The sequence below is a fragment of the Carassius gibelio genome, chromosome B11 (genome assembly GCF_023724105.1).
Source record: "Carassius gibelio isolate Cgi1373 ecotype wild population from Czech Republic chromosome B11, carGib1.2-hapl.c, whole genome shotgun sequence".
Lineage (NCBI taxonomy): Eukaryota > Metazoa > Chordata > Actinopteri > Cypriniformes > Cyprinidae > Carassius > Carassius gibelio.
The window spans coordinates 22,400,152-22,465,293 of NC_068406.1; the positions used below are offsets into that span (position 1 = coordinate 22,400,152).

A 65,142-nucleotide genomic window follows, 5' to 3' on the forward strand; every position below is an offset into this window, starting at 1 on the left:
AGCGGACAGTGAACACAGCTGCAAATGTCATCGGTGCCCCTCTCCCCTCCATCCTGGACATTTTTCTCACACGATGCTCCAGCAAAGGCAACAATATCATGAAGGACCCCACCCACCCACAGTCTCTTCCAGCTCCTGCTATCAGGAAAACAGTACCGGGGCATCAGAGCCCGCTCTGCCAGACTGCTCAACAACTTTTCCCCCAGGCTGTGAGAACCCTGAACTCAAATCACCTCGACCTCCTCTGAAACCCTACGCAACACCCCTAACTCCTGAAACATGGGCAATCTCACCTCCTCCACCCCCACCTTACCACATCAAAGAAAAAAACTTTCTGAAACTTTTTTTTTTCTGTGCAATTCGAAGTGTGCTACGAAATTTTGCAAACCACCAGTAGTAACACACTCTCCTCTTTGCACTCTAGACACTTTTCACACACTGCTGTGTGTACATGATCCCAAAAAAGACTCAGTTATATGTGCGTTTTCATGCTCATGCAATATAAATCATCTTGCACTGCTCCCCAGCCAGCTGCTTGACTTACAATGTTTCTCTTTGCAAATGTACAGTATTATGCGAAGCATTCGTATAGTCTGTATTTTTTTAGTTTATGTATAGGCAAACATACTATTTAAAGTATGTTTAAGGTCTAAATCTGTCAGTAGGTTAGTTGTGTATAGGTTTATACTGTTTTACTTCATTGTTGTATTTCTGTATTTATATAGCACCGTGGTCCTGTGAGGCACGATGTTTCATTCCACTGTATATCCACACATGTACCAGAATGACAATACAGCTCAACTTGAACTTGAACTTTTATAATGATCTTTTAAAACAAAAGGTACAAAATCATTTGTTTTTTTATAATTGTGTTTTGATTACAGATTCATTGAACAGTTCCCTGCTTAAAAGTCACAATCAATTCAAGAAGAGTTAGAGTATTTAATTATTAAAAAAAATAAAAATAAATCCTAGATCAGGTGAAACACTGAAAATACATTTGGTCACATTAAACTGATCAAGTGTTCTTGAAAACTAGAGAAGAAAACAAAAACAAACAAACCAATAAAACAAAAACTTGAAAGATACAATTTGACCTTCTTCAGAAACATAACTGCAAATGAATAATAAAAAGAACAAAATGTAAACTGTGACACAATAACACTAGGCAGAGCCTTTAAACACAATCACACATACAGCAAAACACAAACCAACAGACTTACAGTAATATAAAAATTTAAGAATTGAAAGAGCCTATTGTATATTACAATATAACTGCTTATCAAAATGTGTAATACCTATATGTGAAATCTATGTCAATGTTTAAAACAAAAGCCTTGATTGTCTTGCCATATAGTTCTCGCTACCACAAAAACATTCATAACCACAAAAACATTAGCAAATATTCAAGGGGTTTTATATCCATGGCTGATTAGGAAATACAGAGGGGATACAGACTTTGTGTGTGTTCCTATTCCCAAAATTGTAGAGAAAAAAATTGATGATTAGAAACAATGTTCTTCTTTCACATTTTTGTGATAAAATAAATTCATAAATGAAGCAGTAATAGATTCCGCTACACAATGCAAGAAGTCAGAGAAGCAAATCAGTAAAACACAGAGAAGCAAACACAGTCAAAATGAAAATGTAGGGTTTAAAATATGTTTTTTTTAAAACCACAGAATAAGAACTGACACTGCCCCGGTGCTCCAGAAGCTGTGCAAAAGTAAGATGCTTATAAAGCAAACATGTTATCCTAACAAACGTGCTTCAGATCAAAATAGTTTCAGGTATCAAAGGATAGAAAACAATACTGAAATAAGGTTGTAATACTGATGACACCATCAGCGGTGCAAGGTAAACATTTATTTATGGCCAAGCTGTTCTGCTTTTCTTTGTTTTGCAGTGGCTTGTTTTGGATTTGTGGACTCTTTCTGATAGTAGTTTATTGTTCTAATCAGAACAAACTACTTTTGAGAACAAGCATCCTGCTGTAGATGAACTATTAATAAACTTCAAAAGAGCAGTTCACCCTGTATAGGAGGATCATAGAGACCCAAAAGTTGCATTGTTGAATAGTTGCAAAAGTTAGAGTAACACTTACAAGTCAACATTAAATGACACCCACAACCCCTTTTACTTTCCTAATGTGATGCAAGTTTAAAAATGTACCCATTGTTAAAACAGCTCACAGTCGATTATGAATGACTCCTCCCCCTCTTGGCACACAACAACTGGTTAAAATGTAAGTGGCCTTGATGATTTTCATCTAAAAGGAAATTTGTTTCAGAGGTGAAGCAAGTTTTATTGAATTTTTAATCTATAATTTGTATTCGTGTTTTTGCTATACAAACTTTTCAACATACTATTTATTTTTATGCATTAAATTTTTTTTAATGAGGATAAAAATACTGAGCACACCTTTAAGAAAGTAAATAGGGTCCATTTTGATTTCATGTTGACTTTAAAGGCCTGTTCACAAAAAGACAAATGTTTGATGCAATAATCAAGGTGCTCTAAACTCTTTTCCATTGCACTGCGAAGAAAACTAGACAAACAATAATAGTCACGCTTTTGGTCATGTGTCCAAATACAATGCTTTTACATAAACCTTCGACTTGGTGGCATATTTTCACAACAATCTGGAACTAGCTTCTTCTCCATGACAAGCGGGTCTCAGAAACGCAAAGCTGTGTAGCGTCTATAAGTTGAAGTATTGCAAGAGCAATATACTGTAGTGTCAGAAAGCGAAACTTTAGGTGTTATTCAAACCGTCAGATTATTTTTATATTATGCATTGGTCTAAACAGACAAACTGCATGTGAAACTCTAATGCTAAACGTCTGTGATAGTGTGAACAGGCCCTGACACCTTAACAATATTAAAGCGCACTTAACCACCAAGCCATTTGGCCCATTTTAGCTATTGCATTCTAGAGGAATAGTGTTGTTTTCCTGAACGAGACAATGTAAAAAAAAAAAAAGAAGCCCCATTTCATACTTCACAAAGGATATCCCTTTCATAATGCTTTTAAATGGATTGCTGTGGAGCTTTACAAGACCTGCATGTGCACAATATCCTCCTGTAGCTCCAGTATGGACAGGCAGCTCGACTATCTTCTTAATTCCCAATGCAGTTTCCCTGACTGAACAAACACACACTCTCATGCAAAACACAAACATGCACCTAGACTCACACAAACACACGCTAGTCCCCTGCTTGTGTCTCTAGGTCAGGAAGTAAAACATTTTCATCTTGGTCACTGGCTTGGGAACTAGTCTGTCTGTAATAGGCGCTGCCGAACATCAGAAGCCTCCGGACACACAGAGAGTTTCTCTTGTAAAGGAACCACGTTGATCCGATTACCACAGCAAACAGCACAATGGCCACCAACACAGCTGCCGAGATCACGCCTTGGTGCAGACCTAAAAAAAAAAAAAAAAAAAAAAAAAATCACACAAATGATTTTCAGTACATGATGAAAGCTTTCAAGTATAGCCCTTAAAACATCTCAGAAGTTTTCAAATGGCACGTGACTGCTGTCCATGTTTGAATCTGTCAAATAGTCACTTGCAGACAAATTTTAAAGTACTTTACACTCAACTTTGGGAATAATTAGTATTGTGAAACAGAACCGACAGAGTAAAAGGCAGATATATATAAAATAGTTTTCAATCCCTCAACAGTATGGTGACTGTCTTTCTAACCTTTCAGTGGCTCCACTTCTACCTCTCTGATGCCACCTGTAATGCAGAGCAAAACATCCGAATTAAAGGGGTCATGAACTGAGAAATCTAAATTCCCTTGATCTTTTGACATATAAGAGGTCATTGTGCTATAAAAAACATCCTGTATGTTTAAGAATTCAAAGCTTTCGGCCAAAACAACGGCTTGTGCCTCCGCAGAAGATCAACGCCTGCTTCTACATCACTGCATCTTTAGCCCCGCCCACCGTTTCGCACATGTAGTTTAAATTTTTAATGAAGTTCCAGACCACGTCAGTAAGAACTTTGTCCTTTGTTCACTTAATTTGACCACAGATTAATTTAAGGCACAATTTGATGCAGAATTTTCTGAAATATTGACACTAAAAGGCTGCATGTGTCAACTATATTGGATCAGACAATAATGTTTTATTTTTTTAAACAAATCACAAGCTCTAAAGGATTTTCTGAATTTTTACAACTCTTTTGTGAGTTAAAAAAATATCAGCATATGGCATATCTGCAAAAATCCAATATCGTGCATCCCTAATGATACAGCACAATTATTCATTGCAACAAAGAAATTTTGCCAAAAGACTTTTCCGGTACTGTTCCTGCAGTAAATATCAGAGGATTAGGATTGTACTGAACTTGCACTGGTGATTTGTGGTTATGAGGTTGAATATCATGACTTTTACCTGTTGAGGTTTTGCAGATGAAGCCCAGTCTCTCAGTGCAGTCGGCTAACTGCCACACTGCATCTGAAACCCGCAGAGTCACGCATGAATCCACCCTTATGTCACTGGCATCAGGAGCTCTGGAGCGCCAGTTCGTGTAATGGAGCGGTGAGCCATCCAGTCGAGTCAAAGCATCAGCTACAATAAGCATTTTCATTACTTGTCAAGGACCATTTCGTGTTTCACATAAAACTTTCAATAAACATTACATGATATTAAATAACAAATACTGCACTACGTCCTCTAGAGGTTGCTTTGGGTAACACCTTCAGCGTGACTAGTGTCTGAAGCATACATCTCAACATGAAAATAACATTGCCAGATGACAGCCTGTGACATCATCACCTGGCGCGACTACAGTATAAAAGGGCGCAGGAGAACACGCCATCCGCTTCTTCATCTGAAGCTTACATTCGAAGCATGGCAAGGGAACTAGAGGACGCAGTATCTCGTTCACTTCTCAGGGAACCATGGTTACATATGTAACTTGAGACGTCCACTTCCAGGGGAACTTCAAACTGCATCCTCTAGAGGACATTTGGGGAGGGGTATACCTACGCTGCCATGCAGAGGGGAGTGCATGCCAGAAACCACGGCAAGCACTAAGTACCAACTATACCACAACTATAGGAGTTGCCCCAAGGACATCTTGATGGCTGTCAGTGACATTATCCCCTTCGGCCATAGGCCTGAGCTGCATACCCTAAAAGAACTTACCTTTTAAGGGATGGGCTAGGAAGCAAGAACTGGAGCCAAAACCAACTCAAAGAAAGGGAATGAGGCTAACAGTGTGTAACTCTTACCATACAAGATTTTATAAAGTGCACAGTATGCTAAGTGTGAACACCTACCACGATCTCACAGATCTGTGCTCACAGATGCCCGGAAGGAGGCAGGATATGGGAACAACAGGGTACCAAAATAAAGGCAATTGATCGAGGAGGCAACAGAGATGGGCCTAACACTCAGTTCATTGCAAACTGGGTTTTTGCGGAGCAGCGCTTGGGTCTCCATCTGAAGCGGGCCCTTACAGCACATACTGGAAGCGACTCAGCTAACCCTCAAAGGGGAGCACTTCTCAGCTCGACCAGAAGGAGGTGCTAGATTAGAAGGGGTAACCCAACAGGGCCAAATGAGGGACAGTCCACTGGTGCAACTAGACACGGTCTCAAGATTCAAGAACTTGTCATATGTAATATAGTACAATTAAATTGTTTGTTTACTCCTCTCGAGAATGACAGGGGTAGAATTGGAACAAATATAACGTACATGGGCAACACAAAATGCATAAAAAATAAGTAAATATAAATAATAAAACAGCTTAAAACAGAAAGTGATGAAAGAGAATGAAAAGAAAAAGTGAGCCCGTATGCTAATTAGAAAAACAACTGTCAATAAAAATTTCTTCACCGTATAAATGTACAGTGCAAGTAGCAATAAAGTGACAAATTGTAAAGTGTCAAGTGGTGATAACACACTCTCCACAGTGCTTCTGTAGAAGTTATAGAGAATTTGTGATGACATGCTAAATTTCATTAGCCTCTTCAGGAAGTTCATTGATTGGCTTTACTTACTGGTTTCTTTGTGTTTATTGAGGTCCTCAAAGATTTGTGCACCAAGGAACGTATAGCTGCCCAATCTCTCTACTCTTAGGTGTGAGATTGTTACCCTCACACCATGTGACCAGTTCAGACACTTTTTTCCTGTATGCGGTCTCATAATTGTTTATGATAAGGTCAATGACTGCGGTGTCATCTGCAGATTTTATGAGGATGTTTTTTTTCATGTTTAGCAACACAGTCATAAGTGAAAAGAGTGCACAGCATTGGTCTGAGTACACAGCCCTGAGGAGTGCCTGTGTTCATTATGATGGTGCTGGAGGAGTGTTTTCTGAGGCGGACATGTGGAGATGTCTACTGGTGAGGAAGCTCAGTATCCGGTTACACAGTCCAGAAGGCAGGCCCAGGTTACATAGCTTGTTTATGAGTTTGGAAGGTGTGATAGTGTTGAATGCCGAACTGTAATCAATGAGAACCAGTCTGGCATATCTTAGGATTTGGTGAAGGGCAAAAGAAATGGCAGAGTGTCTGATACAATGCCTTGAATCTGTTTCTTGATGAGACTCGAATCGGTGTGAGAGCCACAGGTCTGTAGACATCCAGACTCGAAACTGGGGTATTTTTTGGGACAGGGATAATAGTGTGGACTTTAGTCATTGAGAAGGAAAGACTGAAGATGTCAGTGGTAACACTGGTCAGCTCTGAAGTGCAACGCCTAAACACACGTCCTGAGATGTTATCTGGACCTGCTGCCTTGCATGAGCTCACTTTAGTCAGTGACTTCTAAACCTGTGTGGGGGTTAGCTTCAGTGCTGTCTGTGATGTGTGCTAGGCCTTGCCACATTTTCCTTGAGTCATGTGTAGTGTAGTAAGTTTCCAGTCTTGTGGATATTGTGAATAACACTGTGTACCCGCTTGTGGCTGAATGTTAAAAGCTGTGATAAAAGTAGCCCTAAATTCTCTCGGTAGGTAAAAATGTCAGCATTTCAGCATCAGTAGTTCTATATCGGGTGAGCAGTATTTGTACATACAGTAGTACTGACATCCGAGCACCACGAGTTGTTTACATAGATGCAGACTCCACCAGCTTTGTTCTTACCAGAGGCAACTGTCCAATCACTCTGGTATACAGAGTGGATTAGTAATAGTGTCCAGAATATCCTTATTTAAAGAGGAGCTCTAGCTTAGAGAAAGTGCATGATGGTTAAGGTAAGACTCAAATCTCAGGAGACCCATCAGGGTAAGAAATGAGTAGTGTACCCTGGCCAGAGGATATGGAGCATGACATGAAGCCTGTACGCAGGTCCTGAGGTTGCAGCATTATACTGGGGACCTGATGCTGGAAGGCTTCCGCAGAAGAGTGTACAAGCCGAAGAAGAAGTGCCGAAAATCTCAGAAGGTGAAACTGGCACATAAACAAGAAAGCCCTTTTCTTACGACCCGACATCCGCCAGATTCACCCACAGATATCTCTCTGTAACCACCACGGCTGCCATGGATCTGACAATGACGGTGGCAGCCGTCTTAGTGGCAGGGAGTGCAAGATCGATGACGTGATGATGTCATAGGCTGTCACCGGCCAATGTTATTTTCGTGTTTAGATGTATGCATTAGACACCGGTCACACTGAAGGTGTTCCCCAGAGTGACCTCTAGAGGACGCAGTTTGAAGTTCCCTCGGAAGGGAAACTATATACCATACAGACAGACAGACAGATAGATATAATATAAAATAATAAATATACTGCAAATAATATAATGTATATAATCAAGATTCATATATGTTTTTGTTAACAGTATATATACATTTACAAAAAATGTAACTATAACATAATCTAAATACAAATGCAAAAATAATAATGTATATATAAATAATGTATAAATATATGTATAAATGCATAAACAGATTTCCACTTTTCAAATAAAATTTTAAATGAATGTAATATAAATAAAATAATAAATATAATATACATAATAAAATTATCAAAATTATCAAAAGTATTAAATATTACAATAAGAATATCAAAAATTATAAATTACATATACCATAAACACAAATTCAAAATAACGAATGTGTATATATAAATAATTAAATCTAAAATTAAATTAAACAAAAAAATAATTTATACATATATAATTGTTATATATCTATTTAATTAAAATATATAAAGTTTAAAATTAATATAATTACAATTATTAATATTGTTTATAAATATGTTTATTTATATATTATTTATCATTCGAATACATTTATAATATAATTAAATGCTGAAAATCAAACATTACAGCTCTTACTGTCAGTGTCGTATAAAATTCCTAGCCACAAATTCTGAGGCCCCCGGTAATGCCGCGACATCTCTTTAAGGAAGAATCGACTCTCCTCATCATCTTGAACTGTCAGAACATCTGAAAAATTTCCTAAAAAAAAGGAAATAATCTTAAGTTTTTGGCCAAGTTATACCAAACACCCAGAGACAATAAAAGCCACCGCTAGGTGGAGCTCTTGATCCAAAGTGCCGTACCCTTCTTTTTACAGAGATGTCTTGCTTCTTCCAGTGTCATCTTCAACAGAACTGTTTCAAAATAATAGCAGCTCCCACGAAACTTCACCCAGGTCTCAGGACACACCACTTCATAGGAGAAAGCAATGCTTTCTGAGGGACGACAAACAACAATATCAGTCCATTTCAACGAGTTACAATTGATTAAATAAATGCAAAGACAGAGAGAAATGGACTCACTCGGAGGAGGTTTGTAACATATCGCTCCTGATAAAAGCATGTCACATTCAACGTCTTTCCAGCGTCCGTTAACATCCATGGACACGCAGCCTCCATCTCCCATGGGTCCCTCTGGGTAATAATTCGACTCTTCCCAGTAAGTGAAGGAAAGCTCACTTCCATCAGACCACTGGTGTGAGAGACCATCCTAGGAAGGTAAAGGGTGCTCTGGTTTAATACACAAATATAACCCATCAAACTACACGACAGAGTGGTTTCAAAGCCTCCTTACATCCGTGCTGTACAGTCCGATCCAGTGTGGGGCTTCAAGCCTGTTGATCAGCACAGTGAGATAGGCCTGATGAAACGGGTCTGTGATGCTCACAAGAGACGCCCCCTTCTCCAAACATGCCTTCTGGGCCTGATACCAGCTCAAATTGCCATGGATGATACGGTAACTGTGGTTCTTATACTCAGACGAGTCCAGAGAGAAAGCGGTGTAATAGGATTGTGTAGGACGCTTGGACTTGTCTAAGATAAAGTAAAAACTGATTTTAAAAAACAATAGCTGATAATTAGTTCCATGTAATGGTCACTAACCAATAGAATGTCATATTATATTATGTTAATAAATTACAAATTAAAATCAATAGCTTTCAAATGCTGCAAGTGAATCTCATGGAAATTTCAAATATTGACTAGTGCCTGAAAAAAAAAAGGTTTACCTGAAGATGAAGATTTGCTAAACTCACTCTCAGGTCTCAGGTCATCCAAGATGTAGATGAGTTTGTTTTATTGCGGAACAGATCTGGGTAAATCTAGCATTCCATCACTTTCTCACCATTTAATGTGGAGTGAATGGGTGCCGTCAGAATGAGAGTCCAAACAGCTGATAAAAATAATCTACAAGCAATCCACAAAACTCCAGTCCATCAATTAAACATCTTGTGAAGTGAAAAGCAGCATGTCTGTAAGAAACAAATCCATAATTATGATGTTTTTATCTATCCTCTATCCATAATATGAATTTCTCCAGAGGAAAAGTTGCCTCGTCTTAAATCAGGAGAAAAATATGCACAGATTAAGCACTGTTAACAAGCAAAATGTGTGGATTTTGATGTGGAAAAACAACATTAGATGGACTTTTTCACTGGTGGAAGCATTATTATGTATTATGGACTATTTAGTATTTTGGCCAGCAGTGAAGGTTTAAAGTGAATACGCCTTAACAATGGATTAGATTTTTACAAACAAGCAGCTTTTCACTACACAAGATGTTAACTGATGGACTGGAGTGCTGTGGATTACTTGTAGATTATTTTTTTTAGCTGTTTGGACTCTCAATCTGACGGCACCCATTCACTGCAGAGCATCCATTGGTGAGCAAGTGATGTAAAGCTACTTTTCTCCAAATCTGTTCTGATAAAGAAACAAACTCAGCTACATCTTGGATGACTTGATGACTTTTTTTTGGTTGAACTAAAATGATAAATAATGACAAAGGCATTATAAATGTACAAATATAAGGAAACACGTATCCACAATTAAATATTGGTCAATGCCGATGATTCGAACATTAAAAACCTTGCTTCTTCTCGCAGACAAAGCCATAGACGCTCTCAGTACAGACGTCGTCTTGCCAAAGCCCTGTCACACGGAAGTTGTGACTGTTGGACAGATAAGTACAACGAGGTTCCCCAGGAGCTCTATAGTTAGACACCTGCAGACACACACAAAGAAAAACATTTAAAAACAGAAATAAAAAAATCAATAAAAAATCAATGCACAATTCAAATATATTAAATCTTTATACCTCCCAGTTATTATAGCTGACTGGTTTATCGTTGCTCCACTTGGAGGAAAAACGACCCTGTACACCAATCCAAACCCCTGCTGAGCAGCCATGAAGCAGCATGACGATGTAGGCTATAACCAACAGATAAAAACCACTTAAATTTCAATACAAAGAAAATTAGAAACTATAATATAATGAAGAAGTGATGTTCTTTACCTTGTTCAATTTCGTCCTCTATGGACACCAGAGATCCGTGATAGGTTGATGTGCAGATGGACTGAGCATCATGCCAGGTTTTCCCATCTCCCGGACGGATTGGGAGATGCAGATACAGACACTGGCAACCAATCACAAACAAGCAATTCTTAACAATACAAACAAAAACAAGAATGGTAAACAAATAAGCTGATTTCTCAAGATCATATTGGACAGAAACACACTCTGGTGCGCAAAATAAAAATTGCTCGAACTGCTAATTTGTGTACTAACATTGCTGACACAGCTATTAATGTTCAATCACCATTTTTGATGGACTAACTGAAATACTCTTTAAGGTTTCCATTCATCATAAACCTTCAAATTCACCAACAATAAACATTTTAAAATATAGAAATGTTTTAATAATAATTGCATTTTTATTTTAAAACCACTTAATATTAATTCATAATTTAATGCATACTAATTTATCAGAGAGAAAAAGCATGAGCCTACAATATTAACAGTTAACTAAAGTATGTTTTACTGAAAAACTACTGTCCTAAAATGTTCATCTGAATTATGTTCTGTATAATTTGGATGCAAGAATATTATCTGTACAAAAACACAAAACATAATAAAGTGATACTACTTTGTAAGAGCAACATGAAAGGAGCATGCACTTTGAGAACCGCTGATCTAGTTTAGGTTCCCACAAGGCTGCTAAAGCAGATTCGAGTGTATGTGAACCTTTTGTCCGTAGTAGAACCAGTTCTCTGGACAGCTGCCGACATAGTGAGGCTCGCGTGGTTCCTCCACCAAAGACACCGTTCTGCGCTTGCACACGTAACTGTGTCGATCCTTACAGCTTCCTGCTGACCACTGACCTGCACAACAATATTAATAGCGTATTTTTCGGACTATAAGTCGCACATGAGTATAAGTCACATCAGTCCAAAAATACGTCATGATGAGGAAAAAACATATAATTCGCACTGGACTAGTTGCATTTATTTAGAACCAAGAGCCAATAGAAAACATTACCGTCTACAGCCGCGAGAGGGCGCTATATGCTGCTCATTGCTCCTGTAGTCTACACTGAGCAGCATAGAGCGCCCTCTTGTGGCTGTAGACGGTAATGTTTTTTCTTAGTTCATTTCTCTTGGTTCATTTCAAATTAATTTTGATAAATAAGTCGCACCTGACTATTAGTCGCAGGAACAGCCAAACTAAGAAAAAAAGTGCGACTTATAGTCCGGAAAATATGGTAAGCAGTTTTTGAGTACACCAGATAATGTTACTTGCATGTGCTTAAGTGAGCGTGCGTGCATATATATTGTTTACCGGATTGAGACGACATCTTGATGCAGTTTTGGCCAGGCTTTCGGTAGAATCGACCATTTTCCCAGTTCTCATAATCCAAAGGGGATCCATCAGTCCAGCTGCAGAGATCAAACACGTATAAAACCCAACATGAGGCCTGCTTCACACTGTGTGCTCCTCTACTGCTCCGTCACCTTTCTTAAAGGTAAAGTGTGACTTCTGTAATATTTGTTGACCAAATGTAAAAAAATACTGTTTATTTTGAACTGAAAATTATAAGAATTATTTTTCTGCCTTTGTCTTTCACTTATAATACATGACAATGAATAAATAAAAAATCATACTTTTCATTTATTGAATTCTTCTGTAAAAGAGACTCATTATGGTTGTAAAAAAAAAAAGGCACCTGAGACCATTGTGACCGCTGTTAGCAGACAAACCAATCCACCAAAATTCAGAATCCTAAAAACAAAAAAACAAACAAATGTGCTCTTTTATATAAACATATTAATAATATTTTATATTCTGCATATATCCATTTATACAAATTCATACACAAATCTGTTTCATATTTTGTGGTCAGTAAGATTGTCACTTATGAGGCTGCATTTACTGAATCAAAAATACACTACAAAAGTAACATTGTAAATAGAATAACAATTAAAAACAAAAGTTTTCTAATGTAAGATATTTTAAAATGTGTTGTTGTGATGTTAAAACCGAATGATTAATGATCCTTAAAATGAAATTATTCTAATATGCCAATTTGCTGCACAAGAAACGTATTTCTTTATTTTTATCAATGCAGAAAGCGGTTGCTTAATGTTTTCTTTGATAAACAGATGGTTCAAATTTAATTAACTTTTGTAATATGTCTTTATTGTCTCTTTGGAACAATTTAATGCATCCTGGCTGAATAAAAGTAATCATTTGTTTAAAAAAAAAAACTCTTACTGAACACAGACATTTGATCGGTGGTGTACATAAAGAAATGCATCTAAAACCTTTTTAATGTGTTCTCTGATGAAGTTCAGTTCCTCACTCGAGTGAACGGAGAGCAGATCAGCACCCATCATCTTGCAGGCGAAGGAGACGGACTCCCAGGGAAACAGTTTACTGGCAAAGTAATATTCAGCTCCTTTGGAAAACATCCACGGCTCAAGTTCTGCATCATAAACACAGACGAGTGTCATCATCATAAACATCAGCAGTGAGGATCAGCCTGTACAGTGTTTATCTGTAATGTACTTACGGTCGCTGTACCAGTACGGCTTGACCAGCTCCACACCTGAGCAAACCCAAAATCAAACATACATTTCAACAGCTGTTGTCGTTTTGCACTTTATCCAATAAAAACCAAAATAGTGAAATGCAAATATTCATTGAAACCAGTGTAAGCTGGTCTTTGATGGTAATGAGTTTTTCATTACATGTTATATCCATACACCCAAAGCACAAACCTCTAGGGACCTTGCAAATCCATTCATATTTGGCGTCACAGGAGTGAGGCGTGAGAGTGTTTGTGAGGTCACTGTACACAGCACACATGTGAGAGTCCACTTCATTCATATCCTCAATCAACGATGTCACCACCTGCAGAATGCCATCATGACAGTTATTTAACGAGCTGATGAAAAGCTCCTTCCATTACTTTCTGTCTCTCTTTTTTACAAACGTATCCAAAGCACACAACTCATCGCTGTATCTGTTCCTGGCTTTTTTGTCTATTTCTCTGAATTTTTACCGGTGTGCCATCCGACCACTCCCAGGCTCCATCAGACCAAGGGTTTCTCTTAGTAAAGCCCACCCAAAACCAGCGACCCTCTGTACTGAAAACAGACCAAAAAGAAAAGAAAGGAGAAAAATCATTTCATTAATCAGTTTAGACTTACAAAATAATTACATCAATTGATAAAAAAATCTAATTATTATTATTATTATTAATAATAATAATATCCCAATTTATATATATATATATATATATATATTTTTTTTTTTTACAAATGTGAGGAATATATATAGATATAATATGAGATCCAAAAGTCACAAACCTATTTTGTTATTTAGTTTATTTAACCCATAAATATGTATTTACTTTCCTTATTATCTTTTTTTTATTATTTCTGAAAATTCTTTCTGGTTTACGTTTTGAATTCCAGATTTTCAGTCTAACATTTCAAAATAAAAGTTACATTTATACACTTCCGTTTAAAAGTCTGGGGTCAGTGAGATTTAGTTTTTATAGAATTTGATACTTTTATTCAGTTGCAAGGTAAACTAATTAAAAAAATACATTGATTATGCTACAAAGGTTGAATGATGTGGGTGGGGGTGGTGGGGGGTAATAGTAAGCCAAATTTAAAATTGAAAATGTATTAAAATTGAAATAATACTACTGTTCACAATATATTTTCAGTCACATGCATAGGAAATGGTTTAACTTGTGAACAGTAGTGTATAAACCCCCACTTGTGTAACCAACCTTTGGAACATCATGGAGAGGAGCTTTCTGACAAAAGCCTGATCTTCATAGTGATGGAAACTGGCCAGATCAGCACCCAAAGCCCGGCAGAAGAACTGAGCCTCGGTCCAGGTGCGACGCATCAGGATCTTCTCACTGTGATACACCTGAACAATAACAAACAAACTGAACATGAACGGCAGGAACATACAGAATAACAGTGAATCAAGTCACTTCAATAAGAGATTCAAAACAAGACAGTGGCTCTCTATACTGGGTATATGTTTATTCACTCTTCGTACTACCTTGTAACAGTGAGACAGATCTTTGCGGCTCTCCCATCCGGTGGGACATGGTGCATTCAGGTCTATGTGTGGCACAGGCATCAGGGTGTCACGATTACCACTCACTTCCTGTTTGCACACAGCCAGGGCCTTAAAAGTGCCACAGTTTTTCACCTCCCAGTGACCCAGAGCCTGGCCTCCGGACATCAGCACACAGCCTCCTCCACTCACTGCAGACCGAGGGACAAAGATGATCGATCAAAGAAAGAGCTGTCTGCGTTTGCCAGCCACGGTGGGGAGATTTTTAAAGGGATAGTTCATCCAAAAATGCAAATTCTCATCATTTAGTTGTTCCAAACCTGTATGAATTCCCTATTTTGAAGAAAGCTGTTTTTTGTTCTAAACTACATTCTTTTTTAAAGAAAGCAAATCATATAGGTTCGGGACAACTTAAGGGTGAGTAAATGGTGTCAGAATGTTTATTTTTGGGTGAAGTGTCCCTTTAAGGACTCACCTGGCTGGTGTCGGTTCCAGTTGGTGTAGGTGAGGGGTATCGACGAGCCGTTCTGCGTCAGCCAGCGGTACTCGCCGGTCCTGTTCTGGTCCTGCAGAGCTGTCCAATAGGATCGGGTCTCAGAGTCTCCCTTTTCACTGATCAGGCTGTTTAGAAAGGCCTGCTCAAACCTGCCGCAGAGAAACCACGCAGTCCGACTGTGATCTATTCGCCTGCCTCTGTCATGCTGTAAACGCTTTTTGTATAGTACGCATTTCCATACTACTCATTTGTGATTGAGATGTATTCAAAAATTTGCTTTCCATTGATGAATGTTTTTTTTTTTAGTAAAGGACAACATTTGAAAATCTGGAATCTGAGGGCGCAAAAAAAACAGGATATCAAAATATTAAGAAAACCTCATTTAAAGTTGTCCAAATCAAATCCTTAGCGATGCATATTACAAATAAAAAATTAAGTCTTTATGTATTGTATACCTCCTACTGTCTTTATGTATTTACAGTAGGAGATATACAAAATATCTTCATCATCTTTACTTAATATCCTAATGATTTTGGCATAAAAGAAAAAACAATAATTTAGACCCATACAATGTTTTGTTGGCTATTGCTACAAATATACCCCAGCAACTTCTGACTAGTTTTGTGCTCCAGGGTTGCACTGTGAAACACATTTCTTGGTTATTCCAGGATGGTTAATGCTTCTTTCAAGGTCCATCATTTGCATACATTACCAGAAGAAGAGGAATGAAAGGAAGTGGTCCTTTTTTGCACTCAATTGATCAAAAGTGAAAGTAAAGATAGATATTACATACTGGTAATATATTTCTATCTAAAATGTTTTAGTTTTTTACATTTCTATTCTCTTTCTTAAAAAAAAACATACCTGCTTTCTATAGTTACAAGAGGAGATCTGCAGTAATATCCTTTCACTGCATCCTCAAACGTCTGTTCCTGATCTGTGATTCTATAACACCAGGAGTCCTTCCTTTTCCAGCCCTGCACACACACACGATAACACACACACAAATCTGTTATGGTCTGTAGTGTGTAGTACCGGATTTCATGTGTAGTGGTCACTAGAAAGCAAGCAGTGTGCAGGAAGCATTAACTTGTGTAGTGTACTACCATATTTTTCTGGAATATAAAAAAAAATGATTTCATAAATGCTGTAACTTATATTCCAAATCTACTCGGTGCATTTAACTTCAAGCATTCAAAACATGCTCAGATCACACTCATTTGCTTTCATGCCGAATGAGAGCAGTATATGAGTCCAAGTTCAGTGATCGCAATTAATCGCATTTAAAATAAATGTTTGTGTTTACATAATATGTGTATGCACATAGTTTATATTCATATGTATACTTAAATACACTCATATGCATATATTTTATAAATATATATAAATATCATATGTATCATATGTAAATATTCCTTAAATATATATATGAGTGTATTTATATACATGTATATGTAATATATACATATTTATATCCTGAATGCACTGTAAGTCGCTTTGGATAAAAGCGTCTGCTACATGCATTAATTTAATTTAATTTAATTTAATTTAATTTAATTTAATTTAATTTAATTTAATTTAATTTAATTTAATTTAATTTATATATAAATATAAACATTGCACACACATATTATGTAAACTCAAAGTTTTTTTTCCGGATGTGATTATTCAAGATTAATCGTTTTGAAAGCATTAGTAAATTTAGATTTATTTATTACCACTATTTTTCATTTCTGTTCTCAATAAAGTTCAATTTAAAGAATTTGTTGTGGAGTGAGGGCAACTAACAGTGTTTATAATATTTGTAAATATTTCATATTATTTTTTATTTACATTATTCCTTAATGAAATAATAAAAGCAACCTTTCAGGATTTTATTCTTCTTCTCAAAACTGTAATTTTGACTCTAATAGTTGGGTAGGATCTCCGGAAATACTGTTCATTTATACTACTTTGAGTATAAATAGCACATGGTTTGTTGTAGATGCAGGACATCTAGGATGCAGCATCAGCTAGATTTAACATCTGGCTGTGTTTTCACATCTGTCCTCTACTAACCCTGAGTTCAGTGGCCTCAATTCAACATCCTTCAGAAAACCTGGCCCAGACTGAAACAAGCGTTTTAACAGCTACAAATAGACACAACTGGGAAGCTGAATCTCAACTTTAATCAAGATTTAGGATAAAACTGATAATAAAGGGAAAGTCTGTATATTTAAAGTTTAACATATTACACACATTTGCCTTTAATAGAATATGAAACCATTTCAGCAGACAATAAACGGTTGTCCACAAGCTGAGTAAGCGTGGTTGTGACACACACAAGTCCGTGCACTGGCACGTGTGCATCTCTGAAAAGTGCCCTTTCTCTGTTTGGCCGTCGTTCTTTTTCATAGCCAGTAAAAGCAGAAACAGAGGGACAGAACAGATTTGAATCAGTCTGTTGTTCTCTGGCCGTGACCCGCTCTCACCCTCGCTTGCGGTCAGAAGCAATCAGAAATGCAGGAAAACAGATGAAACGAGAGAGCCGGTAATGAGACGGGAAAAAGCAGTTTGGTACTAGATTTCATTTCTTCTTAGACATCGTTTCAGCTTAATCATAAATCATCTTTCTCATGCAACGTATTATGAACAACATCTTCTGGGGATTTTTTTATTTTTATTTTTTTTACTTGAATCATATTAGCATGGTGGTGTTTTTTTATATATAAAATAAAATATTATTTTAAATAATGATAGGTGCAGATAATATTGGGCAAACCACTCCAAAATGTAGCTAAGTAAGTTTCTTTTAACTAAGCTTATAAATTCTATGTAAGTATTCCACTTTATTCACTGCCTTTTCTCTTTTATAAAGTGAACTGAATGAACTGTTTGAATGATTCAGAATGAGTCGCACTATCCAGTTCAGCTAGCATTATGTGGTCAATGAATCACTGACAAAAACCAAATTAAGTTTATTTTAGTATTATTTAAATATCATTACAGTGTTTCTATATTATGAGTTTTTTTTATTTTTTTATTTTTAGTCATTTTGATATGTGCTTATGAGATTTTCATTAGTGGTTTAACATATTTAAATATTAATTATGAAACATAATTAAATATATCTTTAATTTATTTTAATTTCAGTTTTCAACTTAAACATGTTTTTTTCAGTTAGTTACCAATGCTACATTTCTAATTTTTTTTCAATTAATTTATTTGTATTTTATTTGAATTCAGGTTTATTTCAATTGATTTTTAAGTTATAGTTTTAGTTCAAAATAACATTCAAATAGACACAGCTCTGATTCTAAAGTAATATTTGCCAGCAAAACATATGCAAAAATGACTTTTTAATCTTTGATTTGTTTTGTTGCTTTCCTGTTTTCCTTGGGCTTGTAAGTTAATTTCAGCTGTGTTAAAGTACACTCTCACCTCTGGACACCCATCATCCCATTCTCCGCTAGGATGCTGTGGAACAAGACCCGAGGTCTTACAGATTGCAGCATGCTGCTCTTCACAGTCCTCAAACTGCCATCTGCTGTCCTAAAACACACACACAAAGAGTCCTTCATCAAGTTCGGAAGAAAGTTCAAAGGGTCAGATCTGTCATGTGACCCGGTGGTTTACTGCTATGACTAACTGGTGACTGTGAATCTGATTACCCGGGATAAAGCAGTCTCTGAAATCAGATCTTGCCAATCAGCTCGCACACAGCTGCTGTCTGATTCTGGACACGTGAGTCCTTTCTGACCACATACTGTATGCTCGGTTTATGACTGACGTCCTATGACAGTAATCTGACCTTTGACCTCTGATCTCACCTTCCAGTCTGCGGTGACGCAGATTCGTTTGTCACCATGGCTATGGGAAGGCTCCTGAGAGTACCAGGATGTGAATGTGACTGGCGAGCTGTCTGACCACTGGACTGATGAAAGTTTGTCCTCCTTATGCAAGCCGATCCACACCTTAGAGTCGGATCCTGACACAACCAACATACAACTTCAAAAATGACATTATAGAGTGAAAAAAATAACAGTTTCACTCCAGTACCAACCATTGGACAGCAGTTTCAGAAGTAGTTCTTGCTGGCTGAGGGAGTGGATGCTGACCAGCACTGCTTGAAGAGCTTTGCATGCGCTGGAAGAGACGTCCCAGCTCGACTTCTCATCCAGGTACCGGTAACAAAACCCATTATGGTCCAACCAACCACCAGGACAAATCGTCTCCTTATACTGCCAGTTATCTTGTAAACAAACAGACAGAGAGAAGATTTAACAACAGATTTAAAAATTATACTATAGTTAGAATTGCTAGCACTGATATGCTATCAATAACTCCTAATGACACCTACTGGAAAGACGAAAGGTACATACTGAAGTAGCCAGTGTTTGATTGCTTGTTGATAATGTTTTTTTCTCTTTTTAGCAATATTTTACTTTACTTTTATATGTATTATTTATACTTCCTCTTATATACATGGTGGGGGTGTTTTTTATATTATATTATATTATATTATATTATATTATATTATATTATATTATATTATATTATATTATATTATATTATATTATATTATATTATATTATATTATTTATTTTTTTAGTGGAAGTGTTGGATTTAAACTGTCAATTAGTAATTTTTTATTAAAGTGATACTCCACCCCAAAATGAAAATTTTGTCAATAATCACTTACCCCCATGTCATTCCAAACCCGTAAAAGCTTTGTTCGTATTTGGAACACAATTTAAGATATTTTGTATTAAAACCGGTAGGCTTGAGACTGTGCCATAAACTGCCAAATAAATAACACTGTCAAGGTCCAGGAAAGTATTAAAAGCATGGTCAGCAATTACTTTTTCACGTAGGGCCAGGTAGGTTTGGACAGCTTTTTCCCTTAATAAATGAAATAATTATTTCAAAACTGCATTTTGTATTTACTCAAGTTATCTTTGTTTAAAATTAAAATTTTTCTGATGATCTGAATCATTCAAGTGTGACATATATGCAGAAAATTACAATAAACAGGAAGCGGGCAAAACCTTTTTCACACGACCTTATAATCTCAGGCCAATCTTAGTCATCTTATATTGTTGCTGATGACCCCTAGCTTTTCTATATTTGCAAACACACTGTGAGATTCTGTGTGTTTGTGTGTTTTTGACAGCCAGGGCCAGGAGTTCAAACTCTAGATGGGACACAGCTGTTGTGCTTTTGACACGCCCTCATTTTTCTCTTCACAGTCAACACTAACCAGCATGGAAACAATAGTCACTAGTCTATCAGACAGTGGACTCTTTCCTTCAGTAATGAGCACTGGAAAATGAAACACATTATACGTAACACTGGCTGCTACATGCTAGGGCTAAAGCTTAAACTAGACCAAACTTGAGAAGACCAGGTGGACGGAGAGTCTGGGAAAATTCAGACATGTTAGAGGGAAAGACAGAGCTGTTAGAAACGGATGAATGGACGGGCAAAAAGGCTGGATTAATGAATGGGAAAGATGCATGAGCAGTCAGATCACTCATGTATTTACCAAGCGGCTCGGCATTCCGGCTGTATTTGGTGTCTTTTTTGCAGATGTAGGGCAAGGCTGACTCACAGGACAGACTCTGCCAGGAACCCTGCGTGGAGTTAAACACCCCACACGGCTGGTTCTCCTGCACCGGTGTGGAGGTCAGATCTGCACAGCAAGATCAACACTGAATAGAGTATTTAAAGGGAGAGTTCACCTAAAAATGACAATTCTGTCATCATTTACTCTTCCCCATGTTGTTCCAAACCTGTATGCATTTCCTTCTTCTGTTGAACACAAAAGAAGATATTTTGAAGAATGTTGATAACCACACAGTTGCTGGAAGCCAGTATTTTTCCACACTATGGAAGTCATAGTGGCTTCCAGCAACTGTTTGGTTACTCACATGAATATTTTTGTATGTCTGACAGAAGAAAGTAAGTTATTGATTTATGCTTTTAGAATAGATGTTTATTACCTTAAGGAAAATGGTTTAACGTGTTTCCAGGACCACACACACTGTCGGCTTACCTCCATGTAAATTCACTCAATGATTACAGAATTGTTATTTTGTGGTGAATTATTTCTTAAATAGGTAATGCTAGCCTTGAAGAACAACTCTTCAACCTCATATCATAAGCTAACTGTACCTGCGGTGTAACTGACGAGAGCCAGAGCAGATCCATCAGACCACTGCCATCCCCCATGTGGACTGAGATGGTTTAATCCAATCCAGACCATCACACCCATATCTGAGAGTCTTTCTGGAGGAACACAATAACAACAATGTTCCAAGAAGATAAACAAAAGCACCATAAAAGGGGTCAACATGACTATTAAATGCATCTTATAGAAGACATATATATATATATATATATATATATATATATATATATATATATATATATATATATATATATATAGTAGGAGTATACTGTATAGTGTAGGCAAAAAAAAATTCTGTAGTTAGTCAGCTTAACTAATGCCCCGCTTACTTTTAATATGTCTTTTCTACACTGTTCTCACTGAGAGAAAAATAAATCGCAGAGCAAAGAGAAAACTGACCACGCACCAACAGACAAGACAGAGCACATTACTTTTGCTATGCAACAAAGTCTCAGCTTTCTAATTTTGCCATTTATTTTAGCAAATGTATTTAAAAAATACAGTTTTGTGGCTTTTTAATGTGTGACAGTTAGCGCCTTAATTCAATTTGCACTCAGTTCATTGCACGTCTCTTCCTCTTTACTAGTTATAACATGAAATGAACATGAATGAACATCAGAAGGTATCTTATTTCAACCATGGAAAGATGTTAATACACAGTTTTTCAAGTCCAACAATGTTAATCTGCTCTCCTCACTGATACACAGAGGTGTCAAGTAACGAAGTACAAATACTTCGTTACTGTACTTAAGTAGAAATTTTGGGTATCTTTACTTTACTTGAGTGATTATTTTTCAGCAGACTTTTTACTTCTACTCCTTACATTTTCAGGCAAGTATCTGTACTTTCTACTCCTTACATTTTAAAAATAGCTTCGTTACTGCTATTTCATTTCGGCTTGTTTTCATTCCGGCTTGTCATCATTAAAAAAAAAAAAAAAAAAACCTATCCAGATAAATCGCGCCATCCGGATGGAGTGAATTTGATTGTGGTTGGATGAGAAGTATAAACATATACCATTCCGACACCCTATTGGTCTTTACGCGATCCATCGCACCTGCACGTGACACAAATCACATCACAGTCCAGCCAGGACATAGACAGTTTTGGGTTCGTTTATCAAAATATATATTTCTTAAAAGTAGGGTTGGGTATGGAACCGGTATCCGATCGCCTCAGAGTCAGTCCGCTTAAATTTCACATGAAACCAGCGTCAGACCGGTCTCCTCCCGTCTTTCAGCGCGCTCTTCAATCCGCAGAGGCGCAGACCGCGAACGGAGCAGCGCATGCGCACTTAAACAAACAGAGGACACAAGGTATGTGTTTATCGATAGATTGTTAGAATATCCATATCTGTGCAGTTCTTTGTCATAAATACAGTTTACAAAAAGTCACGAGGTAGCAGTCGGTTTCTCATCTGTAAAGTTTTCGCTCATCAAACCACAGCCGTTTCCTCCAGCGAAAATCTAGCCCTTAACACATATGAACAAACACATACTTTAATTAAACTTACTAAAATATACTTAATTTAATCATACGTACTTTATACATACACTACTGTGCAAAAGTCTTAGACACGTTAGTATTTTCACTTAAAAGAATGGTGTTCGGACAGTTATTTATATATTTTGCTGTAGTATGTCAGTATAAAATATCAGTTTACATTTCCAAACATTAATTTTCCCGTTGTCAGACTGCTTGTGCATTCAGAATCGCACTAGATTATTACTAAAATTAATGACCAACTGATATTTCCTACTGACACACTACAGCAAAAGATATAAATAACTGGCTTAAAACCCTTTTTGGGGAGAAAATACTATTTTTTCCATAAGACTTTTGCACAGTACTGTATTTTAAAAACGACATTGTTGCTACTTTATAAAGAATGACCATACAGTAATTCACAGAACTGATTTAAAACGGTGACAGACAGCACTCATGTTAACTTTTATATCAGAGTGAGTGACAGAGATACAGTAGAAACATTATGTGTGCTTTTGTATTAAATAATGACCCAGATTGTGAAATACATTTATTAGCCTTAGATTAAGGGAAGCACAACTTGCACAACAAGCTATGGATTTTTTTTAAATATTTGTAATGTTCTTTAAAGTTATCCATAGTTTTTTTGTGTTTCTTTTTTTTAAGTATCGGTTCAGGCACCGTTTAGGAGCCGGTACCATTTTAAAAGTATTGAAAAGGCACTGGACCCTATTTAAAAGTTATTATTTCTCACTGGCTCATTTACCAAATGAGTGCTTTTTCTTCGTCCTCCACAAATTAAGCTACTGTAGGTAGTTCAGTAGCGAGATGTTTTATTAAATTAGCGTTTTCGATTGACGATGTGATTGACAATGTTGTGACAAGTAGGCTATACCAACAATGGAACTCGTTACCCCCCAACACTGGACATAGCAGACGTATGTACCAAATACAAGAAGCTATCAATCAAGAAAGTATCAGGATTATGATTTCTTTTTCAGTTTTAGTTTTTGATCAATCACTTGGATTAATCATTCATTTTGACAGCACTATAATGTTTACTGTAAATAGACAACCATACAAGTGTAATTGTTATTAAGCCTGCACCAATGTTCTTGTCCATTGCCCTCGCAGATTCCTGCAGCTAAGCTTGGATGTACATTTACATTCCATTAAAGGTTATTGATGACATGCCTCTGAAGTTTGACTTTTTGCACCATAACAATACTTATTGGCAACTAGTCATCATATCTCTAGTCCTTTAATGTATTTGCATTGTACTAAAGTGCGTTCATTTTAAATGGGCATATATGCGGCTGAGGAAGACCTGAAGGTCGAAACGTTGCTTAATTAAATTCCTCTGGAGCAGTAGTTTTTAGTGTTCAGACTTCACTTCTTTATTTGTCTATATCATTTAGTTGTCTTGCACCTGTGTCCTAATTGGATGTTTGGGATGTGCACACCATTTTTGTATTTTTATAAATGCGGCTGAAACAAGAAGCCTAGTGCATCCCAAATTTTTCAACATGAACATTATAGTCATTATGGCCTATGGCCTTTAGAAAAATGTTTTTTGAGGCGGTGGGGTAGTACACAATAGGCCCCTGTGGTGCGGCCTAAGCTTTTGTTCTTAATGGCATTTTTTTCCCCTTACATTACTTTTACTTTTATACTTTAAGTAGTTTTTTAAACCAGTACTTTTACACTTTTACTTGAGTAAAAAGCTTGAGTTGATACTTCAACTTCTACAAAAGTCTTTTTAAACCCTAGTATCTATACTTCTACTTGAGTAATGAATGCCAGTACTTTTGACACCACTGCTGACACATACATACATATATGTATATATACATACATACATATACATATACATATACATATACATATACATATACATATACATATATATATATATATATATATATATATATATATACACACACACACACACACACACACAACGGCTATTATGATTATCTAGTTACATAGACCAGCACTAAACCAGTGTTAGCATCATGTAGGCAAAGACTCACAAAGATATTTTTGCGCAAACATTTGATCGTGTGTATACCTTTAATATAGCTTTGTTCACTGGACTGTGTGATGGACAGAAGACTCCCACCCTGTGCTTGACAGGAAGTAAGAGCTTGACTCCAGGTGAGGATGGAGTACAAGTTAAACTGATAACAGGCATTCAGCTCCGGATGGCTCTCCCAGAATTCATTGCAGCCTGGCACTGGAAATAACACACATAGAACGGCTTTGTTTGCTTACTTTAGTTAGTGTGGATACACTCAATATTCACTACCATTTAAAAGTTTATATATTTAAAAAAAAAACATTGTATGAGTCAAAATGCCGGTAAACGTCAGTAAGTCCTAAAATACATTATAATTTTATTTTTAATAATTAAAAATAATAATTTAATAATTATGTATACTATAAACTTTTTTCCAGATAATCTGTCTGTTTTGATAACTGAATACAGACTTATATAACACTATTTCTCATCTTTAATAAATATCAGTTTGGGGCAAGTAGTCCTTTTATTGGGGCTAGATGTTAACCCATTTGTTAAATATTTATTGTCCAGAAAATGTAAATTTTTATGTATGTCAAGTATTAACTTTATGAATTGTTTGGTTTACTCTTCAAATTTACTATTAAATGTAAGGTCAGCATTAATAATGCTGGAAAGGTTAACATGCCTTTTGTAGGGGAAAAAGTGTGACAACTACCTGTAATATTTCTCCTGTAATTTGAGTTTAAAAATTCCGACAGCCAATCAGAAGCTGCCTGACATTTAAAGCGGCAGGCACGCTTACAAATAAACTGAACATTATCATCTGTTCTCAGTGTGAGCAGGCTTTTAAACTAGACTTTTACTTTTGATTCATTGTATTTGTCACTGATACTAGATTTTTCTTTTTTAAATGGGTCCGAACACATCTTGCATTGTATGAGTCAAAATGATTGATTTTGACTTGATTTTTTTATGGCAAAAATCATTAGGAAAATGATATCATTAGGATATTATGAAAATATCATGTTCCATGAAGATATATTGTAAATTTCCTACCGTAAATATATCAAAACTTAATTTTTGATTAGTAATATGCATTGCTGATAATTCATCTGGACAACTTCAAAGGCAATTTTCTCAGTATTTTGATTTAATTTGCAGATTTTCAAGTAGTTGTATCTCAGCTAAATATTGTCCTAGCATAACAAACCATACTTCATACATTATTAATTCAGCTTTCAAATGATTTATAAATCTCAATTTCGAAAAAATGACACTTAAGTTTTTTTGTCCAGGGTCACATCCATCAAAACGTAATTCATTTCTGTGATGCAAAGCTGAATTTTCAGCATCACTGCAGTCTTCAGTGTCACATGATTGTTCAGAAATTATTCTGATATGATTTTATTTTTTTTTTACTTTTTTTTTCTCATTTTTCAGAGTGTGGGGAAATCGTAAAACATTTTTTCACAATATTTTGATGAACAGAAAGTTTTAAAACTATTTATTTTAAATAGAAAACATGTTTACTGTCACTTTTGATCTTCAGACCTTGCCAAGCAGAACTTCATAAAATCCCCCATTTTTGAATGGTAGTGATTTTACCTGGATTGGGACAGAAGCCCCATTTCTCATCTTGATCATAGTGGTTAGTAGTGGCACACCAGAGGTGACGGTCCTCTCTGCCCTCAGAGGTACAGTCCCAGAACCATTTATTGTTGTATTTGAAGGGGATGGAGCAGGTCATGCCATGGGAGTTCCCTTGTAGCGTGTGGATGTCTGTCAACATCGAGAAAACAAACAGAAGCGGTATGACTGCAGCCACATCAAACAACCCTCATCAAACAATCCACTGCATGCACCAGGTTATAGTAGTCAACCAAAATGTGACTTCAGTCGTCAATATCGATATTTAGACAGCAGACTGACTGTGGTTTTTTATAGGTAACTTTTACAATTGAAGTAATGTGGTGTGACCAACAAGCCGAAGAATTCAGAAAAAAAAAAAAAAAACAGGAAATGATATATTATAGAGATGATGCCGGTAAATGTCAGTAAGTCCTAAAATACATTATAATTGTATTTTTAATAATTAAAAATAATAATTTAATAATTATGTATACTATATACTTTTTTCCAGATAATCTGTCTGTTTTGATAACTGAATACAGACTTATATAACACTATTTCTCATCTTTAATAAATATCAGTTTGGGGCTAGTAGTCCTTTTATTGGGACTAGATGTTAACCCATTTGTTAAATATTTATTGTCCAGAAAATGTAAATTTTTATGTATGTCAAGTATTAACTTTATGAATTGTTTTGTTTACTCTTCAAATTTACTATTAAATGTAAGGTCAGCATTAATAATGCTGGAAAGGTTAACATGCCTTTTGTAGGGGAGAAAGTGTGACAACTACCTGTAATATTTTTCCTGTAATTTCCTGTAAAACTGACAGCGGAGTTTAAAAATTCCGACAGCCAATCAGAAGCTGCCTGACATTTAAAGCGGCAGGCACGCTTACAAATAAACTGAACATTATCATCTGTTCTCAGTGTGAGCAGGCTTTTAAACTAGACTTTTACTTTTGATTCATTGTATTTGTCACTGATACTAGATTTTTCTTTTTTAAATGAGTCCGAACACATCTTGCCTTCATATGGGTAGGCGCATGGCCCTTCACCGGCCGCCCCGTAAATCCTCCACTGATGCAGAGCGGCCTTCTTCACCAACACTTTAGAGTCCACCACCGCTAACTTATGATTCATCACTCCATACAACATGCTGCCCCCACAGCGCCACCACATGGTTTGGAGGGAAACGTCACACTCAAAGATGCCCACGTCAGGCTTGGTCACATTGATCCCTAGACATCGACTGGTGCCCAGATTGTAGAGACGGTGCCGGGACACCCATTTCCAAAGCAGGGCGGCAGACGGGGGCTCACAGCTGGTCAGAGACAAACCGGACGAGTCCGCTGAAAGGCAAAGCTTCCGCGACACGCTCTCCAAACGGAAAACACCTTTACCTGAGTAACACAAGTAACACAGATACACAACATCATACATTGCGGTTTTTGAATTGGTCAAGCTAAAGCATATTTTCTTGGCGTATCAAATACACTTGGGAGATGTGAGGCCCTGGGGGTTTTGACCAGTGGGAAAAGTCTTCCTTAAGGAGTATTATATAGCCATTTACATGCAGAGCCATGTTAGATGATAAAGGCCAGTGATATTGGAGATTCGAAGGCATTCAGAGGCACTGAGGTATCAGACAGGTCTGATTATGCAGCGGACAGATAGAAAGATAGAGCGGCTATCTCCAGTTTCTCCTCCACAGAATGGGGCTTAATATTTCAGAGTTCTCAGAGCCGTCAGGGCTGAGGGTCTTTTGTGGGCGTTGACACGAAAGAGTAATTGAAGATACAGAGTGAAGACAAAGATTTTCTCAAACAGTCCAACACAGGGTATCGTCAAACTTCAAAGGGAAGCTTCACATTATCCTCGCCATGTGTCTGTGAGCAGAAATAAGCTTGAAAGATTAGGAAGTATAGGATTTTCTTGTCCATTAGTGATATTTCTATTTTGCTTATGCTGGGTATGGGAATAATAAGTTAAGATATTTAATAGGGTGAATACTAGTAAAGCATGGCACTTTCTGATAATTTATCTGCAATGTTTTCAGATTCAGATATGTTAATAAAGCGGCGTACTCCCTCACACAATCTCAAAATAGAACTTATTATTAAGTCATTATAAATATGGTTCTTCTGTGGAATACAAAAGTGTTTTGAAAATTGACATTTGTTTTGGTCCATACAATGAAAATCAATAGGGTCCAGTGTTGCTTTGAATGCCATTGTCTTGCCAAAAGTGGTGGAAACACTCTTTAAAATGTCTTCTTTTGAGTTTGAGACATACAGAATGTGAACTGAATGTGTCCTACTATACCTGCATTCCTCTTCCTTGTTGAAATAAAACTGAATGTGTTCCACGACATGGAATATTTCAGTGACAGATTAATTATTTGCTATGTAAGATCATATAACCCTGTGGAGCCGCAAGACTCAAACGGGGCATGTAGATCGTGTTGTTATTGGTATGAGTGAGGGTGTAAGTGTGTGTTTATCTATGTGCTTCTGACCTCAGCTGACCCTGTTTAGTAACCCACGGGGTGACTCATAGTGCTGGTTTCCATGTAACGGACATTATGATAACTGCATACCTGGAATGCAATGCTAGTCACTTTGGATTAAAGCATCTACCAAATGCATGAATGTAAATGCAAATGCTTTGGGACTGTAACGAATCAGGCTGTTGGACAAACTTCAGAAACCCACTGTGTCCATCAGCGGGGGTCATACTTGTGACATTCCTTTTATTAGAGGAGAAGTCATGCAGTATACTGTATTGTCTGCAAGATTTGCACAGTTTTTGGCTTTAAGAGAAATGCAGACAACATGGCAATTTACAAAAACATGGTTAACAATGTTTGAATGTTTATTAAATGTAATTGAATCTAACCTTTCAATCTTTCAGTCTATTTAAAGTGTATAGACAAATAGACAGAAAAACAAAAAGACAGAAAAGCAGATAGTAGATAGATAGATAGATAGATAGATAGATAGATAGATATAGATAGATAGATAGATAGATAGATAGATAGATAGATAGATAGATAGATAGATAGATAGATAGATAGATAGATAGATAGATTTTTCTAGCCAAGGCTCCCTGCAGTAAAGAAAATCATTGAACAAGAAAGCTGAACTGTGTTATTTACAAAAGATAATATAATTAAAAAAAAATTTATTTGTATTACTGTGCTATTTTCAAAAAGGTTTCTGTATGTGTTCATTTATACCGGGGCAGGTTTCATCAATATAATTGGTGGTCAGATCAATAATGTGATATCTTTGATTGATGTTTTTTGTCACAGTTTTGCATTTTCTTGAGTTGGTTCATGTCATAATCGTTTAATCAGTTACATTGACCCCAAAAAGCCTACTGAAGACAGATTTCATTGGGACTGTCTGGTTTATGTTGTCCCAAAGGTTAACATGTGTTCAAAAACTTTTTCGTGTCCTGGTCTTTGAGGTATAGGACTGTAAAAAAAAAACTGCAATGAAAATATTCTTAAGTTTGGCTTTAAGTGTACTTTCTAAAGTTTTGTCCAAACTGTTTCTGTGTTGTATCATGTGATGAGCAGCCGCCTATCGGTTTTGTTTGTGTGCAGTAAACTTTCACTAAGAGAAGGGAAGCAGTTACATAAGTGTTTAAAACACATTACCAGACACTTTTAGCTTACTCTCCCGTTTGAAACTAAAATATTAGTATTTGCAGGGTGATCCCATCCCAGATGAAGAAATGACACGCTACGACCAGTATTTCACAGAGAACAGCTGGACATACATAGCCTACTAATGCAATCTTGCAGTCAGAACACAGCACACTTGATCTACACGACAAACTCTTGATCCTGAGCAAACCCAGGCGCTCATGCCATCGAGGAAAGTTTCGTTTTAAAGACAGACACGTCGCGCGGGCCGATTGCACTTACTGTACAGTTCGAGAAGTTGAGTTTTGTTCCAAACTTCAGTTTTGTCCGACACTTCCGCAGCAGCACAAGCTAAATGACTGAAATAAAACAGCATATAAAGGACATAAAGCGCTTCACAGAAGCGAACACGAAGAGTTTTAATGTGTCCTCGCATTTCCACTGGAGATGAGCGCGCCGCATAGACTGCAGCCTGTTTTTCACCACACTTTCCGCGAGTTTGGGGATTCTCTACGTCACTGGTCTCTCAGTGAAAGGCAAAACATATTCCTTTCCTCTTACATCCCGTCTGCTCTCAACGCGACGCGACCTAATGATGCGTTCTAGATTCGCGTTGAGTCGCGTCGCGAGCGTGCAGTGACTGCAAATCGATTATTGCGTAATGCGTAACCATGCATTTAGACAGAAAGTGACCAAAATATGGCTATAATTATATAAATATTCTATTACAATAAAGATAATGTTTTAACTCATTGTGTTTGTACTGCAGGAGCTGCATCTTAAGTGATTTATATTAGACGAAAAGACGGATTTACACTGTTCAGGACTGTTCATTTACACAGTTTGCACAAATAATGTTATGAAATTGATGTTTTAAATATTAAATCATTAAAATAACACGGGGCATGCAGCTGTAACTTGACTGTGTGTAGACGCATATAGAAAGGAGTAATATGTGAAACTCAACATTTTTTATGGAAAACCATCAAATATATTACAAAACACAAGTAGACAGACTTTTTTAATTTGTTAATTTTACATTTGATCCAGCAAAACCATAATCAATGATATCTAATTACAAAAGGCTCAGCCTCAGCTAACCAGTCACAAATATTTGTCACAAATAACTACATTTTGCTGCAACAACCACAAGAAACGCTAAATGTGAAACAAGAAGATCCAGTGTTGCCCAGATTTAAAAGCACCTTTAGCAGTTTTAGCAGCACAACACATTGTTTACAGGGGCAAAATATTTATTTGATCCCCTGCTGATTTTCTAAGTTTGCTCACTTACAAAGAAATGAAGGGTCTGTGATTATTATGGTAGGTTTATTTTAACAGATAGAGACAAAATATCAACCTATTTCTGCATTGTTTGGTTGATATTCTGTCTCTATCTGTTAATAAACCTACCATAAAAATTACAAACCCTTCTTTTCTTTGTAAGTTGGCAAAATTACAAAATCAGCAGGGGATCGAATACATATTTTGCCCACTGTAAATTATTTACAGTTTTTAAAATAAATTCCCTGCCAGTATCTGATAGTCCTGACCCCAGTTTACAAACACACAGTTACTCACACACACATACTCATCTGTACAGTACAAGAATATAAATCATAAAAATTAGAAAAGTAATAAAGTAATTGCTCCTGGTAAACAGAAGCCTGCATTTTGTTTTTTTACACAAAAAGTTGGTCAGTAGCCCTAAGAAATATCACTCTTCTGCTGCCCTGTGCTTTTGTAGGTCACATTTTTAAATGTTGATGTTGAGCTCTTGAAAAGAGGATTTGTGTCCTGGGAATAAAAGAGGGACAAAACACAATTATTTAAATTATATTAGGCTTTTAACACATTCAAATGAACAGAAAATTCAGTGTAATGCTCTCTTGACAATGGTATCATACCGACTGCCATTTTGCTTTCGCTTTCTCTGCCTCAAACTTGGCAACCTCTTTCCGGTCATGGACAGAAATAAGAAACTTGGAGATCACAATGAGAGTAATGCCAATAATGAGGACAGACATGCACACGGCCAGAGCGATCAACAGTGCGTTTGGCGGCTCAGGGCAGTCTGAAGGAGAGGTATGCACAAACAAATAAAAAATATATATTGAACTTTATTCTAATGTATAATGCCACAATGTATAAGCTAAACTGTATATGTTTACGTATTTAAAAAAATGAGTCTCACCGTAAAGCTTGGGGTTGTAAATAATGCTGCCGTGATCACTGTCCACCAAGCTGAATGACAGAATACAGTAGTCCTTGTTCTGTAAGGTGCACGATGCCGCCCGACTCTCCTCGAAATCTGATAATAAAAATATATTACATTTACATTATGCATTTAACAGATGCTTTTAACACACACACATATATGTGCTCTTGTTTTTGTGACATATCAGGACACAACTCTGTATAATGACATGGGTATGTCACAGGTATTACAAGGGGAGGGTGACTTATGAGGACATAACCCATGTCACCATTTTTCAAAATGCTTATAAATCATACAGAATGAGTTTTTTGAGAAAGTAAAAATGCACAAAGTTTCCTGTGAGGGTTAGGGTTAGGTGTAGGGTTGGTGTAGGGCCATAGAATAAACAGTTTGTACAGTATAAAAACCATTACGCCTATGGACTGTCCCCACGTTTCACTTTTTTGTGAGATTGTTTATGTGGTTAATGAGGACACAAATTTGTATAATGAGATGGGTATGACACAGGTATTACAATGAGGAGGTGGTTTATGAGGACATTTTTAGTGTCCCCGTAATTCAAAACGCTTATAAATCATACAGAATTAGTTATTTAGAAAATCCAAAAATGCACAAAGTTTCCTGTGAGGGTTAGGTTTAGGTGTAGGGTTGGGGTAGGGCAATAGAAAATACAGTTTGTACAGAATAAAACCCATTACGCCTATGGAGAGTCCCCAAAAACCACATATACCAACATGTGTGTGTGTGTGTATGTGTGTATTTATTTAATATGAAAAAATACATTTGACTTTTTATTTTCTTATTACATGGTGTTGAATGTTAAAAAACAAAAAGTTAAATTATTGAATCTTTAAATCAAAATGTGTTATGTCCACCTCTAAAACAAATTTGCTGAAGACATCACCAAGACCTCTAATTTTTAAACTCTGTCTCTCCAAACACCCATTCTATAAGAACCATTTTTCACACTACAGTTGACTACTGACGGAGATCAGAAATTCACCTATATATATATATATACCTATACACCTATATATATATATCAAAGACAGACAGTGTTTTTGGTCTTTTTATTGTCTTCTAGTCAGAGAGCGTAAAGAGCCAGCCTCCACTGCAACAGCTGCCTTGTGATCTGAGGGTTCATATAATAGGCTGATCTTGTATAGACACTCAAGGGCTTTGAAACCTAATGGGCCCCAAACAATAGGCTCTCCACACAACAAGCTATGAAGCATGTTTCCCTTTGTGAAGTGTTAAGAGGCCATTCTAAAGGATGTCAGCTTTCTATGAGCTGATAAAATACATTAAGACACATTTGAGGTTTTGGAGGAATCAGCATGAAAGTATAATGACACACATTTTTAACATTTAATCCTTAAAACTTAATAGTATTAATTTTCATCATAGCAGTACTTATTTTGTTTGAATAGTAATTGTTACTATTGAAATAAGTACTAGTATCTAATTAACGAGTACAAATATATTAAATAAGTAGTAGTTTCTTATAAGTTAGTACAAGTGTCAATTTAATAAGTTATGAATAAGTAAGAATAAGTTACACAAAAATAAATACATAACTATTCTTTCCCCCAGGACCACTGGGTAACTTCATGGAAGAATAAGATGTGTTGCTCCCAAACTTTCCTGCACACACTTTATGCTTGGAGACTTCAACATCCATCGAAATAAACCTCAGGCTGCAGACTTTCACATTTAGCTTGAAGCGAGTGTTAACTACAGCTACTCACAAATCAGGCAACCAACTGGACCTTATTTACACATGACACTGCTCCACTTGTCATGTATTGGTTACTCCACACCACACCTCTGATCATTTCCTCCTTTCTCTTAACCTCAACATGCTTCCTGACACAAAACATACATCTACACATGTCACTTTTCAATTTAACCTACGTTCACTCTCACCCTCCCGACTATAGTTTCATTTTTTCTTCCTTCCCCTGAACAATTATTATCTCTTGATGCTAACAGTGCTACTGATACTTTCTGCTCCACTCTTACGGCTTGTTTAGACGCTGTGTGCCCCTTGTCTTTCAGGTCAGCCTGTTCCAACCCACTTTACTTGTCCACTTGATCCTATTCCATCTCATTTCCTTCAAGCCATTTCTCCTTTCATTGTACCGGCACTCAATCAGATCGTTTATACACCCCTTAACACTGTTGTTTTTCCCTCAACATTTAGACAGGCTCGTATAACCCCACTTCTTAAGAAACCCACTCTTAACCCAACTCTTTTCCCTTCTACCTTTCATTGCAAAAACACTTGAATGAGTTGTGTCGCAACATCTAGCTACTGGGGTCCCTCAGGGCTCAGTTCTAGGACCACTTCTCTCTCTGTCTACATGGCATTACTAGGTTCTGTCATTCAGAAACATGGCTTTTCATATCACTGTTATACTGATGAAACTCAACTCTACCTCTCATTCCATTCTGATGATCTGATGATAGCTGCTCGCATCTCAACATGTCTAACAGGCATTTCTTTTTGGATGACAAACCATCACCTTCAACTCAACCTGGCTAAGACAGAACTGCTTGTGGTTTCAACTAACCCATCACTTTATCAAAATGTCACCATCCAGTTAGGCTCATCAACCGTAGCTCCTTCAACAACAGCTAGAAACCTTGGAGTTGTGTTTGCTGATATGCTGAATTTCCCAGACCACTCTGACAAAACTGCCCGGTCCTGCAGATTTGCTTTATACAAGATTAGGAAGATCAGGCTCTTTCTTTCAGAACATGCAACACAACTCCTTGTTCAAGCTCTTGTTCTGTCCAGGCTGGACTATTGCAATTCTCTCCCCTTACGAAAAATAAGTTTATTCAAGTGTGCTATTAGTATACTTCTTTTTAAACTAAAAAATATGAAAGTATACTTTAATTTACATTTCATGTACTTCCCAGAAATAGGCTTTATGTACTCCTCAGAAATAAACTTAATTTTTTTTTAAAGTGTATCTGACTTATACTTACAAAAAGTCTTAATATATTTGAGCTATACTTGTGCTCCTAGAATCTGTGTTTTCATTGTTATATGGTAGAGGGCGATAGTGCACATCTTCTGTTCAGAATTTCCCAAAAACACAAGTGAAGAAGAAAAAGAAACACCAGATACTAACACGTGCAATCATCTGACAAGAAACAGAATCAAAACCATAACGTTATGGAATAAAATGTTGACTAACGAAGAGGTAATAATTACAGTCAAGCTTTGGGTTGTTGATCGACTCCATCTATGTTTTTATTATCAACCTGAACCCAATTCATAGTCTTTTTTCATCTTTTCGTTCAAAATGTTATTTCTTTATTTTTTATGAAACTATTGCCATAAATACTTGACATAGAATATCATAAAATTATATTAAGATAAAATGTACTATTAAGACTTGGAATATTCAGGTTTAGAATTACATGATTTTTTTAATTTTGAATTTTTTAGCTATACTGTTTCTTTAAAAAAAGGCATAGATTAATTGAACTATTTTTGCCTTACAAACAACTACCCTACTGACCATGTGACTGCTGATGAACAGACACTGCAGAGAACAAAACAAGGGATTCTGACCTGTGGAATTGCTGACAGTGGCATGTATGGAGTTGCACTTCACAGCACACTCGTCCAGCGGGTCTTTAGCTTTGAGGTGACACTCCACACAAGATCTGCGGGACACAAAGACAATCTAAGAAAAAAATCCTGTCGACCTCACGGAGAGTTCGTCTCCAGAGGAAGCTTTGTTTGGTGTTCTTTGTGAATGTTTTGCACTCTCTCATTTTCAGTCTCATTCTCTCTGTATCGCTCTATCACAGAGTCAAATGACCCGCAGGGTGACAGGACCTTTAGTGGGAAGGAAATGCAATACTGCAGAGCTGCCACATGCCTTTTTGTGCTCAAATATGCCCTTTAGAGATGAGTGGACAAGACAACTCAACCCACACACACTCACAAACACAACAGTCATAAGGAAAATTCCTCTAAAAGCCGAAAGCTAGAGGTCCATTTAAAGCCAAACGATAAGAAACAAATGTTCAAATATACTTACATGCATTAATATAGTAATATAATAACATAAATATAATTTTGATTTCTATTTCCTAACATCTCACAATTTATTTAATTGCTTATTACAAAAAAATCAGACAGCCTACAATAATTCAAACTAGATTGTAGCCAAAACAATTGGTTTTCGATGCTGCGTTTTCATTATGAAACTCGGTTTTAGTCACAGACAGACGTGCATGTCTTTACCTGGGCAAGCTACAGATATCTCCACAGGTTGGGCACCTTTGGCACCTCTCTCCTGATGCTCCAGGAACGGTGCACTCGCACTTCCCACACACACACTTGCCCCGTCCACTGCAGATGGAACCATCCAGAGACATGCATGAACTGTTGCTGGTGCTGCAGTTACAGGACTCTCCCATCCAACCGCTGTGACACACACACTCGCCACAGTCACATTCCCCGTGGCCTACACAAACAAGCATAAAGGGAACAGATACAACAATATATATAAAGAAGAATACTTTAGATCAGTATAGAAGCATTATATTGTTCAAAAAACAATAAAGACATATATATCACAAAGGACTTCAATTTGGATTAAATGCATTTTTTAAACTTTTTTATCACGGCTTCTTACAGAAATATCTAAATAATTATTAATAATAATAATAATAGGAAATATTTCTTGAGCATCAAATCAGCATACTAGAATGATTTCTGAAGGATCATCTGACACTAAAGACCAGATTACTAATGCGTAAAATTCAGCTTTGCATCACAGGAATAAACTATTATGTTATTATAACTAATTTAGTATTTACTGTATATGTGATCAAATATTGCAGCAGTGCATAATTCAAAATTTATATTAAATATAAAAAAATAACATTCCATTAATAATAATAATAATAAAATAATAAAGTCTGTTAATAATTACATAATATGCTGATTCGTTCATCAAAAGAACAATGACCAATATATGCTGAAAACAGCATTTACCGTAATTTTATCAGCATAATTTATTACACTTTTAGGCTAGACAAAGGCTTCAAAAATAAATTTTATTAATCTAATTCATTATTTTAACATAAAAAAAATAATCAGACATAATAATTGTGATTATCACCTTACGTTGACAGCCCTAAAGTAAATATAAAAAGCTCATTAAAAAGCTCACACTTGTTATTCTTTCATTAACATTCCACAGATCAAATATCCCTCCCACTGTGTCAGCGCTTTCTTTCCCTACGCTCAGAGGGTTACACTGGGTACTGACCTCCGCAAAGCTCCCCTCTGAACCTGAGACAGGAAAAGTTGTCGCACTCGCAGTACGGCCCATACACACGTCCAAAACTGGACGGGTGGCACACACATTGCCCACAGAAACACTCGCCCAGGCCGCCGCACATCTCCGCACCTTCATGCGCCCTGCCATACACATAATCTTACATTAAAGTATGTCTGCGTGCCTTGCAGGAAACTCTCCGTGACCTGCAGATCTCACCTGCAGTCGCTGATTTGTTCTTGGTCCTCTGTGCACTCACACTTCGGCCCCACGAAGCCTGAATTGCACACACAGGCGCCACACTCCAGCGCCCCCCGCCCTCCGCTGCAGAACGTGCTGTTCGCCTCCGGGGTTTGATGACAGTCACACACACACTGAGACTCCAGCTCAATCTCCAGGGCATCTTGGAAACCCACCGGCCGCAAGGAAAACTTCCGTGGACCGGCAAGACAGCCTTTTAACTCGATCGTGACATTAAAAGATACCTGAGTGCAAAAAGATCACTTTTGTTTCGAATGCTTTGAGAAATTGTGTACGATTGAAATCATTTTCACAGGACATATTTCGCAACATATTGCGCAAATATATTGAAAACTTGTTCGGCGAGGTTTGTAAATTGCAACTGTCAAGAATTTCGATTGATTTAATGCTTGTTTAAATACCGTCATGTCAGAATAATGATGCCACAAACTTTATCAATATTACAATCAGTGCATTATAAATCATACATGATGTGACATGTTTGTTATTTCATCAAACAGATGCATGACATGTGACATGTGAATTTCAATCTATCTAGGGAAGCATTACTGTAAGAAAAGATTGAAAGAAGAACTGACCACATCCCCAGCTTTGACATTGGAGCAGGTTTTATGTCCGGTGATGATGGCCCCGTCCTGACAGAGCGCTGTGAAGGAAAGCTGCAGATCCTCAGTGTTACCCAGCACCTCCAGATCGATCTCTGACCTCAGTTCCTGTCAATCAAACAACAGACACAAACAGCCAGTCATTACCACAAAATAAACCTTGACCGGGTGATCAGGACCCCACTGAAGAGGCTGATCATTTTCTACATATAACTAGAACAAAGTACAGAGGCGTTGTGTGCTCTGTGTGAACACGATGTAGTTCTAGACTAAATGTGAATGTGTATTAATTCATCCCACTTGCAAAAAAACAACAAAAAAAAAAACAGATTTAGTATCTAAATGAATCAAAACAGTGACATGCAAACTCAGAATATGACGCAAACCTGCAATAATTAAATATGTTAAATAACACAAATGCATCTAATCTCATTTTATTAACTAATGTCTTTGCTGCTGATCTTTGATGATCCAGTTCAACCATACTAATAATCAAAAATGACTTTAGATAAACGAACAATTGTGCTTGATTGTTTTTTATTGCTGAAGGCGTGTTGAATCTTCTTCTCTTGTGTTCTACTGTACAGACGTCAATTTACTTTTCCTTCAGCCTGAGGTCATTACACTTATTGAAGTGAAAGGACGTTTACACTATCTATAAATAGAATTTCTTATATTAAAAACAATATTTCAAAAGTAACGCGAAAGTAAAGCAAAAGTAAAACAAGCATTACTTTCCATAAAAAGTAACTAAGTAACTTAATTAGAAACCTTTTAAGGGAATAACGCAATATTGTACTTTTAAAAGTAACTTTCCCCAACACTGGTGGGATGTAAAGTGCTGAGGTCGTTTTTGGAGGGGTGTGATGATAATTAGAGTGCAGGCAGAGGTAAGAGCGAAGGGGGGATGGAGAACGGAGATGAAGAGATCAAACGACAGCCATTGAACTAGTGCAGACACGCTCTGTGAACACGGCGATTCTCATGAAAAAAAAACCTTCCCAAGAAATCTCTCTCTCCCACATCTGGTAACCCTAACCCTATCCTACTAATACATTTACATATCTCTACACATGATAGAAATACCCTGGAGTTGAACTTTAGTATACTAAGTTGGTATATTTAAAGTCTTCTAAACTGGAACAACAAATTTAATGCACTTTAATTGTGTGGAAGTAGTGCTGAGGTCTAACTTAAGTATATCTGATTGTGCTTAAGTGGAACTGTTGCAAGCATACTTCAGCTACACATTAAATATCTTATATTTAATGGCCAATATTATTAAAAACAATTATACAAGCGTCATCAACAGCCACATTAAAACACATTTTAGGCTTAATATTGTGCACAAGCAGTACAATAAAGTTTAATTATACTTTTTATGTCAGTAAGATATGTCAGTGAATATGTTAACAGATTTGAACTACACTTAGTATGAAATAAATTTATTTAAAACACGTTACATTTTTTTACTAAGGAATATAGGCAATGTCATAAATCATTTGTTTTCTGCTTTTTTGCATTTCCTCAATGATTAAAAAATAAATATAATAAATGAAAAATCTCTCTATCCATCTATCTATCCATCCATCCATCCATCCATCCATCCATCTATCTATCTAATCTGCTAATAATTAAATCACTCACAATATTAAGAAATCTCATCAGCCTGCAAAATAATATTTCCTAAAATCAGCCAAATTTGCAAACATTCAAAAGGCCACCGAAATCCAAGTACTACATTTTGCAAAGCATAAAAATCAAATGAGTGAATTTTGGCCATTATTTCCGTGAACCCGTCCAGGAACACTCTCGCATTACCCTTGATGGACGGAGTCTTGTGAAGACTAACTGACTAACCTTATATGAGGTCATGATGAGTTCCAGAATGTTCCTCGAATCGGATGCCAACACCCCCACAGTAGCACCAGGAATCAGACTTGCATAATTCTGATCAGAAAGGCAGAAGAAGGTGGTTAAACATCGAATGCAAACTCCTGGAGAGCAGCCACAGAATTTGAGATGTGGGAGAGCGATATGGAGAAAAGCGAGGGAAGGCGAAAGAAAAGGAGAATTTAGAAAACATCAAGTATTTGTGACATGAGAGGTCGGTCTGAGTGATGTGATAAAGGCTGTGTTTGAACATGTTGTAAAGAGAAACGAATACAAAACTGATTTATGCAATCTATTGACACACTGATATATATGTCTTCCTTCAGGTCCTCTCAGGTTCCACATACACAGAAAAACACATGCCTTTTTGTTTGCCTCATTTTGGCCCAAAATGAATAAACACGAGAGAAAAAAATCCCTTCGTCTTTTCTCACCTCATAGTTCTGCCTCTGTCCGTCAGTCACAGCGAATATAAGGAGGATATTGTTTTCAACCAGTTTGTCCACAAGTTGCCCTAATGTTGGGTACTCCTAAATACAGATGAGAAAAGTACCAAAAACAAGACACTCAGTCAGACAACAGATTCACAAAAAATACAGCAGGAGACAGGGCATAACTACATTCATTTGTTTATTAAAAAAGCATTATTCGGTTAATTTAGATTTAAAAGATAGTAAATACACAAGAACTAAAATAAATACGTTGTAAAGGAATATTCCAGGTTAAATGCAACTCAAGTTACATCAACAGCATCTGACAATAATACTCCCAATTATTATTTTAAATGATTTCAAGTCAAATCTTTGTTTGCAAAGCGCTTTTAACAACACAGACTGTCAAAGCAGCTTTACATTATTAAATAAAATAGTGTGTGTGACTATAATGCAGAAGGACAATAGTAAACACTCAATTTTCAGTTAAAGGCAGTTCATCATTGAATTTAGTGATGTCATCATCCAGCTCAGTTCAGTTTACACAAAAAAATAACTTTCACAAAAAAAAAAAATAATAATAAATATATATATATATATATATATATATATATATATAATTCTATGATTAGAAAATAAAGTGATTTTTTAAGACATTTACAGTAATAATACAGTAATAACCCAAAATCATTTAATGTCAACCAAAATATGTATGGATGTAAACACATACATATAAAAGCATTAAAATTCATTTTTTTTCTAGTAACATCAATGTCAACTTTGTCAGCTCTACAACACATTTAATATGATCCATGTGAAAACAAGTGATAATGTGTCTGTTCAACTGTACTACTATTGGCATCATCTTTGTGTCGATCGCTCAGCTGATGTAATACTGAATTTCCAAAAGCTACATCGATCTATCCTTCCTAGCCATATTTGTTTTGAATGGAAAACGACTATAGAGTTTCATTTCTAATCATTAACCTGGAATATTCCTTTAAGTGATTTGAATTTCCTGAATCCTCAGGAGCTGAAGCTGCAGACTTCACCTTACCAGATGTGCAGTCATGGAATACTCATTATTGTCGTCCAAGTGACACTCTCCATCATTGGGGACAACGATGCCCGACATTTTACTGTCCATCCCAAAATGAGAATCTGCATCGCTCACGAACACCAACAGCTTCATGGAATCGTTCCGCCAGCCAATCCTGTCCTGGGTTGACAGTGACATCGGCAGAAGTTGAAACAAATGTTGTTCTCTCCATAAAAAAGGGAGCATTTGAAGAGAAACCGACTCACCCCGCAAACCGCAGCCTGCATGATGGCGTCAAAACCACACTCTGGCACGTCAATGTTCGCCGATACCTGCTGCTTTGAGATGATCTCATTGAACTTGTCAGTACTGCTTGTTAACGACAAAAGGTGTCGGTATCCAAATGTCGGAAGACATTCAAAATCAACACTCCTGCAAAAGAGAAGCGTGATTAAAAACGGCTTTCTATTGTCTAAAACGGTTTATCGCTCATGATGTCATGTGATGTAACTCACTGAGCTCAGTGGTCATAAACATGATCAGTTGAGATTAAATCACACTTTCCCCCCATTGATGTCTCATTCATCTTACTTCTTGGGTTTATACTGGCAGACCCCTCAGATGTGGCTAAGCTGGTGTATTATGGGAATCACCTGCAGGGATTGGCCAACTCTTCGCGTGTTATCTTGATGAAAGGCAGAACTGGTTTCTCCACAAAGGAACCGAATCCTAGTCTGAATTTGCTGGTAAGTTTAGCCATCTCTTTTGAGAGTGTGGAGCCCAAGTCTTTGATCATTTTCAGATCATCAAACATAGACGCTGACAGGTCCATCAGGTAATAAATGTCAACCGGATGGTCTTCCGGTTGCTGCACTTGAATCTGAAAGGTCAGCTGATTTCCTATAGAAAAGAAATGACAAGCAAAGCTCAAAAATGCCACATTCTGAGAATCCAGTGTGGTACAAATGTTTTCCAAGTCAGGGTGATCTTCAGCAGAAGTAGACTTTATGTAGCTCATCTGTAGTTGGTTTTCTGTCTCTGAATGACTAAATCTTACCGTCAGGGGAAGTACCTCAGCAGAGAAGCAGCTGTGGGTAGAGAGACATTTCTTTGATTTCCAAATCTGTGTCACCCATTTTTTTACCTGGTCTAAGCTGAAGGCGCATCTTCTGTGGTGCGATGTACGAAACGTTAGTGTGGCCGGCGCTCTTTCCTAAGCCTTGATCCTTCAGTATTTTGACTTTCGTGACGGGGAACTGCACGAATTCGCCGGAGCATCCCTTCTGAAGAAGAGCCTCGGGGGTGTCGCATCTCTCGTCGATTGAGAAGGAGTCAGTGAAATTCTGGATAAACAATCATTTTAATTCTTCTTGGTAAAAAAAAAAAAATTATTGCAACATAATTAACTAATACAGTTCAACTAAAAATCATTATATTATATTATAAAGAAATGACTCTTCACAATGTAAACTTATTTTTTTCTAAATTAATAAGGTAATAAAACAAATATCATTGGAGTGTGTTGTACATTAATATACTCTTTTAGTCTTTCTGCTTTAAAATTTCACATTAAAAGTAAAGTAAAAGTAAAAGTAGTTCAAAAGCAAATATTTTGCAATTTTTTCAGTGTATTTCCAAGACAAAAACAAAAAAAATCCTATGCCATAATTATTTTAAAATACATTTATTTAATTCTAATTACTGTATACTTTCAATAACTTTTTTGACATATAATTTATAAAATTATAATTAAACTTTATTTAGAGTATTTCTTAATTGCACATTGCACATGTCTTAGATTCATGCCTAAAATGTGCTGTAATACCCCCTTTAATAAGGATCGTATGGTCTCTGTATAATATCTGTCTTTAAATGCGAGATATTTCAAGTGTACCTGAAGTATACTTGCAATAGTCCCACTTTAGCACAAGCAAATACACTTCAGTATATCTTTATTTACAGTATATTGTACTGTACTAGTATAATACTTCCTTTTTCAGAGGGAACTATCCCTTCAATAACCGTATGTTCATTGCATCCTGAAACATTTAGAAAGCAAAAGCAGTTGTTACCTGTAGTGTGCACCAGGCGCACTGTGGCCCCAGCTGCAGACACTCGTCACAGGAGACAGCGTTAAATTGAGAACACGTCCCTGCACACGACACAACACAGCGTGGTTTGAGGATGCGGTTCACTTTTCTCAAGACAACATAGTTTCTCACGCAACATCAAAACCATAGAGAGTCAGCTGATAGATCCGCCAAAAAGTAGTCTAAGCAGCAAGTAGAATACATTTACACTGAAATGAATCTGAATTCAAGTTGTTTTTCATCACTTGCAGAGATTCTATTCTATTACAACCATTTATGCCTAGCTCTTTTTAGGTGAAACCAATAAACAGCACATGAGATGGACTGACGCATTTCTGAGTGCAAAAAATGCTTACACTAGAGAAAGAAAATGGGTTTGTGGTTCAGTCTTCCTATCATGCCCTAGGGCATGAATAATAGCATTTTATGGACTGTTTACATGATATATTTTTGATGTTAACTTTGTTGTTGCCATATGTCTTGTGATGTCAGGATGAGTTTGTTCCTTTGTGTTTTATGTGCCAAGTTTCAAGATCTGTATATGTCACATTTGAAGGTGATTCATATTTTTACATAAGCAGCATTTATAGAATTATGTGACAGTAATAAGAACTTGACTATTTACATTTCTCATTACAACACATATGAAATAATTTAAATGTAAATAAGAGAGTTAAAATTAAGAGAAAAATTAGCCGTAAGATTTATAATGACAGATTTGCATAATCTAAATAGGGTTTATCATAGTGATGCACATGCTCAAAATGGTTTAATTTTCAAAACAAATAATAGTTTAATATAAATATTGAAGTAAATAGCTTGCAGATGTTTTGCCTTCATATTGCTCTAAATGATTGATCATTTTGAAGGCGGCATTAAAAGCTGAATGAGGAACGAAACTGCACGTAGCCTATGTTCTGTATTTGTGTGATTGATCAAAATTTCTTCAGTCTTACCTCCGACAGTGCCGAGCCAGAAGTGAAGGACAATGTAGAGTGAAACAATCCCCATTAGTCCTCACGGTTTCTGTTCACAGGAGAAAAAATTAAAGTTCATTTTGTCAAGAAAGCAAACGCGGGATGCGAGCATGTAAGCGCGAGCGGTCTGAGCTCACCTGGACAGACAGATTGAGCGCGTGCGCTTACCTGCCCAACCTTTATATGCACTTCCGTGCAAGTGAGAACACAACAGGTAAGTCACTCTCTCACAAGGGCACATATCTCACACAAATAATACATGGGTCAAAACAGCCTCTCTAACGCATTTGAAACATCACGTTTAAGAAATACTAGTGTTCATTTTATTAAGTGATATAATTACCTTTTTCGTTGTCTAGACATGATACAAGTTTGTTTAATATATTACTGACGTGTTGCTGTGGTAGGCTAATTTCTTTGGTATCTAGTGTGGCGTTTTCTACTCAGATGCCTTTCTCACTTCTGCAAACACGGTTTATGTGATAAAGAGTTGCGACATTGAGAGTGAGACTGCATTACCTCAAAATCTGGGAAATGGGTATCGAATTGGAAAATAGCATGTCTATGCCATTGCGTTAAATATAAGCTGAAATCAAATAGGCCTATAGCAGTTTGCAAGCACGACACTTGGTTGGTTTTCAATTCTAGAGCAATATATGTCTGGTTTAAAATGAAGCTTTATTTATTATTATTTTTATTTTTTTATTTAACCTTTATTTAACCAGATAAAAAACTCATTGAGATTAAAAATCTCTTTTTCAAGAGTGACCTGGCCAAGACAACAGCATTTACATACAATTTAAAAACATACATGACATCAAAAAAACAAATGATATTTAGTCAATGTGTACAAATTTAGAAACAGTTACATTTTCCAAGTTCATTGAGTTCACACTTTAGAATAGATTTAAATTCTCCCAATGTCACAAGTTTAGAAAGATTTAGGTCCTTTTGCAGTTCATTCCATGCACGGGGGGCAGTGTACTGAAATGCTGCCTTACCCAACTCTGTTCTCACTCTGGGAACCACCATCAGTATGTTCCTCTGAGAACGCAGAGCATACTGTTGTTGGTTTTTTCGCATGTATTTGCAGAGGTAAGATGGAAGGAGCCCAAGAATACATTTATAAATGAAAGTCAACAAATGAGACCACCTGCGAACATACAGGGACGGAAACTCAGCTGCAGCATACAGTGTACAATGGTGAACACGATTTCCACAGCCAGTCATAAAACGTAAAGCACAATGATAAACAGTATCCAGCTTTTTTAAAAGATGGTCCGATGCATTCATAAAAAGGAGATCTCCGTAATCCAATAAAGGTAAAAAAGTTGCAGAAATCAAACGTTTCCTTGTATAAACAGAGAAACATGATTTATTTCTGAAAAGAAAACTGAGCTTTAGCTTCAGTTTACGTACAAGATGCTCAATATGTTGTTTAAAGGACACATTTTCATCAATAACAAAGCCTAAATACTTATAAGAAGAGACCATTTGGATTTCTTTTCCATCAGCTGTTTTTATTTTAGGAAGCTGATAGGGTAGCTGTTTTCTGTTTGAGAAAACCATAGCTTTAGATTTGTCCGCATTTAACACTAGTCTCAGCTGATTTAGATGAGACTGAACAGCATCAAACGCAGACTGTAAGAAATCAAAGGTTTGTTCAATTGAAGGAGACGAACAATAGATAACTGTGTCATCAGCATAAAAGTGAAAAAAAAGCATTTGACACCTTTTTACCAAGATCATTCACATAAATAGAAAACAGCAATGGCCCCAGAACAGAACCCTGGGGTACTCCTTTAGTTATTGAAAGAAAGGAGGAAGACATGCCAACTAAAATACAGCTTGCATGTATTTAGATGCTCTATGGTTGTCAAATATTAGTCTAAAATAGTCATAGGTTAGTTGATGCGCCTTGTCAAGTGGACTCCTGTGTGAACTTTAGGGGAAATGACTTCCTACATCCACTAAAAATCACCCTGGGACTATTTAAATAATCAATGGCTAAAAAAAGATGCTTCGACTTCATTTATATCTTTTTATGAAATTCAAATACTGTGTAAATGTAGGCTAATAGAGCATTTGTAAAGGAGCGGTCACAGAAATGCCTGAATTATTCAGTGACTTTCCGTGTTCTTGACTTGTTATTTCTGGCAGTATTTTTGGAATGCAATCTGTCAAGTTTTTTTTATGTGACACTGATATTTTGCAGTGCACACACTTACCTATAACTGCAGATCGTAACTGTATTTTCAACTTTAGTGTTGATTTGCTTTAGGGGGAACTGAGCTTTAATTAATTTTAGTGGGAATTAAGCCCTATAATTCCCACCCTGACTGACACTGAATAATCACTGCAGGCCCTCGGGTCACTGTTCGTTGCAACTAGACGTTCCTGTTTGACTATCTTGCCTGGCATCACAAGAGCTTCACTGTTTCAACTGCCGTTGACAGTCACCCATAAAATCACATGTGCACATAAAAAAATCACCTGTCACTCATGTCGCCACCTTTAAAAATGAATGATTTCTGGCCACATTTCTTCTGCAAATAGCTGTCATCGTGAATGTCACATAAACACCCTTTCTTTCATTGTTTAGTTGATACATTGATACATACAAACATTTTCTCCACACTCTTCAGTGAAATGTAATTAGAAACAAGACTTAAACATAAAGGTTGACTTGGGCCATGAGTCCACGATGAATCATGCTTTATCAGCACATTGCTATAGATATCAAACACAATCATAATAGAGATTACTTTGGAACACCACAACTTAATGCTTTAAAAATATGGGACTTTTTACTTGCACATCTGCTGGGAATCAGTTCAGTTACTTTCTTGTCTTCTGCAGTGCATTCTCATCGAGTGACCTTTTGACTTTGTCGTATCCATGTATTGCCGAATATCCAGAGGGAACGGTCTGATTCTTCACCAAAGCCTGTGGGAATCCCCATGGCCTTGAGTAATATTAATATTTGCTGAGTCAGGTTGCATGTGACACATTCCCCTCTATATGGCTGAAAACAGGTGTGTGTGTGTGTGTGTGTGTGTGTGTGTGTGTGTGTGTGTGTGTGTGTGTGTGTGTGTGTGTGTGTGTGTGTGTGTGTGTGTGTGTGTGTGTGTGTGTGTGAGCCACGCCTGGCTATGAAGAGCCGTGACTCAATCTGTGTCTGAGACCACAGAAAGCACAGACATATAAAGATAAAACAATGTCAATGTTTAACCGGTCAGGTTCTACAAAATGAGCACAGGGTATTGTTTTCATAATTCAAAAGAAAAACCAAATGTAATGATTAACATCCGATTGTAAATCCGATCACAAGTGTGGACGAGTGGATGAGGCCTCATAATAGATTTTATTGTTATTGTAACAATAGATTCAATTGTTTTCATTTTTAATTCAAGGTCAGCATGGTAATATTGTAGCTGAGATGTTGTTCTTTCATAGCCTAGACTTGGTTACACTTCAAAGTATCAGCACTGTATCTTCTAAAATTCCTTGCCATCTTGGCACAATTTTGAAACATTGCAGAGGAGTCTTCTGAAACTCTGGACACATATGTGAGATTACTGGGGACTTTTTATTAGAAGAATAGTTTGAGAAGCACCATATTTAACCACAGGTCTTCATTTTCACTGAATGTAATCAGATTTCTACAGCTGAAATGACTTACATTTTCAAAGACTGCATTTTTCTCTCCTGAAGTGTGTATCTGTGACAGAAGGGTCTTGTTTGGGACAGATTATATTGTTTTATATTTGTATTTAATTACATTTATATTTTATGTAATTTATATTAATGATATCTTTATCAAGTGTATATGTTTAATAGTATTTAATTTAAAATGTATTAAATTAAAATTAAATTAAATTAAATTAAATTAAATTAAATTAAATTAATTTTAATTTTAATTTTAATTTTAATTTTAATTTTAATTTAATTTAATTTAATTTAATTTAATTTAATTTAATTTAATTTAATTTAATTTATGCATGTAGCAGACGCTTTTATCCAATTTAGGCTATAAATTTTTACCTATCACGTGTTCCCGGGGAATCGATCCCCCAACCTTGCGCTTGATAACACAATGCTCTACCAATTGAACTAATTTATCAAAAGTACCTCAGCTTTCAAAAAAAAAAAAAAGGATGTACCACTCAGGATCACATGATCATAAATCTCAAAATTCATGACCAGTGTGCATCATACCCTTCACTAACATGCCATTTGTAAATGGATTTAATTAATCACTTTCATTTAGAACATTGGCTTTTGAAATTTAACTTAAATTGGATTGGATATACACTCTTAAAAATAAAGGTGCTTCACGATGCCATAGAAGAACCCTTTTGTCTACATGGTTCCATAAAGAACCTTTAACATCTGAAGAACCTTTCTGTTTCACAAAAGGTTCTTTGTGGTGAAAGAAGGTTCTTCAGATTCTAAGAAGGTAAGAAAGAGATGGTTCTTTAAAGAACCTTTGACTGAATGGTTCTTTCTGGAACCAAAAATGGTTCTTCAATGGCATTGCTTGAAGAACCTTTTGAAGCACCTTTCATTTTTAGAGTAGGATTAGGATAAAATGGGACAGGAAGAACAGGATAGAAGGATAGGATTTTTAACCTGCTCAAAAGCCAGAAAAACAATTATTGAACTATATAAACTTTAACCATTTCCCATTACAGCAGATCAAATTCGGACACTCAGGATACCCAGCTCAAAGCACATTTGGAGTAACTCACCCCTGGAGGCCTCGGCAGCTAGCATGCTGTCCTCTCTCTCAATACCAAATCCACAGCAGCAAGTGGGATGGGGCGGTACTGGAGTATGTGAATGTCCGGCTGGAAGTGTGTCGGAAGCAATAGTATGCTCAAACTATCACAGCGGCTTTATGGAGCATGACGCCTGCACTCTGTTCCTCACCCCCTTTTCTCACATACACACACACTTTTCTGCCTGAATGACGGCAGCAACTGCTGGACTACACACACACACACACTCACACACACAGCGTGAAGCTTCTTCATTAGTGAGAGAGCGACTGACAGGCCAAATGGGCTTGTGTGACTGTGGATTTGTGTGTGCGCAGCATGTAGGTCAGTGAGGTTTTTCTGTTGTCTGTCAGACAGCGAAACTGTTTCTGTGGTAAGTAAAATCCACCATCAGTGTCAGGTGCTTTTTTAGTTTAGTAACAGGTCTTAGCATGCCCAGTATGTGCGCACGCCTCAGGTTTTGCCAACACTGGGGCCTTAAAGAAACATTCCATGTTAAATACAAGCAAATTTAGTGACATATTGCTTTATACTTTGAGGCACATTTCGAAAAAAATACCTTTTTTAGGTAATAACCAATATGCCATTGATTGAGCTTGTATTGAACTCAGAATGTTCTTAAATCTAATGTCCCAACAAGGACAAATCAACTAAACTGAGAGAAGCTGGCAAAGGTTTCCAAGAAGAAAATGACTTTCTGAAGAGACCACATTACATTTTAATGACATTTTAAAAACAAATTAAGCATTCTGTGAGGGTTAAGATATAGAAAACATCCCGAGTTCAGTATAAAAACAACTGAAGTCAGTAAAAGTCCCCACTGTGCTAGAAAAACAAGCGTGTGTGTGTGTGTGTGTGTTGGAGGGCTGCAGTCACACTCACCAGAAATGAATGGCACAGATTCACTCCTCATTCTTCCTCACTGAACTATGAATGGAACGCAGAGAGAAAGAAGAGAGAATGAGAGGCGCTGAGGAAAAGTGTCTCTTTTATATAAAGTCAAAGGGAAAATAATGTGGGCAGCGAGAGCTTTGTGGTATACTCTTTCACACACACACACACACACACACTCACAGAGAGAGAGAGAGCTTCTGAGATGTTTAACTACATTTGTGAGGAAGTTTTATTACTGAAGACTATCAAACAAGAAAATATTATTTTGTTTAATGAAATTAAATTATACAATGGCTTACAATGTTTTTTTTAACTATATATACAATATATTAATTGACTTTTTTGGAGTTTATTAATTCTTCATTTTTTCATTTTAAGTTGTTATTTTATTTTATGCAGATTTTGCTCACTATTTCACCCCCTAAGTAGCTACACAAAACCCCAAAGACACACATATCTCTTACCTGGGGTGCATTTCTCAAAAGAATAGTTGCTAACCTGTTAGCAACTTACTTGGTTGGCAATAACTTAGTTAGCAACTATGGTTTTGTTCACAATGCCATGCAACACAAATAGCTTTGAAATGAACTTTGGCTTTTCAAATGTTTTATTTCAAGAATACAACAGCATAATTTGCTCTTTGACCATGACAGTCTCTTTCCATCGTGGGTTTCAGTCTGTGGGTTTTGACTGACAGGGTGCTGTGGTGCCGGTGTAAGGAGGTATTTAGAGACAGATCCCCTATATCTACATATCACACACACACACACACACACTCAAGCAGAGACATGTACATCCATACACTCATGCACATACATTCACCTCCATCTCAGTCCCACCAGGATATAGGGTGTGTGTCCTCTCAGCCGTCTGGGCCGAGGGAGGGAAAGAGACAGGTGTGCATGCTATTAAATATTAACTTGTCATTAATATAGATGAAAAAATGAACGTCTGACAGAAATAATAAGAAATGGACAAGGCAATGAGAGTGAGAGAATCAGAAACAGTAAATTGTCTACCACCTACTCTCTTAGATTTATTGTTCGAGTCTGTGGTAATCAGACAGCGGAACACACACTCACACAAAGTGAAAGACAGACACATGCAAGGTGCCTCGGAGTCTTAGACATAATCTCCTGGATTTATGACAAAACCCTGCAGGCTGATATTACAAAGAGCCCATCGGCAGGGCCGCTATCAGACAAAGAGGTGCAAAAATGACCTTTCAAAGAGATGTAGATACTATCTAAAAATAAATTTAGCCTACTATCAATGACAGTAAAGCTTAAAATAAAGGCGAAAGACCAAAATGCTGAAGTGGTGTGAGTTTTGTGAGACACTTCGTTTTGTGGCTTTAACTATAGCGTCATCTGCTGGTCAATGACAGTAAGACAATTCTACGCTGAAAAAAAAACTAAATTCCTTTGACCAGAAGGAGGCGCTGTATCACACTTTAAATCGTAAATGTTTTAACCTTAAACTAAAACATTTTAAATATCTATTGACTGGCTTTTAATATATAGATATATATTAGAAAAGAAAGATCAAATATTATAATTCAATGTAAAGCCAGTGTAATAAACAATGGTATAGTAATGGATACAGTGTAAACATGTGGTAGTATTTCAAGCTTGAAAAGCGAATCACAACAAAAAAAACTACTAATTCTTATTCACACAAAACAGAATTCAAAAAATTACACCTGCACCAAGTGGTGTCATTAAATAGGCAGGTCTTCAGTCTAACGGTAAAAAGACTGCAGGTATAAATTCTAGGTTATGACCAAATGAAATGAACATTTTGTTTGCATTAATTACCCCCACAGTTTAGGGGTTTCCCTCCATGCTGCAGCTTCTTAAGGAGTGACCACATGCAACATGGAAAAAATGAGACCATGTACAAATGAATATGTATATATTTTATAAATAAATATAACTATTGTGACACATTTGTGAGCGATTTCCAGCTTGTCAAAGGTGAAAAGCAGATCTGATCGTAATGGGCTTGACTGCAGCACTGACTAGACATTAGAGAAAAGTAGAGAAAGTTATATATATTTATATATATTCACAATAAGACCAGCAACATGCATTGAGAAAACACATAAAAGGTCCTTGTGCTTCCTGTTGCAACAGTTTTCTTTCACAGCTGCCTAATCATTTCCAGATGTTGTATCACCAGAACATGCATTGGTTTGAGTCACAGCCCCGTCCAGATGATCCTGTCAGAGACTCCAGTCCCTTAATTCATTTAGTTCTTCTAGGAAGATAAAGCTTGCAACAATAAAACTAAAGAGCTAGACGTGTGCACGTGATTAAGTCACATCATTAAGGTACATTAGATAAAGTCAAATGAATTAAAGTGAATTAACACAACACCAATTGAAATGTTTCAATCAAATGTTTAAAAAAATATCACTTGAGTGCAGGTCATTGTATCATTTCTTTATTACGACATGAGCACATTAAGCAATATATAAGCAAAATCTCAACTGCTTGACCGTTACTGTTATTAAAAATTTAATTTTTTGTAAAAACGAATTTATAATTACGATTGAACAGACATTTATTCAAGGTGAGGAAAGTGTTATTACCTTATACATTACACCATATGATTTTTTTAAAATTCATAGCCTACTGGAAGAAATTACTATGCGAATGTCATTTTATTATTATTTATTTGTATTATTACTTAAAGTATTTATTATATTTTAATATATGTATGCATGTATGTATTATGCACTTCTCAATCAAACAATGTTTTAATGCGAAGATCCTTCATAACAAAAATAAAGACATTTTAGTTTCAATAAAAATCAATTAAATAAAAATAATCTATTAATCTCAGTGTATCCCTGCTGTCCGTCCCATCACAGTGCACAATAATAAGGCAGGCCAGATGATGATTTATATTTAGCTTAGGCACGTCTGGCTGTTTTTAGTGCATTTATCTTCAGAGCTTGGATCTCATTCTCTGCTGCCTGTCGTTCTCTTCAGTTCCACCTGCAGGAGTTTTCATCACATTTCGATCTTCAGATATAGCTCTCACAAGCTGAAAATGTTTCCGGATCTGGAAAAAAAAAAAAAGGGTTTTCACCATCAGTTGCATTTTATCATTGCAATGATAACGGTTAATAACTTTACTGTACTTCAGTTTTAAAAACCATATCAACAACAAATACTGCTTTATTCAATTACGCCCGAAGCATTTCTCATTATTCACCAGTTGCAGCTGCTTGAAGGGGTCCTCAATATCCACAGACTCTCTCCAGTAAGGTGCGATCAGTTGATAAATTGAACGAATCCTGACCTTTATCTGAGCGTACTGGAGCTCCTCTCTCTCTGCAGTGGAACGCAATTCCTCTCGTTTCAGTTCCTGTGGAAAAGCATGCATAGTCTGTAATCTTGAAAGACTGTAAGACAGCGGCGTCACAGTAGCATCTCTGTGTCTTTTTGCATGTAATCCTCTAAATGTGTGCATGTTTTTACCCATTTGTGTGTCTCTGAGTGGATGTTGTCTAGCTGCGTCTGTTGCTGCTGCAGTTGTTTGGTGTAGTGCAGGAGACGAGTTTGCTGTTCCTTTATGTCCTTCATCAGTTCCAGCTTTTTGTGCTCTGCCTCTTTCTCATTAGCTTGTCTTTCTAGAATTTCCTTTCTGATGGACTGTGCGCCATGACAGCCACGGTGTCGGCCAGTGTTCTCAAACTCAAATGTCATGAAAAAAAGGAGGAAACAAAAGAAAAAGTGTAACATTACAGTACATTTTAAATATCGAAACGGGTGGAACCTGTGTGATGTATCTCTAAATGCATGCATTTTGTCTTTAAACATAGATATCTTACTCTTCGGTCAAAGGAGGCAGGTTTCAACATTACAGTTTCAGTATTTTTTCCTTTTTCCAGACACAAAAAAAGTATACTAGACCATTAATGCTATAGCTACCTTTCCAGGCATCCTTGCAGTGTTCTCCTGGACTTTAACCAGTAGTTTACATTGGTCCAGTTGCTCCTTTTGCGCCTGCAAGGCTTCATACTGTGTCATTAGTTTCTTAATGTTCTCTTCTTTCTCTTTGATTTTAGCTTCCTCTTCCTTTGTTTTTTGTATGGCACGTAACCGTCTGCCCTCATTTTCCTTAAGGGAGAGAAAGACAAAGAATAGGTAACAAATGATAAAGTATTTAAGTTAAGTTATTTCATGTTGTCTTATGTAGCCTACTTGCAGCTCCTTAGCCGTATCCAGTTTGTACTGCCTGAGTTTCTCCTGATCTTTTTTCACATGCTCAGCTCTTTCTCTCAAACGCTCCCGCCTTATCTGGGACTCCTGACAACGACACAAAAACACTGCACTCATGTAAAGTGGAACAGCTATTTCTTTTTTTTTGTTTCATACAAGCACCTTTTCCTGGTCTTGCAGTGCTCGGTTCACTCTCTCGTTCTCCTCGCGCGCCTCCGCCAGCAGCATCGCGCTTGTCCTCATGTTCGCCGAATCCTTCTCCAAATCTTTTATACCTCTGAGAGATGAAACCATCTGTTCACTCTGAACCATCTCCGTCCGCGCAAAGAGATACATATCAACAACGACTAAGCTGAAACTCTTAAGTCATTGGCCATGAAGTTAACTATACATGCCTTACAATTAACTTTAATATTAATGTTTCTTACAAAAACACGGTTTGTGGTGTCATTTAATACTTACGATAAGAGTCGTTCTTTAAAAACCGATCGGTAGTGATCCTCCACATTGAAATTCATCTTTCTTTCTTTTTTGTTTTTAGGTCTGCACACCGTCGACAAACGTTCTGCGCGTGTTTTAAAATGTTTAAAAAATGCCCCAAATGACCGTTCCGTTTGTTGTGGTGTTTATCATATATAATACCTAGACGCCTCATTGGCCGCTCGACCGCACGTCAACGTCGCCGCCATATTGGAGCGGGCAACTCTCATAACTCTCACATCAGGACAGAAGAAAACATACCTGGGCTGCGTTCAGCCCCGACAAAACGTTTTTTAAACAGAAACGGAATGCGTTGAACACACTGTTCTGATGACGCAAGAGTTGCAACTATGGCAGCTGAGAAGGCCATTCTTTGTGTTTCCTTACCTAATTCAGACTAAAACAAATCTATTAAGCCTCACATACTGACTTTATTTGTAGTTCATACGGTTTTAACACCCTGTATTTTCCTTCTCATTTTTAGGAAAAGCACTTAATTACCACTGTTTATTTCTATACCAAATGTCATACACTTGCAATGAAGCTAAAAATATAAACAACTACATCATTATGTTGATATCCTATATTTTTATAATAAAACTTACGACAAACATGTCTTCTAATATCCTCAGTTGTTGCGTATACCGAGCTGCAACGAACACATTTGTACATTATTTTCCTTGAAGCCATTGTGCGAGTTCACTTTAAGACCGCATGCTTTATATACATGTTGCTGCTGATTGGACTGCAGTTCTGACACACCGACCAAACGAGAAAACGCATCTCAAACCCCGTTGCACACCGGTGCACGCCGTTTCCAGGAAACATGACGTTCAACATGGAAACTGTAGCAAAACGTTGCGCACCGTTTTGAAATTGAACATGCCCCTGACTCATCGACAGATTGGACACCTACAAACCGTCACACGATAATAAAAACAGACTCCGAAGTGCTGATCTGAATCAACCGAGTCGCGAACAGACTCCGAAGTGCCGATCTGAATCAACCGAGTCGCGAACAGGCTCCGAAGTGCCGATCTGAATCAACAGAGTCGTTAACAGGCTCCGAAGTGCCGATCTGAATCAACAGAGTCGCGAACAGGCTCCGAAGTGCCGATCTGAATCAACAGAGTCGCGAACAGGCTCCGAAGTGCCGATCTGAATAAACCGAGTCGCGAACAGGCTCCGAAGTGCCGATCTGAATCAACCTAGTCGCGAACAGGCTCCGAAGTGCCGATCTGAATCAACAGAGTCGCGAACCGGCTCCGAAGTGCCGATCTGAATCAACCTAGTCGCGAACAGGCTCCGAAGTGCCGATCTGAATCAACCTAGTCGCGAACAGGCTCCGAAGTGCCGATCTGAATCAACCGAGTCGCGAACAGGCTCCGAAGTGCCGATCTGAATCAACCGAGTCGCGAACAGGCTCCGAAGTGCCGATCTGAATCAACCGAGTCGCGAACAGGCTCCGAAGTGCCGATCTGAATAAACCGAGTCGCAAACAGGCTCCGAAGTGCCGCCCAACATACATGGAAAAACAAACCACTGTTTCAAAATATGTGTTTTCTGCATGAGTGTGTTAAATGTGCATTATAGAACAAAATGTCAAGCATCATCAAGGATTTTACATTATTTGACTCATTAATTGAATAAAATAGAAAATCTTGAGGCAAGCGGCGGGGAATTAATGTTTATTAGTCAGGTTTTGTCTTCACAAATAAACCACTCTATTCCCAGAGAAAGGCAGAACTGAAAACTTAAATAAAATGTGTTTCTTGAGCTGAGATTGATTCAGAGGATTTTATAGGCTATGTGTGTGTGAGTACATGTATATATTATACTTAAGGAGCTCATTAATTAAACACAATTTGGAACTCATGTCCACAATATTTTTGTCTTAATTTGATTAATAATTAGTATTTTAAAATTACATTTCATATTTTTTTTATTTTACTCTTTATTTTACTATTAATTTATTCTTCATTTTTATCTATTCTGTATTATTCCACCCTTTATATTACATATTCTTCTTGCTATTATTAACCTATTGTTGTTCAGTTATTTATTATGGTATTATTCATATTCTCTATCAAATGTACAAATATTTAAGGCATATTTACAGACAAGCGGCTTTTCTTCAATTCAGATTATACCAACACTTTGGCCTTGGTGTCAATAAACATAGGCTATGTTTCTTTATTTAATAAATAGGTCTAGACCTGATGGAATAACAACGTAATTACATTAGACTATTTTATGATGCATAATGGACTTTAATAAGATCATTTCAAATATTACAATACACGTTCATCTGTATTTAAATTTAAAAAAAAATTCTAATGTATTTAAATATTTTAATGCATGTTGTTTTTATGTATAGGTGTATTTAATTTTTTATGTGTATATGTGTATCTAGAGCTGGATGAAATGAAGAAGGAAGAGGGAAGGAGCTGAGGCTGGGCAGCGAGTGCTTCCTTCAGAGGGGGGTGCCTGCTGTATTCCTCTCTGTCCCCGCCTTCAATGCTTGTGAGAGCCGCTGCTGTAGAGGGATTTACTCGGGCCGAGTAGGGGACTCGCCATGTCTTGGTGAGCTCGTCATGAACTTCAGGCACGAAGCAGGGTGTTGGGGAGAGGACTGTTGACCGTGGACGGGCTCTTCTGGAGGCCCAGATCTTCTATCACCTTTGACAGAACACTGATGAGTTCTGCATTCAGTTTCGGCCTCAGAGTTTAAGAAGGAGGAAGGACTTCGGGGTCCCCGCCGGAACCTCCCCACTCTTCTGCATCAGACAGTGCCAAGGACATGGAGTCATCTGCGTTAATGTCCTTGATGATGATGTCCTCTTCAGATGCGGCGAAAGAGAAAAAAAGGCCTCTCGTAGCTGCCAAGGGGCAGGGGTCTTGTGTGAAACACCCAGGCGGAGCAAACGGGCCCTTAGCCTACGTGACACCCCTCGAACCCGCTGAGAAGGACCCGCTGCTCTGCGGTTTCTTTCTGTTCTGTTTCTTTTTTCAAATAATTTGATTCAGATTGGAACTTCGAGGCACAGATCTCTAATCAATTACTTAAAATATGTGGTCATTCCTAATGTCGCCCTCCGAAGGACACTTCAGAATGAAAACACTCATGGCCAACATATTGAGGGGTTCTTCCAAACTGAAGTTCTCAAACTGGCCACTTCAATGGGCTATTCAGAATGAAGGATTCTGAAGGGTACAACTGATGGACACTTCAGGACCCCATGATCCTTTGCACAGGGAAGTTGTTTGCTGTCACACCCTGTGTTCCATTCGGAAGGACTCAACCCTATGCCCTAATAACATGAAAGGATTTACCCTCCGGAGTAAGAGCTTTGAAAGTATTAGGATAAACCCTTCCGAATGGAACACAGTGTGGGATTTCGGAGCCTGTATCATAAATCTTTTGATTCAGATCGTAACTTGGAGCATTTGGTTTTGATCTGATTAAATTATCTTGATTTAATTATTCAAAAGTAAAGTCAAGGTCTGCTTTATTGTCAATTCTTCCACATGTACAGCACAATGCTTACATACAGAGACTTTCAATTGCGTTACTTGCTTAAGAGCAGGTTAGCAAATCTTTTTTTATTAATTGTTTTGTTCGCTAAACAGTAGAAAACATCAAAGGCAGTACAGTAATAAAAAAAAACCAAAGATTGTATTGTACAAAAACAATGGTTAAACTTGGTGTAGAATGGTTAATTTGTGGTTTCCATGTTCTTGTCAAGGTAAAGTCCGAATAGAGAAAAGAGAGGTTTTCGTGTGTGAAATTTAGCTGCCAGAAAAGTACTTAAACAATTGAAAGAAAACATCTTTAAAAAAAAAAAGAAAATTCACTTGGATGAGATCGGATTCAAAAATCTAACCAAAATGTATTTGTGTGGGACTGCGGATTCATTGCCAAATGAAAAAAGTCAACCAAATTCAAGAAGAATTTTAAACTTAATATGATGTTCCGATTGTTGTTCTACAAATATATGCAAATTAGTTTAATGAGCTGGATAATAATAAACACCTAGAGTGTCTAGCCTTGGATAACTTTTCAAAGTGTATAATCAACCTTTTAATCTCCATACAGCAGCCTTTGGATTTGCTTCATCTCTAGTGTATAAAGCACTATAATAATAAAGGTGTTTTGACTTGAACCTGATCATTATATAATTTCTTTATTCCAACATACGCACATTAAACAATATACCCCAGACAGCAAATATCACACTAATTGATGTTTTGATTCTTAAAAATGAATTAATATTTTAAAAAAAAAATTTTATTACGTAATAATGATACAAATGACATGTAATCAAGATGTAAGGAAATGTTATACATTATGTGCCATGTGCTTTTTTAAAAGAATGTCTAAGATGTCTTAGGTTTTTAATATACATTGAAATGAATTACTAAACAAAGATGTATATCTGCTACTATCAAGTATCTGCTAATATCTTACCAATATCTAAGATGTCTATTTACTGCTACTATATAAATTATGCTAATATCTTACTAATATTTAAGATGTCTGTCCACAACTATAATCAGTTATCTATTACTATCTTATCAGTTCTGTGTAGAATGAACTTGGACGAAGATGAAGATGAAAGTAAACGTCTTTAATATTATCCACACAAGGTAATCCACATTAGGAAGGTATAAGACACACGTACTGGAGGTTTTTCTTCTCGTGGAGGATGACAAGGCACTGGAGAAAGCCAAAGAGGAGCTCAGAGGCGAATTATTCCACAAAGTGAGCATATAAATCCTCCTTCGTCTTCTTGGTTTCCACTGGTTTCTCTTTCTTTCTCATCTTCTTCGGAGGCTGGCTACGTGGCATCAGCTTTTTTCCGGTCTGCAATAAAGACGTGATAACTTAGCATTACACTATTGATCCACATTACAATATTTGATAAGCAAGACGAGAGTATTGGATATGCATCGCTGGTTCTGTGCACCACTCACCAGTTTCACTGAATGAGAAAGTGCTCTCTCCTGTCTTCTGTGCCTGCGTTCTTCTAATAAAGCTTCACGCCTAATGTGTTTCTGTTCCTGCTCCCTGTGAAAGAGAGAAAGCAAGAGGTTTTAAAGAACCACTCGATCCTGCAGATGGCCGCTGTACTGACAGCACTGCAGTTTTAAGAAAGTTATAACCGCTGATGATCATCAAGTTAGCTATGTATTTCTATACCATACCTGATTTGATAATGTTTGCAAATCCGCTTTTGTATTTTGCAGAGCCTCTCAGCTGGCATGTTTTCGATCAAATCCAGAGAGTCAGAAATCCAGTCCTCCAACTGGAGCAGTATCATCAATGGATACGCAGGGCTGTAGGCCTGCTCCCCGTAGCTCTCTTGGACCTTCGCAAGCTCCTCACACAACTGTTCGGTCTTTGTCCATATCTGGTGAGACAAAAAACAAAATGATGAGACAAATTTGACAGTCTCTTATCACATTCAGATGTGTGTGAGGGTCAGGGCACGTTGTGCACTTACTTTCATTTTCCTCGAGTCCTTGATATTATTTATCATCTTCACTTCTGCTTTAACCTTGTTTTTTTTCACCTTTTCTTCTTCAATGCAGAGGGCAATGCTCCGTATCTCCTCCTCTATGCGGTCTGCATTCATTTTACTGGACAAAAACACACAAGACAAAACTCTCAGATGCTGATACTGTGTCTTCGGTTTCCTCAGATTAGAGACTGGTAAGAAAACAATCCCATGGTTGGGTACAAGAAAACTTACAGCTTTTCCTTTTCATCCTTGTAGTACTTGAGTACCTTGTCGTTTTCCTCATTTACGGACATGAAATTCACATACTCCCATGTTAATTTTTCAAGGTCCTCTGGACTTTGTTTGCTGCCCTCTTCCTCACGCTCTTCGCGCTCACGGTCTTCCTTCAAATGCATCTCCTCAATTTCAATTGCGTCTTGAATACGGTAGATTTTTCTGTAACGGAGATTTTTATGAATAATAGGATCCGAAGCGGCATGGGATGAGCAGGAATGGAAAGGCTATAATTGTGCATACTGACAATACTTACCTTACAAGAGCTTTTTCCTTTTCTTCTAATTTTAGCCTCTTTGAAAATGAATCCTGAGCCCTGAAACATGACGACATGATAATAACCACCTGGCAATCAGAAGTATAAAAACTGAAACTGCATTATTTACAAGGACCACAAAAGCATGGCTTCAAGATTTAACAGTGATAAAGAAATAATCACTTTTGCTCGTTTTTCAAGGGATTCGAGTCACGGAAAGAAGCTTCATAGTTGGCCCAGTCTTGTTTTGCTCCGAGCTCTATTTGGGACATTTCTCTTTCCTCCATAGAAGCGACTTGGGCCCAAGTGTGCAGGATCTCCATTTTATGTATTGTATCAAGCTGAGAATGGAACAGAGAAAGAAACTAGAATAGTACAGACTCTGATTTATAAGAGTGGTGGGTATATCATATCACATACACAATGAAATAAAAATTTTAACTGGAATAATCAAAATATTCAAAATTGGCTTACTTTACAGCGACCACTTTGTAAAACCTCAGCTTTGTACTCTGAGATGGGTTGAAACACTGCCCTCCGCACGTTGAGCGGCGGAAGACAGTTTTCGCTTCGGGCCCCTGTTGGTCGCGTTCCTGAGGCGGGCCGTTCCTGTCGTCCCTCTCTAATGAACAACCTGACTTCTTCCCCTGTTTTGTCCTCCCTGCATCGGAGCCCAAAGATCAGAAATTGTTCTTCAGCACTGAGACTGGATCCGTTCACCTTCTTCTGAGGCGGTGGGGATGGACGCAATCCTGCAAAACATCACATTTATTTCATATTAGTATGGCTCTCATGAACGAACTTGTGTTTACTTCATACTCATGCAATAGGCGGATGTAGCAAACCGGATTTAGATTGTTTGAGCAGCTCACCTCTTCCAAAGGAGGGACTAAGGATAGTCGGAAGCTTGACAGCCTGCATTTGGCTGGAGATTGTGGTGTTTTCACTCACAGTAATGATGTTCTGGTGAGCGCTGACACATGTTTGGGGCCTGAGCTTGCCAAATGTCTCACAGTGCATTTTCAGATCTAAATGGGTAGGCTGCAACCATCTGAAAAGTACAACTATATTATCTTAAATATAACACACATCAGAAAACTCTACTACTGTCTTGTGCTTGTCGAGATCTGATTTAAAACTGCACTGGACAATGATCGTACACTGGATTATAATAATGCATATTCACTGAAGCGACTCAAAATGAGGTTTCTGTGATCAGGCCACAAGTTCTAAAAGCCACCAGCGCAGTGACGTCACAGTTAGAAAGCGCCGGATAACTGAATTCGAAATAGAATTCTTTTTGTTTTGTTTTAAAATTTTAAACAGCTTGTGTTTATATAATTGTCACAATCAGTCCAGGATATGAATCTAAATTATTTGAAAAAAAAAAGAAGAAAAAAAAGAAAGAAAGAAAAAAAAGATTCTTCTGCGTCTGCACTCGTGCAAAATACTGACCGAATCTTGTCTCTTAATTTACAAGACAACAACATCCTCTGCCATTCACAGCGAGTCAGTTTATATGAATATAGCTAGTTTCATTAATTTGAAGGGATATTACTGGAGTTTATTAAAACATCATTACATTTTGATAGCCTAAGGACGTTAACATGCAGAACCATATACATCATATAAGTATATGTCTATGTGCAGAACAAGGAAAACAATTAACAAACATCACATATAAATCGAAGTTAGACTGAACTTACGTACGTAGAGAAATAACCCCGAAATAGGCTGGTTTATGTCAATTTATAAATAAAATCAAAGTCTATAATATTAATCTATGATTCTACACTGCAGCGCAAAGCGGGCGCCATCTGGTGGCTATTTGTTAACATCAAATGTTTTCTTCTTTTTGTGTGTTTAAGATATTTATTAATATAGTGACCAATATATTTGCAACATAGCATCAAAATCTATATCTGAAGTATAAATGCATGTTAAATAATTATATGTCCAAAAAATTATTATAATATCTAAAATAATTAAATTGTGCATTATGAAGTAAATTCAGATTTACATCTACTTTGTTTTACTCAAGACTGTTCATATTATGCAGTATTGGGGCTGTTGGGGCATGTTGAGTATGTATTTACAATGGGATTCTGCCAGTGGACTAGCTACATGTGGGCTTAAAAAACTTAACATGGTCTTAAAAAGGTCTTTAAAAAGTCTTAAATGTACCATCATAAACCCTGAGTTTAACTTTTCAGTTGTAATCTGCCTTCACTACAGCATAGTTCATACTTCAATATCATGTGTAAAATGTAAGACCATGTGGGTTGAATCTGTTCACTCTTCTTTTTTATTTTTTTACCAAGAAGCTATTGAAAAAATAAGATGACACTGGAATTTTAAATTGGAGGACATAAGTTGATGTACTGTATGCTAGATTTGTGTTTGATATGTTCATGAAGTATCAAAAGAAGATCTGTTAATGCTAAATTTTAAGCAGATTAGATTTCACATGAAACATCTTTTAAAGCAATCAGTGATCTCTGTAAATGAAGTCTGATGATTTGTGAGCACACATTTGTTTGCTTGTCTGTGAGCCATTGCTGACCTTTCACCTCGACCCCAGAATAGAAGAGCTCACAACCCAGGAACAATGACCACTTCATTCCCGTGCATGAGGTTTTTGATAAAAAAAAAAAAAGCATTTTAAACTGACACCCTTGCATGAAAAATAAATTTAAATAAAACCCAGAGAATCCTTTTAATTCTCAGAACAGCAAAGTGCATTTTCCTGTAAATGGAAAAAAAGCTGTTTAGTTTTCTTCCCTGTGTCAATCCCAAAAATGCTGAAAACCACCAGACTGAGACTTCTGTGTTTGTTTTTCCAGAAGAGCTCATGGTGAGAGAGGTGAGTTCAACAGAACAACACACATGGGGTCTGCAAGCTGGAATTCAACCCGCGTCTGTGAATGCAATTATCAACAAGCAAGACTCCCAACACTGAACACACCAACCCAAACGTGCAGAGAGCATCTACGATGTAAGAGTTCTGGACTGAATACACATAGAGCAGAATAAAGACACTTCAATATATATATATATATATATATATATATATATATATATATATATATATATATATATATATATATATATATATCAATATATATCAATATATATATCAATATATATATCAATATATATATATATATATATATATATATATATATATATATATATATATATATATATATATATATATATATATCAATATATATATATATATATATATATATATATATATATATATATATATATATATATATATAATTGGCCATGCAACTTTATAATATACATTGTGCTTAGGAATTTCTTTTAAAATTTCTTAAAAAAAAAATTATTTAAATTTTTAACAAATAAGCTGAATAGTGAAAGACAAACAGCCAAAAAGTGTTCAGCAAGCACAAAAAACGTGTTGTTTAAAAAGCATCCCAGGATCCACCTCATGGAGCCGGTTGAGACAATGACTGGACTGTGCAGAGCTGGATTCTACACAAAAAGTCACTACTTTGAAGAAGCCAAAATGAAATACACATCTATACAAAATTATATTGTTTTTATGACTCCACTATTATTGTAAAATGTGTAAAATAGTAAA

The 65,142-nt window shown here is 36.8% G+C and overlaps 4 protein-coding genes across 5 annotated transcripts; all 4 read right to left on the reverse strand.

The window, feature by feature from the left end:
- Positions 1–928: 928 nt before the first annotated feature.
- On the reverse strand, positions 929–30,927 carry pla2r1 (phospholipase A2 receptor 1). Its single transcript, XM_052569047.1, has 30 exons — positions 30,551–30,927; positions 27,645–28,019; positions 26,595–26,768; positions 25,038–25,202; positions 21,466–21,579; positions 20,837–20,983; positions 19,355–19,543; positions 19,122–19,279; positions 18,733–18,843; positions 16,177–16,289; positions 15,292–15,461; positions 14,799–15,007; positions 14,515–14,660; positions 13,777–13,861; positions 13,493–13,625; positions 13,285–13,320; positions 13,037–13,197; positions 12,439–12,494; positions 12,054–12,151; positions 11,460–11,596; positions 10,731–10,851; positions 10,533–10,645; positions 10,304–10,439; positions 9,012–9,250; positions 8,741–8,927; positions 8,522–8,653; positions 8,295–8,417; positions 4,403–4,579; positions 3,708–3,743; positions 929–3,425 (listed from the first exon to the last, which is right to left on the reverse strand). The coding sequence occupies exons 1-30, from the start codon at positions 30,702–30,704 to the stop codon at positions 3,208–3,210; spliced, it is 4,413 nt and encodes a 1,470-aa protein (XP_052425007.1). The 5' UTR covers positions 30,705–30,927; the 3' UTR covers positions 929–3,207.
- Positions 30,928–31,274: 347 nt separating this feature from the next.
- On the reverse strand, positions 31,275–50,001 carry LOC127968134 (integrin beta-6-like). Of its 2 annotated transcripts, none has more exons than XM_052569048.1 (17): positions 49,843–50,001; positions 45,071–45,140; positions 44,097–44,176; positions 43,169–43,367; positions 42,678–42,924; positions 42,291–42,456; positions 42,043–42,204; positions 40,989–41,084; positions 40,522–40,611; positions 38,635–38,769; positions 38,015–38,280; positions 37,787–37,938; positions 36,754–36,976; positions 36,073–36,167; positions 32,463–32,579; positions 32,176–32,342; positions 31,275–32,065 (listed from the first exon to the last, which is right to left on the reverse strand). In XM_052569048.1, the coding sequence occupies exons 2-17, from the start codon at positions 45,123–45,125 to the stop codon at positions 31,976–31,978; spliced, it is 2,340 nt and encodes a 779-aa protein (XP_052425008.1). In that variant the 5' UTR covers positions 45,126–45,140; positions 49,843–50,001; the 3' UTR covers positions 31,275–31,975. The 2 variants fall into 2 exon arrangements, with proteins under 2 accessions (XP_052425008.1, XP_052425009.1); XM_052569049.1 differs by lacking the exon at positions 49,843–50,001 and adding an exon at positions 47,903–48,032.
- A 3,194-nt stretch (positions 50,002–53,195) lies between these two features.
- Positions 53,196–55,716, reverse strand: LOC127968474 (golgin subfamily A member 6-like protein 1). The gene is made up of 7 exons (XM_052569735.1): positions 55,461–55,716; positions 55,161–55,275; positions 54,981–55,085; positions 54,708–54,896; positions 54,255–54,470; positions 53,989–54,141; positions 53,196–53,835 (listed from the first exon to the last, which is right to left on the reverse strand). The coding sequence occupies exons 1-7, from the start codon at positions 55,514–55,516 to the stop codon at positions 53,719–53,721; spliced, it is 951 nt and encodes a 316-aa protein (XP_052425695.1). The 5' UTR covers positions 55,517–55,716; the 3' UTR covers positions 53,196–53,718.
- A 4,372-nt stretch (positions 55,717–60,088) lies between these two features.
- On the reverse strand, positions 60,089–62,851 carry zgc:193807 (uncharacterized protein LOC555981 homolog). Its single transcript, XM_052569355.1, has 9 exons — positions 62,402–62,851; positions 62,004–62,281; positions 61,713–61,870; positions 61,530–61,589; positions 61,232–61,435; positions 60,983–61,118; positions 60,684–60,889; positions 60,453–60,546; positions 60,089–60,342 (listed from the first exon to the last, which is right to left on the reverse strand). The coding sequence occupies exons 1-9, from the start codon at positions 62,547–62,549 to the stop codon at positions 60,229–60,231; spliced, it is 1,398 nt and encodes a 465-aa protein (XP_052425315.1). The 5' UTR covers positions 62,550–62,851; the 3' UTR covers positions 60,089–60,228.
- Between the last annotated feature and the right edge of the window lie 2,291 nt (positions 62,852–65,142).

Excerpts from the sequence above, each read along its gene's own strand:
- pla2r1 (XM_052569047.1), bottom strand. The coding sequence starts at position 30,704 with ATGCGAGGACACATTAAAACTCTTCGTGTTCGCTTCTGTGAAGCGCTT. Across the intron at positions 25,203-26,594 it reads GGGCTTCTGTCCCAATCCAG|TGCCAGGCTGCAATGAATTC; the intron begins GTAAAATCACTA and ends TGTTATTTCCAG. Across the intron at positions 16,290-18,732 it reads GGGATGATGGGTGTCCAGAG|GGCTGGAAAAGGAAGGACTC; the intron begins GTGAGAGTGTAC and ends GTGTGTGTGCAG.
- LOC127968134 (XM_052569048.1), bottom strand. The coding sequence starts at position 45,125 with ATGGGGATTGTTTCACTCTACATTGTCCTTCACTTCTGGCTCGGCACT. Across the intron at positions 42,925-43,168 it reads GCGCCTTCAGCTTAGACCAG|GAAATCAGCTGACCTTTCAG; the intron begins GTAAAAAAATGG and ends TCTTTTCTATAG. Across the intron at positions 42,457-42,677 it reads GAGTTGGCCAATCCCTGCAG|GAGTGTTGATTTTGAATGTC; the intron begins GTGATTCCCATA and ends TCTCTTTTGCAG.
- LOC127968474 (XM_052569735.1), bottom strand. The coding sequence starts at position 55,516 with ATGAATTTCAATGTGGAGGATCACTACCGATCGGTTTTTAAAGAACGA. Across the intron at positions 55,276-55,460 it reads TTTAAAGAACGACTCTTATC|AGGTATAAAAGATTTGGAGA; the intron begins GTAAGTATTAAA and ends TTCATCTCTCAG. Across the intron at positions 54,142-54,254 it reads ACTCAGAGACACACAAATGG|GAACTGAAACGAGAGGAATT; the intron begins GTAAAAACATGC and ends GCTTTTCCACAG.
- zgc:193807 (XM_052569355.1), bottom strand. The coding sequence starts at position 62,549 with ATGCACTGTGAGACATTTGGCAAGCTCAGGCCCCAAACATGTGTCAGC. Across the intron at positions 60,890-60,982 it reads AGGACTCGAGGAAAATGAAA|ATATGGACAAAGACCGAACA; the intron begins GTAAGTGCACAA and ends TTGTCTCACCAG. Across the intron at positions 60,547-60,683 it reads TGCAAACATTATCAAATCAG|GGAGCAGGAACAGAAACACA; the intron begins GTATGGTATAGA and ends TCTCTTTCACAG.